The sequence below is a fragment of the Sesamum indicum genome, linkage group LG3 (genome assembly GCF_000512975.1).
Source record: "Sesamum indicum cultivar Zhongzhi No. 13 linkage group LG3, S_indicum_v1.0, whole genome shotgun sequence".
NCBI classification, from domain to species: Eukaryota; Viridiplantae; Streptophyta; class Magnoliopsida; order Lamiales; family Pedaliaceae; genus Sesamum; species Sesamum indicum.
Genome location: NC_026147.1, coordinates 958,574 through 1,017,046, shown reverse-complemented (window position 1 = coordinate 1,017,046; position 58,473 = coordinate 958,574). Strand labels below are relative to the sequence as shown.

Genomic DNA, 58,473 nt, shown 5'->3' with positions numbered 1-58,473 from the left:
AGGCATCAATCCGATTGAATATCCTTAAATCTTAAGGTAATTCATACTTAGTGGTAATTCTTGAGTTCTCTGTGATATTATGCCAGGTGTAGTGTGACATCACAATCCCACAGAAGAAAACGGTGAGGATACCGCTTAAATAGAATAACTGCATGAGACATCTCAGTTAAGAATGAAAGTTCCTCCTAAACTCAATATCTATCACCAAAAGAGTTCAAAGAACTCTGTATAGGTTGTCAGGAACTTACTTCCGCCAACATGTATGAAAGGTAAGCCAAGAGCATCATGATAGCAACCTCACGATCAGTAGAGTGCCTGCAGTTGACCAGGGTATCAGTAAAAGAACCAAAGATATCATGCACTGGCTGCCATTCTTAACATATAAATTTTCTTTTAATATCAAATCAACCCAGTAAAAGATTAACAGAAAAGAGTCTGCAGAATTTCATTGTTTCACAGCGTGGTTCTTGGCAACACAGCAAAACCAGTTTCCGAGTATGATCTCTTAGAAATCTTGAGCAAAATCACTTCTCTTGTGAAATACTAATTCAATCTTAAACATGATCTCTATAGGAAACATAACACATAATAGATATTGTAAAACAAACCTTCCAAAATATAGCTTCTTTATGACATAGGCACTAAGCAGCCCAGCCTGCATGGAAGACAGATGTTCACTATTATGTAACTAAGAGTACTGTAGAAGTTCAAGCATTTCTCGGAGAGAAAGAAAGAGGAGCCATGACTCACTACAACTCCCAACGCAGTGCTTGTGATAAACAAATAAAAGAAGTTTCCAATTAGCTGCAAAGCAATCCCTGTATTGATATGAGAGAGGTCAAAATCCTGGACCGCATTGAAAAGCACCACCGATGTTGCATCATTTACAACGCCTTCTCCAAATACTAGACTGTAGAGTAATGGTGTCTCATCTTGACTTAACACCTGCAGATTTCTAAATATTTGCATCAGGTCATAAAGAGGTTTCTCAGTAAGGGTTTAATGGTAAAAGGCTGCAAAATGCACCTGCAATGTGCAGACAGAATCTGTTGCAGCAAAAATAGCTCCAATTGCTGGAAGAAAAGGAAGTGATGTTAGAACTATAAACAAATAAAAGTACTGCAGTACCATAATGTGAATTTTGTGAGAGCTGTAAAAAGCAAGTGCCATTAGAGGCAGGGGTAATACAATGCTATAATGTGCATGTTTGAGAGATAGGGAGTTACCAAGAAAATCTCCAATAGCAAGATCGATATCCATTTTTCCAAAGAAGGCAATAGCACCTGCCACAACAATTAGAAGTTTTACGTACCAATAGACTCATTTACATAATTACATTCCTACAGATGAACAAATGAGGAAGAAAATGGATTTCCAATCTATTGTGTAATCCAGATTGTTGCCAACACTACTATTCTTATTCTGCAATTTTTAGTCCTCCTAATCTCCAGCCATTTCAAATGTTTCCTCGCAAACATAGGATAATATCACTCAAGACAAAGTAAATACTCATGCATGTTTTCTACCAACAATAGTTTTACTAGGTGATGATAATATGATATTGAGATGTTCCAATTCTGAGGTTGCAACATGAGTGTAGATCAATAGTGATCCAAAAACTATACATCAAGTCAATATCTTCCATCATGCTCTCAAGAGAAGCAACTTCTCTTCCAGTTTTAAACTGCGAGCGACTGACAATAACCACAGGCAAGTATGAGCTTCAGTTTAAAATCTTCGCTTTGTTGCGTTCTAAACTCCACTTTACATGGAAGACCATGCATGAACCAACTCAATGAGAGTCTCTTTTCGCAGTGAACGGATTCAGTTCAAACCAGAAAGATCGAAATAAGCAGGTGAAAAATAGAGAACAAGGGAGTGAGACCAGTGAAAGTCAAGAGGCAACAATTTCCTTACTTGACGCAATGGATATTCATAAATTAGATGGAATAAACAAGGGAGAATGCCATACCCAATGATATGATGATGAAGGATATCAATGTACCAAGTGCTCCAAACATCATTATAGTTATGAAATTGCGAAAGAATTGTTTCTTTTTCACCTGGAACCTGATTAATAGATTGGGCCATGAGAATAGAACTCAAGATCACCATATACCAAAGCTATAAAACAAGCTTGTGTACCAAATGAGAAGATATAGTAGAAAATACTTGAATTACCCAGCATTAAAAATAATTGGAGGAAGCAGATAAATGAAGAAAAGATCCTCGCTGAACAGCATAAGATGTGAGCTTTTGCCTCCACTTACAAGTAGAATGAAAACTCCAGTGCCTAGACCCTGTCATTAAAATTAGTTATAATCACTCAAATGCATAAAAAACACCCAAAGAGATTAAAATACACCAATCTAAATCACAAATGATCACCAGCAAAGGCACAGAGCATATTGTATAGAGCATTTCATACTTACAATTATAAGGGCGATGATTGATTCGTTCATCCAACGGTTTTCCTCCAATAGATGACCAATCACAATACACGTACACAAGAGCGTGACAAATAAGGTAATTGAGACCACCGAAGCATGGTCAGAAGTTGCCAGTTTCACAGGGTCTATGATAGTTCCGGATTCAAACCCCATTTTCTCTGAAGTTCAAATTCACCAGAAACTATTTGAAAGTCAGCAGGTCTCTAAGATGCCCCGAAATTCTGGATGCAAAGATCCAACAACAAATCCAAGTCAGCTCTAATGTAACATATTACCTACAATAAGAACTAAAGTACACCTTTTGTCATTAGTTACTATATCAAACATGACCTCCAACTGAAAATGCATCCATTTCCACATATGTGCAGTATACCAGATTACACACAGCATGTAGTAACTAGATCTATACATGCTCAACAATTAAAGCTTTCTGCATAATTACTTCATAGATGCGTGCACATGTAATGAAAATTACCTGCTGGATTCAACAAAACTACATCAACCTTTGTTCACATGCATTTAATATGTCAAATAAGCCAATCGAAGTTCCAAACCTTCTTGAGATCATATTCACAAGGATGTCTCCAGAATACGAGAGGCTTTACACATGCAGTTTATCAGTGAACATTATCTCTCTGTTCTTTTGAAAATTTCACATTATAGAACGTTCAAACTACAGTATATATATTTTCTAAACAAAATTGTGATGTCATCTAATTAATTATTTAAATAAATTAAACGAACCATTCACAATTGCATTTGAAAGAAATATTCAGCACCGACAGGACATTTACTTCTGAATAGACGGGATTATCCTATAGCACATGCACACAGAGAAATATAGAAAAAACCACCACCAAAGATCAATACTTCTACATATACACGTCGTTAAATCCAAAATCGACCGGACGCGGCTGCATGATTGCATTAATGATCGAAAGAACACCATACAAATAGAACTTTAACTACTTTTTAAAGGCAACGCAAAATTACCTGCGGAGTTCGAGAAAAACACATCAGATTCGAACTCCGAACACTCTCCGCACGCGATCTCAGACTACAAACTCCAAATGCAAACTAAAATCAGAACAAAAACAACTCTCTCCCGTACAGGAAAAGCACTCTTCCCCCAAAATACTCGTCGAACGACAAATCCAAGCCAAGCAGCTCAATAGCGCAGAGAACCGGAACTGCTACCAAACACGGACACGAATCCTTGCTTTTTTTCTCCAACTTGCGCAGTAAACCGAGCAGAATTCAGAAAATCCTAGTCAAAATAAATAATTTGCTTTTTCTCACAAATACAGAGAGGAAATTGCAGATTTCCAGATGAGTTATACAAATAAATCACGGATTCTGTGTCCGCTTAGAAAAGTTTCCTAAAATAATCTTCTGCATTAACGCTCCCAACCGAAAAAAAATGTTCTAGAGAGAGAGAGAGAGAGACAATGCGCAAGTGCGTGTGGTGTGTGAAAGAGAGGGAAATCGAGAGAGAAATGGAGGAGGGTCCGTCCAAGGAAGGAAATAGATATATATACGTACAGCTCCTGCGACTGAAAATGACCCAACTCCGGATTTTCCTATACAAATTTCCACAAAAAAAAAAAAAAGAAAAAAGAAACAAAAGGAAAGAATGATTATTGACCGTTGGTGGAGCCGATCGGTGCTGCTGTGGATGATCTCAACCATGAAATTTCCCTTAAAAGGGATTTCAATTTATATATATAAATATATTTATTTTCAATTTCAATATTAGGAGTTGAAAAGCCATTTTTAGATATTGGACAGTTGCAACTAATTTAGGTATATTTATTTTTTTTAATTGTGAAATATGTCTTAAGTAATTATTATATATAGTTTCCTTTTTTTTTGGGCTGGAGAAATTAGAATAATTCTTTTTGGGTATTATTATTAAATTTAAAGGAATTCGTAATTTTAGAATTATTATCTAAAATTTCGTTTTTTTAAGATATTGGAGTACTGGAATTAATTTAGTTATATTACATTTATAAATTAAATATATATGAAAAAAATGAGTAAATAATTCATTGACAATATTCACACACATATATATATATATTCTTATCTATATTATATACTTAATGATCGATGCATATTCAGTTCTATATGATTTATTTTTACTATAGTTTTTAAATTAAATAAAACAAATAAATCACTAAGCATATTTCATTAAATAAATTAACTTTGAATATAGATGAATAAAAAAATATATTGATATAATTAATTAAGTAAAGGGTACAAGTAAGGACATATTAGTCAATTTATATCTTGCAGGAAAAAAAGTAAATTTTCGTCCCATAACTTTGGTCTGAATTCATTCTATTTTTCATCTTTGACAATATTAGATTTAATTATTTATCTATGAATTTTTTGCCATTTTGATGATAAAAACTACTAGTCTATCATAATGCTCTAGGTGTAATATAGACAAATATTTCTTCAACAAACCTAGACACTTATATCATTTTAAGCGAGCATTAGCAACTGCGAGATGCAAAACGAATGAATATATATGGACTAAAATTGTTCTTGAAAACTGTGTAGGGGTAAAATTATTCGAAATTATGTCAAATGACTAAAATTCGGTAATTTTAAAAGCTATCGGACTAAAACTAAAACGTATAAATTTAAATAATCAAAATTAATAGCAGATAAATTTAAATGACTAAACAAATAATTTTTCGATATCTTGTATATCAAAAGCAGTTTATATGAGGGCCTCAGCCTTTAATGTATAGTATAGATGATTTCAGAGAGCGGTCAAATTTTAGGTCACGGGTTCGAGTCCCACCAAACGTGTGGGTATTTGTATCACTTTACGTTAGTTATTATAATTTGTTTACAATTATGTTGATGTATTGGTGTAGTCGAGAATACTGTTATTAGTATATTGATGTATTGGTGGAATGGATGTAATGCTCGAAAAAAAAAGAGTTGTTGAAGATTGAAAACAATTATATTTGTGGTGGTAATAATAGATTTTTGAACATTTTAGGGGGGAAGTGAAAGAACATAAAAGGGGAGTTAGTGGTGGTTGTTAATAATTAAAAGCAAATCTTAGGAATTGCTTTTTAGGTGCAAATGTTGGAAAAAGATGAAACCATACCCCCTTTCAATGTTTTTTCTTTTAATGTCATTTTTGGCATTAACTTTTTGAAATTGAGGTTTTTCCCAATTATGGCTATGTTTTCTTGTGTGTGTTGTGTGTGTATTTAACATATTCATAAGCTTTAATTAATTTTTTTTAATTTATTTATCTAACTTCTCACTCCATCACTATTTTTAATAGTTATTAATTTATTTTTTTCACCACATTATTATAAATTTAATATTAATTTGTATATATTTTACTAAGCAATACAGATTTTATAATAATGTTATTCTAAATTATACAAAAAAAATATGCATACACAGAGGGTGTGCCACTGGTAAGTGAAAATTTGTATAAAAATCCTTATTTGTGATAATAAGAGAAAATTTTAATTTAAAGCTGCAGGGAAAGATTATACTTTTAATCCCATAGGATAGGGTGTTCAACGCTTCTAGTCCTTCATTTTACGAAAATTTTAAAATAGTCTCAAAATTGAAAAAATCAAAACATTTAGTCCAATAAATCCTATTAAACAGAGGACTAAATGTGTCAAATTTTTTCATTTTGTAAGCATTCTGAATGTCCCGTAAAACAGCGGACGAAATATTTTGAGATTTTTCAATTTTTGAACCAATTTAAAAGTTTCATAAAATACAGAACGAAAAATGTTGAACCCCCTATCATATGAAACTCTATGTATTATAATTTTGTCAAAGCTGCAGTTATATACAATTACGCTAACTCGATAAATATTAATTATAAAATAGCAACAACTTTAAATATAATTGTTTTACTATCAATTTTCAAAAAAAAAAAAACACATGCTAATAAAATGAAAATTTTTCATAGCTCAAAATATATTTAAATAAACTTAAATATTGATATGTTGATGGAATCCTTATCCACTCACATTTCATCCAAAGGATCAGAAAATTATTTTCTGATTCCTTGGATGAAAATTATTTACCTCCTTTTATTAGTATTTGTGCACTTTTTCGTTTATGACAGATCTATTGGCCTGTTGAGGTGATTGTCTAGTCTTTCATATTGTATTGTACTGATGTAATACCATTTATTTAATAAAATTTATATTTATCGAAAAAAAGAATAAACAATTTTTCTATGAGAATAAATATCAACTTCAATTTATGTTGGAAAATATCCAAATTTATTAAGATAAAGATAAAATACACCTGGAAAATTGGCAATCTACTATAAAGAAAAATAAAATAAAATAAAATTGGACCACATTCTAAAATTATCAAAGATGGGAACATGCAAATGCTCTTATCTGATTATCACACTGCCGTATATCAATTGAACATCAAACTTTATATAGTGTTTGATTTGCGCTGTTTGATAGTCTAATTTTACGGCGGGCTGATTTGAGATTTATCGTAATTATAAATATTTTTTTATTATTTAAAAAATTATAAATATTCGATTGAAAAATTGACGATTGTCTAACAAATACTTTCTCATAACAACCCATTATAAGGGGTATCTAAATGAACATTAATTTAAGTGTTTGTGAATTTTCGAACAATGAGAGAATAATTATAATTATGACAAATTTTAGAGGATCTCGTTGCCATATTTATTTCATATTGACTAAAGACTTATATATTTGGATATTATATAAAAAAATTAAATATTATTTTTTAACAGTAACGCATTTTTAAAACGATATCGTGATATTTTTACTAAAACGGACAGTACCACATGTCGAAGTATTTGATCGATATAAGAAGGTGCTAGTCGTTTTTTTTTTCCTTATTTTTTTATCGGAAAAAAGATTTGATTCGGCTAAACTTTTTTTGGGTGAAATGTAAGTTTTCATTCATCTAAAAATATTTACAGTGTACTCCGGGCATACCCGGAGAGATACAAAAAGCCTACGCTAAAGATTAAGAAACAATCAAATCGTGTGGGAAAAATGTCGAGCCTATACAATATAACCTTGACTGAAACAATATGAAAAATTACATCAAATTTTAAAAATCGAGAATATAATAATCCGATAATGTTAGAATTGCAAGTACAGATATATAAGCAGAGGTGCTTCTCTGTTGTTCACATGATGATGATAAACAGAAGGATGTTGGAAAGAGGACCACGCAATTTCAGGTCATATTTCCTGTCCTTTTCTCACTTATCTCATCTCCTTTCCTTGTACAATTTAAATAAGTGACGTCACCAACTCGTAATCTTCTTTTTTTTTTTTTTTTTTAGATCAAATTAAAAAATATATTTAATATAGAATTATTATATCTAATTTTTTCTAAAATTTGATATAATTAAAAATATTTGTTGTTTGCGAAATGATCGACGTCTCCTGATATTAATATCGGTCCAACAATCGACTCATTACGTTAGTGTTCGTTAGAATTTCATCCAAATTTTAATTGTAATTTTAGAATTTATTTCGAGGGAAAGTATATTTTTGTATTTTCGGAATGATTTATGTATAATTAACATTTAATTAATATTATATATATATGTATCATGCATGTCCATATTTTCAAATTTCTTCATATATTTGATTAACAAACATTAAATTATTAAATAAAATAAATATGGATCTAAAATTGATTTTTTTTTAAAAGTGTATATATAATTATTTATTTATCTGTTTTGTATGTAAATGTGGTGGCCATGTTAGTTGGTGACTCACATCACCTGATGTCTCCCATACCAACTCCAAAATTGTCCCTCGTGATTTCCTCAGATCCATCTGCTTCAGTAAGGAGGCTTTAGCTAAGATTGTAAACTCTTCAAAATTTTATGGTCTAAGATGTATGATTTTTGTGTGAGGTATTGTTTGTTTTAATATTTATGATTCTTATGATTTTATAAATCTTTTAAATTTTTCGTTTACAATAAATGTGAGGTCTGAGCCGACATGAAATGCCCCCAGACAAGAGGTTGGAAACGAGTACATGATCTTGTTCCTATAGAAGGGGCCAGATGATACGGCGTGCATATGGTGCGATCGGTGTCTCTTTGTGTGAGAAATTGTTCGTTTTAATATTTATAAAGTCACGTAATTTTACGAATCACTCAAGCTCCTCGTCTATGTGCGGTTTGAGCCTACATCAAATGCTTCCTGATAAGAAGGCTTGGGACGGGCACATAATCTTATTCCCATAGAAGGGGCCAAATGATGTAACGTGCGTACAGTGCGATTGTTGTCTCGTTGCACGAGTTATTGTTAATTCAAAATAGATTTTAGAGTTAATTACTGTTAGATAGCCTCAAAAAATGTAAAATTACACTGTTCTTCAAAATTCAGCATTTAATCATAACCCCCTTTTTGTTAAGATTTGGACAAGAAATAATGATATTAAGAAAAAAAAAATGCATAAATTTCTAATTTTACCCCCCATTTAATGCTTTCATATAATAAGTATGTACTTATAAAGAAAAAAGTATAATGATATTAGTCTCATTCCATATATATATATATATTATCTTTATCCCTTATAAGAACAAAAAAATATACATAAAAATATTAAAAGAGGAAAAAAATTAAAATTTTATGTATTTTTTTGGAAGAAAGTGTAATTTAGTATTTTCAAAGGGAGTCTAAGTATAATTATTCCTAAATTTTATTATTTTTCATTTAACATATACACAGTATTTACATAAAGATCGTGTTATTTGGTATATTTAAAAAATATACAATATATACATGACATGCATGTATTAAAAAGAACAAAAAGATACAATAAAATTTAAAATAAAAAAAGCAATTCGATATTTGAGTCATAGTACTTGCATTTTGCAAATTAACATATTCACGATATGATATTCTTTACTCTATTGGAGCGTGGAGTCTGGCCTAATATTACATATAGCGAAAATTCTTGTACATTTTTTCCTAGGCGAGTGGATTTATAATTTTTTTAATACCTTCATATGTCTCAATATTTTAATACGTAATAGGTGATTTTTTATTATAATTTAATTAAAAAATCCGCGATATGCCCACGTAATATTTTTGTACTTGGAGTAATATCTTGTAAATTCTAAACTCTCAAAACATATACCAAAATACTTTAATATTTTAAAACACTTTAAATTCATTAAAAATATCAAATATTATTATTACTAAAAACCCATTAATTTCCCCCAATGGATACAAAATAATAAAAATGGGGCCAAAATGTCCAAAGTGCCCCCCTAATTGAAAGCAATCAAATGGGGCCAAAAGGTACAAATGCACCCCCACAATGACAGCAAAAACATTGTAATTAATTAATGGCTTCCCACTTAATAGTGGGAAAAAAAATATTAAATTTTTGTACATAGTACCATCATATCAACCATAGGATTTTAGTGGCTGGTGGGCACTTATGTCTTTTTTTATTTATTTATTTTTATTTTTAAAAAATAAAATAAAAACACTCTTTTAAAGCAAGCAAAGGGCATGATTAGATGGACAAGTAATTTTATTTTAATCAATTGTGTTTTTGTTGTTGGTTTTAAAATTAATGAGTTGTGAGGGTCCTAATTGCCCATATGATTAGATTCACTTTCCATGTTAGGGCACCTTCAAGGAATATGATTTTAGTTGTGAAGTCGGTAAAATTATATTTTTAGTCTTATAGGATAAGGGTTCAACACATCTAGTTTTATGTTTTACGAAAATTTTAAAATAGTCCCGAAATCAAGAAAAATCGACACATTAAAACATCTGCTATATGGGATTTTTAAAATTATCATAAAATTGAGAAAATTAGGCACATTTAATCCTTTGCTTTACGGGATTTTTATGATACTAAATATGTCGAGTTTTTTCAATTTTGGGACTATTTTGAAAATTTCGTAAAGTATAGGACTAAAAGTGTCGAACTCTCATTTCTTATAGGACTAAAAGTATAATTCGCATCTGAATTATGTGTAGATGGGAGCATTTAGGCCCTTCGTCTGATCTCAGGTTGTGAGCTGAATCAGCAGTTCTGTATGCACAATCACTGATAAAGCAACGACACTAGTTATATATAGACTTCAGTTATAATATTTCAACTTAATAAGATCGTTATAAAAAAACAATTTCGAGAGGATAAAGTGATATACCTGTCTTTTGATGGCTATGTATATTTATTTATAGAAATGGCCAAAATGTACAACCCAAAATAGACTATCAATCCGGAGATGAGCAAACAGTTAAATCCAATAAAAAAGACACAAATCTTTGAAGTATTAAGCTATTTTGAGGGTATTTGAATAAATTTTTTGTAGCTTATATAATCAATATAATATATATATATATTTTTTATTTTTTAGAGGAAAAAGGGAAGGAATTAATTAAGTAATAGAGTGGCTGGGGCAGCACTCGTGGTTTTGTGGGGCTTTTGAGTAATTTTTAATTATTTTGTCAGCACATCCACATTTATTTTTTAATGTTATTTTTCAAAAGGGTAATCATTAACTTTTAACTTCACTGTTGATGAGGTGTTTAGTATCTGTATTTTAAAATACTTACAACCCATTAATAAAAAATTTCCGTTTATACTTATTCGATTTCATTAGAGTGTAGACGAAAAATATTGATATTGTCAGCAAAAAAAATTAATTTTTCACTGATTTAACATTTTCATCTAATATTTTTTATTCATTTCTTTAATTAATATTAACAAATTTGGTGAATTTGACTAATAAAGAGATCTATTTGTTCGATGGAAATAAACGTTATGGGTATTAAATATAATTTTTGAAATTATAAAAAATTTATGTGTAATTATATCAAATCTCAAGAAAGAGCAGTGTATTATTTCAATATAATATTATATAAGTTTTAATTTAGATAATATTTCATCTTAGTGAAACATGAATAAGTAGTAGGTCAACAGAACTTCTACAGTATACCCTTTTATTGGGCTGAAGTTTAAGTGGGCTTGAATCAAATATGTACTTATCACTATGATCAATTATCAGTGTTTTTTTTTATTTTTAGAACTGAACAATTTCATTACCATGAAATATCAGCCATTACAAGGGGAGTAATTGCAGGAGGGACAACAGATTCACCCTCTAACATGTTTTAGACATATTCTTTCTTTCTTTCTTTTTTAATATATCTTACAAATTCAGGGGTTATAAAATTTTAAAATTTCCTAAAATTAATTTTTTAAAATAAAGTTAGTATCACCCAATTCATTTTAGTTTTTACATCATTTCTATTTTAGTATTATGCTTAGTTTTTTTTTTGTCCTTTCAATATCTACATCTAACATTATTACAAAGAGGAACATGTACTTTTATAAATTACACATATAATACATACGATTCATATGTACATGTGTTTCATATATTTCATATATAAATTATTGAATATCTGCGTCGGCGTCTTAAAATTCTTAAGAATTACATGTTACTAATCAGTATCATATCGTGTTTGTGTCGCTGTATTTGTGTCTAATGCACCATAGCTGCAGTACAAATGAAAGAAGATACTTTCCACCATTGCATGATTACAGCTCTACTGCTCCAAAGGTCACATTATTTCTCTAGCTTAGTTTACAGTAATAGCGTGAACGAGTACACGATACGGTCTGCAGAATAACCTTGATGAGTAACTCTTGTCCATTTTGCCTTAGTAGTACGTCGACGGTCTGCAGAAGACGATCCACGATTCGCTTATGTCCGTTTGGGCTTAGTGGTATATTTACATCATGAATCAATGACTCACTCTTAAGCAGTTTGCATATGGAGATTTGAATCTGGAAGGGATTCAACAGTGTCTCCGTGATTCACTGGTAGACTGTCTAAACGTTGAGTCGGTTGGTTTAGGCTGCGGATGAACTGAGCGAATGAAGGGAAATGGTCAGGAGAAAAGAAGTAAGCTCCCATTCGTTGGTATGTGAACAAGTCCACCGTTGCATTCTTGTCCAGCAAGTTATTCTTGATCTGCTCGAAACCCCTGGAAACACCAGAAACCGACGTGTTTTGGCCCGACACCTCCACTCCGTACTTTAGGCAAGAAGATGTTATTTGTGCGAATAATGATTCCGGGCTCGAGTGAGATTCAAGTGGCTCGTGCTCGTCTGAGAGGTCCATCCCAGGAAGTATCATTTTGCAGGAATTGTTGGAGAAGATTTCAGCAATGTCCTTGTAACCGTCTCGGTTGGCCGTGTTGTAGAACCCTGCCATTAACTCAGATGGGTGGGAACGGGTTAGGTACCATGAGTGCACCAGAGGGACTTTACCAGAGACTGAAATAGGGGCGTCTTTGAAGGTTGAGGCAGCAAGCGACAAGATGCGATGTCCGTGAGATATCAGCTGACTTGAATACCAAGAGAGGAAAAAGTCACCATACGAGGTCTCCCAAGATCCACCATTTTCCATGAAGAAGCCGCTGGAGATTGGATTCTGGTCATAGCCTGGAGCATCATGGGGGCCGGCAAGTCCCCACAGAGGATTTTCATGCTTTTCTGCGTGCTTCTTAAGATTGGCAAGCATATATTTGCCATAACATTGGAATTCTCCAGCTCCATGACAACCGTTGCTTTTGGCCGGACGGTGGTTAGACGGATATCGAAGCTCACCGTCTGGTCCAAGACCAACTGATATGCCCTGTAACAAACAAAAAGACAAAGATAAAATCAGCAAACTTGAACGGTTATTTGTAGTCTGCCCACAGATCCAAATAACCTTACCGTGATTGTCGAGCCCATGAAAGGTGAAAATGCAGATTTGAAGCTCTCACAGAAATCTTTGTACACTTCAACCGGAGTCTTTCCGTCCAACACAGGAACATCATCCACAGCTAATGATAGACAATCTTTGTAGTGCTGTCCCGACCGATCTGTAAAGAAAATATCCGGTTTCTCTTTGCCAATCCGAGAAACCCATTCTGGAAGTGGAATCTTGCATTCTTTAGATGCATGGAAACAGAGGGATACATGAAGCTTAAGCCCCAATTTTCGGACCATTTCTGCAACAGCAAGGTAGCCTGTCCACTGGTACTTTCCCCGTACTTCCCTTTCAGCTATTCCCCACCATACCGGGAGCTCCACGCCTTCTACCCCTAATAATTTCAAGGCCTTCAGCCCTGCAGCAATTGCTCGTTCTTGGTTCATTGTATGCATCTTGGAGACAGTATCAAGTGGGAGACCGACGTATAACTCAACACCATCAACCTGAAATCGGAGGCAAAAAGAGTATATATATCTCTTCATCAATACTTAAACACAGAAAACCGTCTCAGAAATAGGCATTTTATACATCTACCAAGTGAAGAGGAGAGCCAAAAATACCATGATGGATGTCATCCAGGTGTAGAGCAAAGCCACATCAAATCTTGACTATGTTTATTATCAACTTTTAAGCGCTCGAATAAGACATACAATCAAATAGAACCATTCATAACGGGTTTAATGCAATTTACCTCCTTATAAATTACCCCAATGAAAAAAAGTAAAATACCAATTACCTCCTTGTCTAAGAAGTTAAATAGCTTCATTTTAAAAGACTAGGAAGGTATTTTTGCTTTTTCTTTTGTTTCTTTCTAAGGGTAATTTGCTGACGTCCAATATGACAGGCGTTGCTCGCATTTTTCCCATAACTTTACTTCCATGACGAGTATATATCAAAGCAATCCCCTCAAGAACACAAAATGTAAGAGAAAATTCAACCATAACCAGCACAACAATGAAAAATTACCAAACATTTCATATATCATACAGAAAAAAACAGCACATATTTCCATTTTTCTCCAATTTGCATGCAACTAGGAAAAAAAAGAAAGAACTTACAGGCTTTTTTATTGTAATCTTTGAAGCTTTCTTAGAAATTTCAGCAGCTTCAATGGCGGAGGCTCTGAGAGTAAAACCAAAAGCAGACTTCAAAGGCCACGCCAAGCGTTGATTTTTACCAAAATTGCATCCCTTCGAGCTATTGTTCTTCAAATTACAGACCTTAGCATTCAGATTCTGCCCAAAACTAAAGAACCCCACATCACCATTTCTTCCTAGATTCACCTGGGAGCTTCCGGTAAATGAAATGTCCATTTTCACGGAAGCCCAGATGATCAAAAACAATATACGCGCAAACGATATCAAATCTCTTACGGTATTTAGGTTTCAAGAAAAGGGATGGAGTTTGGGCAGAGGTTTTCTTGCTTGATTTTGATTTCGAGTAACGTTGAAATGGGGAAAAGGGTTTGCGAAATCTGTATGAGAAATTGAGAGAAACGGAGGAAATTGTGGGGACTTTGCGTGTGAATTTATAGAGAAATGAAATGGAAATGGTTGAATGGTGTTGGAGGGGGGACGAAGAATTGGACGCGACACGTGGCGTTATTTGAGTGGTCCAAACGCTTTACTTTAATTTACACCTACTAATCATTCGAGAACAAAAAATATATTTTTATTTGTTAATAATTTTAAATTTTAACATTTTTGTGATATTTAAAAAATTAAATTTTAGTGGCTCGAGAATAAGAAAAATGGATTATAACTGTTTTTTTTTTTGGATAACGTGGAGCGTTAAAATCGTTCTTGAATTTGTTCTTAAAAAGGTAGAAAAATAAGACTAATTCTATTTTTGTCTTATATTAAATAAAGACTAATATGTATAAAAATAAGTTGGTCTAAATAGACCAAAGTGATTCAAAAAGAAGAAATAAACGACAGGCCCGTAACATTTTAAGAGGCTCAAAGGGACCTATTAGACTGCCCTGGCGGATGTCCCCAGAACAAATTGGCAAATGAAGGAGGCCCAAGACAAATTTCTACTCGGATCCTGATCAAAACCCAACAAACTATTCAGTCCAAAAGGCCTGCATGGCAGACCACATTTTATTATGGCATCCAATTGGCTTAGATGTTAGTAGCCACCTTGGACCCACATCAGCCCTAGTAAGGAATGACTCCCTAGCGGCTAGGATTCTCTGGTGGTTAGAAGTTCTCGCTGATGAAGGGTTCTCCCAACTTAGAGAGAGATAATCATTCAACAATAAAATTAACAAAAGATAAGAACAAGTTATAACTTATCCAAACAACCTTTATCCACTTTTTCCGCAAATGGAGAAAACGTGCATAGTCCTATCTAAGAGGGCATCCCTATATAAATACAGATTTACTCTTTCATACTGAAGACACTATATGAGACCTTCCTAAAATCTTTCTCACTTAAGACACTTCTTGGGTGCAGATAGAAAAAGAAAATGTATGATCATGAGAAGCTTTTGATATATTTTTATTTATCTTATATTAATAAATAAATCGCTCTATTAATTAAAAATTATCTAATTTATTAAAATAGATACAAAAAGTGAATAAAAACTTATATTTATCATTAATTTACTCATTACTTATTTGTTGCAGGTCAAATAATTTTTTTTTATCAATTATCTTGTACATCTTTACACATTAATGCATGTGAGATATATCTTTACAATTATAAGAGTAGTTTGATATAAAAATTTCTTTCACCTATAATAAATCGTAATAAATCAATTAAGAATAAATAGGAGTTTCATTCAATTCTTTTTCTAATAGCATAATTTTTCAAACAATAAAAATTTTATATGCTTTTCATTGTAATTGTTCATTAAAATAAAACCAAATAAAGCCATAATTTTGGATATAAATGATATTTTCTTGGGATAACAAAACGTGGAAACACAGCTGACATGTAAAAAAGAAATAATAAAAATTTGCCAATTTTTAGGCATTTTGGTATTAATTATGATGAGACCTAAAGAGTGACCTGACACGTGGCAGAAGCCCACATGCAAGATGACTGGTTGCTGACTCACTTTGAAGACCTCAAATTCTGTGCATAGAATTATTTGAGGAAATGGAATTAATATTTTTAGAATTTAAGCAAATGGAATATTATAAACCTCAAATCTATCAGAATCTGAGCTGTCAATGATTGTGGATAAGGTTTTATACTATTTATGTGACGTGTCATTGCTTATAATTGAATTTTTTTAATTATATTTTTAAGTTATTTTGGCATTGAATTATTTGATAGTGTTTATTGTAAAATTATGAAAATATTTTTTGCACTTACTATCGATGCAAATAATTTGATTTTTAGGCCGTACAATATTGAAAATGTGAAAGATCAACATTTTCGTATCAAACTCTTCCTTAGGAGAATTTGGATTGAATTAAATTTGATGTAATTAAATATCATCAATACATATGAAGTTTTTTCTATGAAAAATCTTTGACGTATAATTAGTCATCAATAGATTTCAGTGGAAGAACATGTCTAAAGTCGATATTTTTCAGATAATTTATATTTTCAAAACGCATCAGACATCTTAAGATTATTGTTCGATAATTTTTAATTATTTTTATTGATATATATATATATATGCATATGTATATCTGACTCCGGTATCGCCCAATTAAATTTGACTTCCCCATTCTTGCCTCAATTCTTTATTTCCAAATTTGAATTTTGATCAAAATAAATATTTTTATAGAACAAGAAAAACATAAAAGTAATATAGATCATGAAAAATGCATATTCCAAGAAATGCATGCATTTCTTTTTTCTTTTCTTTTGTCAAAAAATAATTATATAGTTTTGTCACTATTAGACGACATCTCATGACATTTGGCAACACCGCAATACCACATCATTTAGATTGTGATTCTGACCGCTATCCACTCTGGGTATCAAATGATTCTTATACATCAGATCTCTCAATCAATCACAGGGACAAACAAACACTTAGTCGAACTAATCAGTGTCAAAATGGTTAGAAGTTGAATGGATATGTGTGGTGCAGAATGGTTCCCAACTAAGCAAATTGTCTTTACATACTATGAGAGGAGGAAACATGTATGTATGAGTGGCCTTCCCCTTTGGCTTTATATGTGCCCTTACCTCTCCCATTAACATGTGAGTGTAGATATAAAAGTTGCCCAATTTCATAATCACTTTGTCACATTATGTTTTTTTTTCTTCTCAAATTTGGTATAATTATAAGAGTAAATTATAATAAATTTTCGTGTTGTTTGAAAGATTATAAATACCTTTGTAAAATGAACGTCGTCTAACTAATATCCACCTACAATGAATTGTCATGGTGGGGTATTCGTTAGACAATTGTTAATACCATAGGATATTTATAATTTTTCAAATAATAAAAGTGTAACTGTAATTACGGCAAACCTCAAATAAGCCCGTTGTAATATTCTTTAATTATAATATCTTCTTGTTGTTTGAAAAATTATAAATACTATCCCATTATTTTAACGTCTGTCTAACAACGAGCCTATTATGTTAGCTTCCGTTAGGCTTCTATCCAATTTTTATGATGAACTGATCAAAATATCCTTTTAAATTATTTATGGATTGATATACTCATAGGTTATTTATTTTACTCATCCTCATTTTTTTTTTAAAAACAATCAATAAATGTAAAGTAGTAATTTCAAGCTCACCATCTAGAGACTATAATTATTATTCGTTAGCTAATTTCTATTTTACTCCTCTATACTTTTTTAAAATTACTAAATCCTCCCCTCCCCCTGTATTTTAGAAATAGTTGAACCCCCTGTGTTTTGATAAATTTAGCAAAAAATCTCCCTTTTGTTAGAAACTAATGGAAGACAGGATGCACGCGCCTAAAGTGGGATTGTGCTTCATTTCTTGCGTACTTTAATTGACTAAAATGCCCCTATATTGTATCTAAAATTACAGTGGTTAGATTGACTTTTTAAAAATTTCTTTTTGCATTTCATTTCTTCTAAAAATACAAATTCTTTTATCCTTAAATATATTTATATTAAATATCAAAATACAAAGTCTAAAAAATAAAAATTTACTAAATTTTATTTTTGAAATTTAGATAACCAGATTAATATAAACAAAATTATAATAATTATAAGCTATAGATAAATTTAAATATAATAATTATTATAATTATATAAAATTATTTTTAATTAATTAAAATATATATTTAATTATTATAATTATCTAAAAAAAATATTCTTAATTAATTAAAATATATTTCATTAATATAATTAAAAATTCAAAAGAATTGGGGGCCACGGCAATGGCCGCCCGCACAGAACAGAAGGGCGACGGCGTTGTTGTCGCCCACTTTTTTTATTTGGGCGACGTCGCCATCGCCCCCGTTTGCAGAGACGTGGGGGTTGGTACAAGTGGCGGGGGAGCGGGCAGGGGGGGGGGGGGGGAGTTAATTTTTTTATTTTTTTCCAAATAATTTTTTATAATATATATTTTTAATTAATAAAATTTGAATCATTGTTTTATTTTTATAAATTTAAGATCCAACAGGTAAAATTAATTGAGTAGATCTAACGGTTCTAATAGAATCAATACAGATCCAATTGTTACTAAAATAAAAAATAATATATATAAAGTAAGGGTAATATGGTTAATTTGAAAAAAAGTTAACGTCATTAGTTAGATTTAATGGAAAGGGGCGATTGAGCTACATTTAAAAAAATAGAAAGGAGTTTTTTTTTTCTATTTTTAAAACATAGGGGGATTTTAGCAGATGTTTTAAAAACACAAGGGGATTTTATGCATCTTAGCCATTATCCATTTAAGTGTGAAGGGTTATATTCGTAATTTTTTAAATAACAATAGAATATTCAGGATTATGCTAAATCGCAGGATAAATAACTGTATTGTATTCTTATATTTGTAAGTATTATTCATAAATTCAAATGTTTGTGTGTGTATATTTCTTTTAAATTATGACATAGAATTTGTTGGTGAGACTTGACCTAGTTAGATCCATGCATGTTATGTTACCACACTTGGCTAAATTTGAAAATGATGTATGTATACTATTTATTAAGTGTGAGAGAGCTAGTGTGGTAATTTTCAGTTTGCTACAATACCTTCAAACTATGGATGGCAATGGGACCAGCCCCAATTTGGAGTTCATATTTACAAGTTTTATAGCAAAACTTAAATAGGTTCTCATGTCCAGCCACACTCGCTCGCCCCGTTGCCATCCTTACATAAAATATACTTATTTTTGCATTAAATTAGCATTTCTTTAAATTGTTCTATCAGTAATTTTTGTATTCAAGCACATATAAAATAATAAAATATATTTTAAAAAAATTCATGAGTTTTGATAAGTTCTTTATTGTGTTTTTTTTTTTAATTCTCTTCTATAAAATTTAAATAAAATAATTTTAAATTATACATACAAATGGAATTTGTTCCCACAGCTAATTATATAAATTATAGAAATTAAGAATAAGTATAGTTACACCTCCTAACTCAAAGGCCTATTTACAAATTATTTCTATCTTTTAAATAATTACATATACACCCGTCAAAAATATCAACATCTTTTTCATGAACTACCCCTGCTTTTTAAAAGTTTACACACAATTCAAAAAATATCTATATCATTACACAAACTACAACTGCTTTTCAAATTATCAGAGATGGTTTTGTATAATTATACAAAAATCAAGGATCATTTATGTAAAAGTAGTTATCCCTAAAAAATTAAGGCTCGAACTCAAAATGGTGGTAGACCACAATTAAAAATGAATCCCCCTTTCATTCTGGCAGAGTTGGGCCAATGGGCTAATCTTAACATGGTATGGGCTTTACTCAATTAAAGTACATTGTGGTCCGAATTGGGGAGGAGGGTTCCATATTAGCATAAATATATACAAGTTATGGAGAGCTTAAGCCAATCAAATGAAATTTTAGTTGGAGCTTATCTTGAGGAAAAATAGATTAAAATTAAAGAAAAAGAGACGAAAAATAGGAGAAAACGACACGTTCCAAGATTTTTAATGCACCATCGATCAAATCATATTTGATCAAAGAACGATGAACAATGAGCATCTAGCATACGCACCTGATGCACTGTAGTATAACCCAAAGAGACATTAATATTGTTCCGAGGGGAAGGGTGGACTTCGCTCGATAAATAATTACAACCATCCATGTACAATGGACCCCACTTGAATCCCGGTGACTGTGATTGTCACCAGACTCACAAGTCCTGGGACATTCTAACAAGAGTCCACTATAGGCTATGATCTGAAAATTTTGAAGGAAAGGGCATAACCTATCACAACTTTGTCCATAACACACAGATCTTTGGAGTATCAAGGTCCAAAGGGTGATCAGGAAACCATACAGCGGTTGATGAAAGAAAAGCAAGGTTCAAATTAACATACTTTTTGATTTACGTGCCGGTTAATGAGTCAAGGGCTGTTCATAAATGCAGATGCAGCCCAGAAATCAGCTTAGTTATACCAGTTTATGGGCATCAATCTCTGCAATCATAAATAAACATGAATAGCAGAAACATAAACGAGTTGCTACGTACGAGAAATGAATTCACAAATGCAACAATAAACTTACATATGAACGGATAGGAAAAGGCAATGATTGAGTTTAACTCTTAATTTTAATGCTTCATTAATGATATCGTAGTTTGTCACGAGAAGGAAGAAAAAATGTGACTTTTAACATACATAAGAATGTTTCAATGATTCCAAAAAAATATTAGAAACAAGGGATCCCGAACGGAAGATATTTTACCTCGTAAACAGTTTGATAGTTTCCTGGATCAGACATAAGACACAGACTTGCAGTGTTTGCACCTCCATGCGTTCATCTGGCAGCACGTATAGGATGATGGTATATTACATGTTATCATTATCGTTGTTCCTGGTGGGATTCTTATCTTTGCGATAATCCTTCTTTGATGGCTTTGATTTTCTTCTTGGAGCGCCAACAGCAGAGGGATCAACCAATGGGCCAGACCAAGTTTGAATCGGCTCTTTGGCATATGAGAAATTCATGGAGGTGAATGGTACATCAGGAGGATCAAAGGTTGGATCAATGTGATGTGAAGATCCCAAAGGATAACCGATTCCTCCATCCTGGTGAGGAGGAGGGAACTTTTCACTTTTGCTCTTTGCATTTGCATGGGTAATGAGGCGCCGTCTCTGTTTCACAAGAGGCAAAAGTAAGCATCTATATATCAATATAACACTGCCTTGTTTAATGTAAGTCTTTTCTCATCCATTTTCAATGGGAAAAAATAATGTCATCTGATTGTTGTAAATGGTGGTTAATAGAACCACTTTCATCCCCAAACTAATATGCACTAGAAAATCTTTCGAGTAGGTATAAGGGACAAATACCCCAAAACATCAAGATGTCACAAATGCTTACTCTCCTAATAGTAAGCTATCTCATTGGGCATTTCATTTTCGTATAACAGCATATCGTTTACTTCAATATTCCTCGTATCCTGCAAAGTATAAGTATCTTCTCCTAAGATCAACAATCATATCCCTTCCAAAGTAATTTTTGAAGTTCTGTTTCCATGAAAATATGATGGTATGAAATGCTTTGAAAATCATCATGGATAGTGGGAATGTAACATAAACATTGATCTAACAAACAAATAGAAGAAGTGTCTCCCTTGCTGAACGATGACAAGGAAAGTGAAGAATAACAATCTTTCTCAACAAGCAAGAAGAGTTTCAGAAACAAGATATTCCAGAAAGACATAGCAGTGTTCCGAAAAGTGCACTTAATGTGTTCTTCTGAAAGCAATCATAGGAGGATATGAGGGTGACAATAAGAGCAATAGACAAATATAGCTCTGAGTGAAGCATATCCAGAGACATACATCAATATTGGCTTGCAGCTCAGCATTGGCTTCTGGAGCAGGGAGTGCCCGCATTCCCCGATCACGTGTTCGTGTTTTCTTCACAACATCAGCTTGAGCTTTACCAGCAGCTCGTAACCTGCAATCACATAACTTATCAGGTTCTAACAGAAATGTTAAAAATTGCCATGATATATCATCCAACTATAACTAGGAAGCAAAATAAACAGCCAAATAGTGTGAAAGCATGCCCAATGCGTTCAACTGAATCTAAAAAAGTAACTGCTATAGAGATATACAAGGCTATATAGGTGCAGAATTATTTCCCAAACCTTCGAGCTTCTTCATCACGACGCTTAGCATCCATCTCCTTGCTTGGTGGATACTTTGGAAGGCTAGAAGGATCACATGCATAAGGCTTGGTAGTGAAGAACTGTAATAGAAAAAGATAGATAACCCATAATCCTTGAGACGTTATATAAAAAAATTTAAACAAAATCCGGAAGGTGCAGTGTCAGAGTGTAAGACAATGGACAAAGGTGGGCAGAACACATTTACATATACACATGCAAAAAAAGGACAATATTCCAGGAAGATGCAAATACACAGTGCTCAAAGAGTTGCGGACACAAATATATAAGGAATCTGGCTCTTGATGTTATTGAGGCAGGAAGATTGAGGGAGCAGGAAATAGAGCTTACTTCGCTCTTTAGCGCAGCTGTTGCAGTTTGACGCTCACTTGGGTCAATTGCAAGTAGCGTATCAATTAAAGACAATGCTGATGGTGGAAAATCTTTAAATGTCTCTTTTATGCATCTTTTATATGATTGTTGGGGTTTGAATATGGTTGCATGAGGAAGCCTCGACTTTTTCCAGTATTCTTCTGATGGAGAACCGCATAGCTTGAAAATCCTGTGCAGCTGTTCCACCTACACGCCGTTTATACTATTCAGTTGCCACTTATAGAGATGTAAGTTAACCTCAAAAACTTTCCACCGAAACAAGGAAGCCTCAAAATTTAACCCAAAAGACTACACATGAAGAATCCAGCAATGCAAGATGACAAGTATACATGTTAGCCTTTACACCATAATTTAGTACTATGAAAACAAAGAAACCAAAGAACAGGCAGTTTGAGTGATCCAAGACAATGTAGAGGTTCACGTGCTCCCAAATGTGCTATATTCACCGTTATGTTGCAATACTATATAAACAGCTTAACATCATCAAATCATCTTTGTCACACTTCATATATGCTAACTACTTAGTAAATACAACAATATATCAGCAGTTTCATCAAGAGAGCTAATCACCACTGATCCATGTGAAAAAAGGGGTCAAAGAGCAACATGCTGCTCCAAACATACAAATATTGTTTCAGACACATCCAGCCTTCACAAACTTCAGAAATGGAAGGCAGGACCATCATTTTCAGAAACAAATCAATCTACACAGGTGATCAGATAACAAAAGTACCAAACCAGTTGTAAAGGGTCTAAATCTAACAAGTATAAGATATACCTCTGTCCTCCCAGTCATGATGGGTTTCCCTGCAAATAGCTCAGCTAAAATGCACCCAGCGCTCCACAAGTCCACACCTACACCATACTCAGTGGCACCAAGAAGCAGTTCCGGTGGCCTATACCAAAGAGTAACCACACGACTAGTCATGGGCTGCCTGTTATTAGGATCAAAGGTGGAAGCCAAACCAAAATCAGCAATCTTAAGGACCCCTCCGTCATCAATAAGGAGATTTGACCCCTTAATATCACGATGCAACACGTGGCGATTGTGGCAGTGCTCGAGACCAGACAATAGCTGATGCATGTAGCATTTAACCTATCATATCAATCAAGCTATGCTAACATAAGAAAAACGTCAAAGACTTACCGGCAAAAGCTTTAGGAACTAGACCCCAGCAATCAATAACAAAGAGAAAAAGAAACTAAATTAACAAGAGCAGAATCCCCACCTGAGGCTCAGTAAACTTGATTCCGGGGCTTGAAGCAAGGCCAGCCAAATCATGCTCCATATAATCAAAAACCAGGTACAGACTACAAGACATTCTTGATGTCACCAATCCTTGCAATTTCACAACATTTGGATGATCCAAGCGGCGCAAAATCAAAATCTCCCTAGCCATAAACCTCACACTCTCTGGTTCCAGATTATCAAATCTAACCTTCTTTAGAGCAACAATCTTTCCTGTTATGGCATCTCTAGCTTTATACACATTACTATAAGTACCTTGCCCAATCTACAACACAACCACAAAGAACAAAAGAGTTCAGAACAGATTAGGGCATAATGAACTAACATAAAAAAGTAAAAACGGGACCTAAACCAATAACCTCTTGCCTTATCAATTTTTTCAAATGAATCGGCACGACGAGGCGTCCACCCATTGATTGCCTCGCCTGCCACAGCAGAGAGCCAAGACGGCCATCCAGCAGCTACTTGCTCACCATGGATGTGCTTAGTGGGATTACTTAACCTTGGATTTGGTCTAGATCTTCTTCTCTCACCTCTTGGTCGTCGTGCATTCTCATCCTTCCTCTCCTCTTCCTTCTGTTCCCCACCATTCTGGATTTCACCAACACCTCCCCCACCATTGTCCTTGTTCTCCGATTTACTTACTGAGTCAACTACTGCTTTCTCTCTCCTCCCTGATGACACAGACAAATCTCTCTCCCCACCCTTACCTCCCCCCTTTCCAACTACAACATCACCACTAGGAGGCCCAGTGGATTGAATCTCTTTCCCAAAAACACACCCCATTTCTCAATATCCCAAAACCTCATTTCTCACCACATAGCACACTCTTGCACCTCATTCAAAGCCCACCAAATATCACCAATCCGAAGCTGTTTTCGCAGGAAAATTTGGAGCACCACAGCACACCAAAAGATGAGCAACCCAGGCAGATCAATCAAACAGACCTTACTAAGTGTACCACCTGAAGAAATTGAATAGCAGAGGACAAGGAAATTCAAATTTAAGCAATAACAACAAATGGGCTGTAGTTAATCAACCAAATAAATGCGAAGACGTGCGTTTCACAACGACTTAATCAACAAACCAACAATCTTGTACAACTGTGAACAAAAAAACCCTAGGTTTACTGCCAAAAGAAGCACAAGCAGCAATAATTGAAAGCCCACAAATCAAGGAAGCCAAGAATAACAAGGTAACAAGCCAACATACCTACAAAAAGCAAAGACAATCGCACAACAGTACAAAATACTAGTAATAGATTTTGGTTGCCGCCTTCCTTTTTTTCAGCTTCTTTTTCTTGTTGGATTGAAGAAAAAGATCAAAACAGTGAAGTAAAGAACGCAAAGTTGAATTCCCACTTCCCACTTTGGTCAAAAGAAAAAAAGAATTGTTTTGTGTTGGAGTGGAAAAATGTGAGTGGGGAAAATGATCAAACAGCAGATCTGTGCTTGTGAGTGTACGATTTTCACATACTTTCCCCAAATAAAATAAAAATTCTTTGAGAGAGAGAAAAACCTCTAGTTCTAGAGAGAGAAAAAGATTGTGCTCACATAGAGAAGAAATTGAAAAATGTTTTACTTGCACTGTTGCAACTCACAAGAATTTCATTTTCTTTTTTCCAATAATTGTTTTATTTGTTAATTTTTTATAATTTGTTACATTTAAACTCAAAAATATTAAATGACCATATCGTGTTACTTTCCACACTCACAAACGACGGTTAATGACACCGCTTCACCATTTTTTTCTAAGTCAAAAATACTTTTCAACCGATATATAACTAAACTTATTCAACTTCTAAAATATATATAAATTGATAAATCATTTTTCATTCCTTTTTTTTAATGTAATATATTAATTTCTATATTTACTCTTATTTTTAATAATCATTAAAAAGCGCAAAAAAATATTTATTATATCTACGCAAGAACGGCTAGTACATATAGAAAAAGTTATTTGTTCACAAACAACGGTTAGCAACATCGCAACACCTATTTTTAAATATAATATTATACTCCTATTTAGATAATTTAAAAAATTAATTCTAATTATTTTTTATTACAAAAGTGATCCCTCGTCATTTCAACCCCACTACACCAATTTATTTGTTGTATTGATAATAGCTTAAGTTGATTTTCTTTTTCTTTTTTTTTTCAAATGTGATTCGTTGAATTTACATATTTTATTTTTATTATGATATATTTTAAAATATAAAAATTATTTGTTATATGTACACATGGACAGTGTGTCACAATACCTAATTTTATCGAAAAAAACACAAAAGGTGGTTACAGATTTCTTTTATAAAATAAAATAATTCGTTACACATTTTTGTTAAAAAATATATCTTTTTTTTTCCCAAATTTGTGGTTATTTTTTATTAGCAAATTATGATTACAACATATGCTTATACTTTATTTCATTTTAATAATTAAAATCTAAAAAATTATGTGGAATGCATTAAAGCAGAATAATTGTCTTTTATAAGATTTGGTGAAGGAAAAAATAATAATTTAATTTATTTTTCAATTATTGATTATTTAAAATTAATTTATATTGTGTTCGACTAAAAAAAGAAAATGACAGTAACAATTAACATATAAATTATTGATTGTATAGCTTTTTGGAAAAGAAATGCATACTTTAACATCCACGTAAAGTACATCTTACCCTATCTTAATGTCTTTTTCTGTTTTTTTCTCTTTTCTAATATACTTATTTATGTGACGCGATCAATGTCTTATTTTAAGAGTTGTTATTCGTTTCGACTCATATGAATTTTATAATTTTGTTCTATAGACGTGCACCTAGTTGAAGTTTTTGGGACTTATAACCCGTCCAAGCTCCTTGTTTGTAATCGATGTAGGATGTTTGTTTATATTATGAGCCACACAAACAAAAAGTTTGAAATGAGTATATGGGTTTGTGATGCTGATGCCAAATGACGTGGCGTGCAACACGATCAGTGCCTTATCGCTCGAGGTATTATCCAGTTTGATTTCGTATTAATCTCCCAATTTTATCCTTTAAAAAGAATTGAGAGGAAGAAGTATTGAAAAGTTGCTTTTCCAGGTTCAATAATCAGTAGCAGAGCTGAGGTTACGAGTTCAATTTTCATGAAAATTGAAATATTAGCCTTTAAAAAAGCAATAATTATTATCATCGCCGGATCAAGAAACGTAGCCTCAAGATATTGTGTAATTTAACGATATTACTGGTACAGTTTTCAATAATTATAATTTTTTTGTAGAGTAAAAAATGAATCCCACACCAAAAATTCAAATATATATATTTGGTGAGAAAAAAATACATGGAACCCTCTTGTAATATCGCAAATAAGCAAATTACCCCCTTATGAAAAAATAAATAGCGATTACCCCTCTGTATTTTTTAAAATATAATAACTTATCCCTTTATGATTTTTAAAATGAAGCAATTTACCTCCCTGTATAAGGAGATAAATTGCTTCATTTTAAAAAGTACAGGGGGGTAAATTGCTAAATTTTTTCATAGGGGAGTAATGTGCTCATTTTCAATATCACAATGAAATAAATTGCTATTCACCCTGTTTGGTTAATTTATCACTATCATTTAATTTCTTTTCACCCACTCCAAGCAAACACATAATTAATGAAATAATGTACTTCCAAAATGCCTTGCAAAAATGACACTTGAAAATGAAGCATTTTGTGGTACATAAATCAACAAAAACTTGGAGGGGGGGTGAAGAATTTCAAGAATATTTAAAGGCAAGCATGCAAGACTCTCATCAATATGCTTCTAAAAAATCTAACCATATGGAGTATACATTTGATAATGATAGTGCATGTACTAGCTACTTAGTAGTCAAGAAGATTGCTTCTTGTTATATATATATATATATATATTGATCAACTGTCTTTATTGTTTTGGTACACACTTTTAATGTGAATTTAAATTTTAGTCGACACGTTTGGTAAAATTGAACGTATGATTTTGACATGTAGTTGTTCCCTGATGGATCAGGGTTCTGGTTTTTTGCTGGCTCAAAGCATAGTACCTTGAATTATATAAAAAATAAGTCACTGTATAAGTTTAGGCGTAATCCTTTCTGATCAGTCTCTATTTTTTCATATTTGTACAACAAAATAAAAGGATAAATTACAACGGTCTTCCCTGAGGTTTGACATAATTACGAATACTAGTCGTTGTTTGAAAAATTATAAATATCCCCTGATATTTGATGAAATTATGTAATTTTTGGATGGATGAAATTGTCAATTATGCCCTTACTATAATTTTTTAAGAAGAATAAAAAATCATAAAAAAAAATTAGATGATGTGGATGAAAAAATTTGAAAAATTATAAAAAGAAGGGGTTAAATACACTTTGCACTCCTGTACTATGCATAAAATGCATTTACACCCCTAAACTATAAAACATAACAAAGATGGTCCCTCATTATATACACTAATTTTTGACGAAAATGCGCTTATTATTTACACCACTAAAATATCTCTACTGCATCATTCTCCTAAATATCATCTAAATTATTATAATTTTTTTTATTTATAATAAATACTATCCAAAAATTTATAATTTATATATTGAACATAGAATCTGTATAAACTCCATAAATTTTATAATTTTTATATTTTTTATATAATTGGTAAAAAAATTATATATTTTTGCCTGTATTTTTATATATATTGAATTTTTGTTTATAAATAAATTATCAATACAAAATTTAAAATATTACATCAAACATGTATATACTGTAACATGTGGAAATCTATAATATAATTAATAAATAATTTTTTATATTTTTTAAGTAATGATATGATATATTTTTATTATGTGGATATGTAATTGAATAGAAATTTATAAGTGATATAACATACTTTTTCTATAATGTTATATGCATTATTGGCACGTATTTACATGTACTATTTAACATAATTTATTTATTTTATAAAATATATTTGCATATATTGAGCTTATAAATATTTTTTGTGTTTCGTAATTTATAAAAAATTATAAATTATAAATATTATTTTTAAAATAAAATATGAGAAATTTTAAATCACTAAAATAGTTTGGGGAGATATTTTAATAAAACATATTTTAGGAAGTAGAATAAAAAAGTATAGGGGTAAGTGAAGGGCATTTTTATCATATCAATGCCAAATTATTTTGTTAGGGGTATTTTTGTTACCTTTCATACTTTAGGGGTGTAAATGAGATAAAATGCACAGTTCAGGGTGCAAAGTGTATTTAACAAAGTGCACAGTTCAGTCAATAAAATTTTTTTAAAATAAATAAAATTATAATTCTTAGTCCATAAGGACATTTTGGTCAGTTCACCATAAAAAAATCATTCCTAATGGAGACTAATGGAATATGCTAATTGTTAGATGATCGTTAAAATTAGAGAATTATTAGTAATTTTTTCAAACAACAAGAGGGTATTCCTAATTATGTGAAACCTCAGGAAAAGTCATCGTAATTTACATAAAATAAAAATTGACTTTATTTAGGTTTTTATTTTACAATGATGTAGTTATTATCTTGTTTTTATAAGGAAATAAACATTGGACTATTTTTTTGTTATTATTATTATTATTTCTTTTTCTTTTATTCCCATATTTGTGTAATGACTATTTAAAATAAATCTTAATCAATTAAACGAATTATTATTCATAATTGCTCGTATATTATGAAATTATTACTAAAAATTCAGGGACTAAATTACTAAACTCCTAAATTATATTTAAAAAAAAAGTATTCATACTATACACGTTTTTTTCCCCTTGATATTATTTTATAATACGAAACAAAAACTCAAATTTATCAACTTAATAATATATACTATAGAAAACTATTAGTTAACGAGTCTGATAAGGTCGTCCATGTAAATCTGTACTCATATAAATTATCAGTCGGCGAATCATATATAATACCATTATAAACGCATTAATCCAATTATTCACACCTCAGATGGGAAGTATAAAAAAATTCCCATTAGTTAGCTAACATTGACATATTGACACAATTTGTCTTAAAATGTGGTGTCTATGTGAAGACATAGAATTCAAACTCAAGTAATTCAAGGATAAAATTAAGAAAGTTGGATATCGTTATTCCGGGTTTTGCCAATCCCATTTTTCAACCACAAATTGAGGAGATGACAAAGATGTGGAATCATAACAGGAGTATTGAGTTGTTGAGGTAGGTAAAAGCTTGCTCCTGACTGGACATATAATCATAGCCAATCATGGGATTGGGCATCTGTGTGTTTGGGCAGCAGGTGTATCATGAACAACTAATCAACAATAATTACTAAGAACAAAACATTAATTAAGTTTAAGGTGTGGGAAATAATTAGGAATTGTGATTATTGCATTTGGAGTGTGTCTAATTTCAAGTTCGTATAATAACTTTTTTCTTTCTTCTTTTTCTACAATTCTTAACATTCGAAACTGTTTCAAATGATTTATATCTTTAATAGTATGGAGCCCATTGCGGACTCCACATTATTTATGATGCGGATCACTCAAAATTGATCATTTTTTTAGGTGTAGGAAATAATTAAGACTTGTGATTATTGTATTTGGAGCGCCACTAATTTCAAGTTTTTTTTATTTTTTGGTAATTTTTAACGTGGTTTAGGTGATCTGTACCTTTGCTGGTGTAGATCCCACATCATTTGTAGTGCGGATCACTCAAGATTGATCATTTTTTTTTTTGGTGTAGGAAATAATTAAGAACTGTGATTATTGTATTTGGATCGCGAGTAATTTCCAGTTTTATTTATTTTTTCTTTTTTGTAATTCTTAATGTGGTTTAAGTAATTTATACCTTTGATGGTGTGGAGCCCACAAAAGACCCCACATGGTTTACCGTATTGATGACTCAGGATTGACCAATTTCATGAGCTTAAGTTTTATCAAAGTTTCAAAAATTGAGGTTAGAAAAGTATGTATCTTACTGTTCACACATCATATGTATAGATACTTGTTTTATTATATGTGAATTCTTTGTAATTAGTTTTTTCTTTTTTTTAGGTAATGAGCAATGAGATTATATTAATAGAGAAAACCAGCACTGCGAGTCTCCAAATGCATCAACAAAACACTAACCTGCCTCAGACAATAGCACGGACAACACCAACACTAACACTAACATACAAACAACAATAACACAGACAACACTAAAGCACAACCCCCAACTAACATAGTACATAGGCCCAAGAGAAAACACCACAAATGACATTGCTACTATCTAAACAATCTATCAGGATCCCAAATAACTCAACACAATGACCTAGAAAACCAATAGATGACACAGCTAAACTTGGAGCATACCCAATTTCAACTTAGCTCTAGCTTCTTGATACTGTTCCAAAAACATCATACCCATGATTATCTTTTTTTTTGCTGCATTTATTCGCGTGGCTGCTTGAGGGTGATTCGATGCAAACTTCGGTTCGATTGGCTAAACCGAGCTTGGGCTACTGACGTCTTATGGGTTGCTCGCAGATGGAGAGGCAAACACTATGTTTCTACGGCCTACCGCGCTCATTTGGCCTCGTGTGTATACCATATCTGGCGTGAGCGCAACATTAGGCGATTTGATGGAGTACATAGAGATACAAGCATTGTGGGTGCGCTGATGGTTCGAGATGTGCAACAGATGATTCTTAGTGTAGAATTACCTACTGCTATTAGCACTTGTGCGCTTTACCGCTTATACCGGATTCCTTAGCCTGTCGAGAAAATCACTTAGATTAAGCAAGTTGTATTGTACTATTGCACTTTTTTTACTAAATAAAAATTACCTTTACTGAAAAAAAAAAAAAAAAGTGAAACAAAAAAGGCAAGATACTACAAAACTTAAAGGTTGGGCGATTGAATGTTAAATAAATAAAAAAAGATTGGGGACAAAATGCAAAATTCCTCGTATGTTGGGGGTGTCTACTATTAACTTTTTACAAGAATACCTTACATTACAATAAGCACATTTCTCAATACTTTATAACTTTTAGCTTATTTTAGCTTAGTTCAAGAGAAACATAGGCAAAAACTGTATTTTTAAGTACCCTTATTTAACTTAATTTAAGCTATAATTTAAAAAACATTTAATTTTACATTCTTGTAAACACCCCCTATTCATGTTATTATTTTGCGGCATCAAACTATAAAAACCCACAACACTTCTTAATTTAATTTAATTTTTATTTAACTCCTTTTATTATTTAATCAAGGACCAAAATGCAAAATTTCAAAACTTGAAGGGGAAAACAGAAAATAACCATATAGTTTGTGGGGCTAAAACTGAATTTCACCCTCTAAATTGGGAAGGAAGCACTTTCACAACGGCCACTGCAGTCTCTCACCAAAAAGCTTCAGTCTCTGCAGTTTCACTGCCTGCAATTCATCGCAGTTCCCAGCAAAATAACCGCTTAAAGCAAAATCAAGGAGAAATTTCATCTATTTCTTGTTTCTCTCTCATTAATCACTACCCCAATCTGAATTGGGGAAATGGGCACAACCAAATTCGGCATTGCGAGCTGCGCTGAATTCGTGGGAAGTTCTCAGAAGGTGAATTCTGCTTGTTTAAGCTACCCCAGTTTAGGTTATTCATCTCTTTCGTTTGCGGGGAGATTCGGTTCCGCTGCATTCAGGCGAAGTCGTTCTACAGTGGCGTTAAGGGCGTCTTTTACTCCGGTTTCTGTCAGAGTTAGTGCTTCCTCCGCCACCGGTATTGGTCTCTCTCTCGCTAACGCACGCAGAAGCAGGTTTCTGTGTGTTTTCTTGGTACTTATAAGAACTTATTTGGAATTTTGGGTCTCTTTAAATCTTGTGAAAATTATATGTGGAAGAGTGTGTACATGGGTATTCTGTTGTGATCATGGCATTATATTGTTACTTTGGTAGTTGTGATTTTTGATTAAATCTTTGGGTTATTGCACTTATATCTGTCAAAATGCGAAATTACCCAAAGTTTTGAAATTTCGCTCACACCCTCTCAAGAAATTCTTTCTTTACACCCGATACTTTTGTTAAGGTTTGTACAAAAAAGATTAATGCTAAGAAAACAAATTACAGAAATTACAAATCTATGTATATTTATAAAGGGATATAATATACTTATGTGGAGCGAGGTATTATGTAATTTTTTTTCTTTCTAATTTTAGCATTTTTTGTCCAAAATGTAACAGAAGGAGGTGAGCTGTAAATAGTGAATTTTCAAAGGGGTGGGTATAATTTTGAAACTTCTTTGGGTGAAAGTATAAGCTCGCATTTTCAGATGGAGTGAAAGTGTAATTAACCCTAAATTTTAATCAGAATTTTATGTGTAAGTGAATATTGATGCAGAATTCTACAGTTTTTGTTTATGTATGACCTCGTTTTATATTGTATTTAGTTTCTGTTTGTTTCTATAATATGTGTTTCTGTTTCTATATAACTATTTGACTATACGGTGTCAGTTAAATTCATTCAGTTAATGAAGTTCATCGTGGTGAAGGTATGCCTAACGGCGAATTGGAAGCTTCATCTACGAGGGTGATTGGAGCTAGTGACTTGTTGATTGTGGGGCCAGGCGTTCTAGGACGCATAGTGGCTGAAATCTGGCTAAAGGTACTTTTGTCCCAGAAATTTTTTGAATCAACTCATCTGCTATCTATCTACTTAAAGATTTAACATGATATAATAGATGAAGATGAATGTTGTAGTGAAGATGTCTAGTTAGAGAACATTTATTATTTGTGAGTTCTTGGTGGCAACAAATTTTTGAATAATATTTGAGAATAGGCTATTCCTTTGAGCTTTTCACTGTTATAAGTGCTAAATGCCTTTTTGCAATTGTATTTTGTGTATGTGAAAGTGGATGTGTATCTTTAACCAGATACAATGTGAATGTTTTACTGGTACAGGAGCATCCAGGTTCTCAAGTTTACGGGCAGACCTTGACAAGCGATCACCACAATGAGTTAATAGAATTGGGGATTAGTCCATGTCTTAAGGGAACCCAGGTGGCTCATAAGTTCCCTTATGTGATTTTCTGTGCCCCTCCATCCCGAAATTCAGATTATCCTGGTGAAGTCAGGTATACCTAAGAATACATTCCTACATAACCTCTTTAAAGCATATCTGAAGTTCATATCTTGTTCTGCTATTAGCATGCCATATGTTTTGGCGGCTTCCTGGCAATTATGCAGAGGAACAATTTTGTTTTCTTGGAAAAATTGACATCTATACACTTAGACTTTTAAAGAACCTTTGCTATTCTAGTCGTTTAAGGTCCAGTGCCTCGGAAAAATCTTGAAAAATGGCTGGAACGATTGGAGAATAGATGCCTTCTTGAGTGCCTACCTAAGTCAAATTGAGTCTTCCTGGCATGGGGCCACTGGTTCAGCTAAGTAATATACTTGCAGGAGTCACTTGCGGCTACAGCCCTGTAGATTTCATTAATAAAGCTCTTGTTATATTAAATTGTGGCCTTGCTTGTTTGAAGCGCCCTCCAAATGCTTATGTTTGTTCTTTATGGAAACTATGAAATACAGTTTCGTCCAAGGATTGAGTTTCAGCACAGAGTAGGAAAGTGTAAAATGCATGAGAAGGTATTCCATCATTTTACAGGTGTAATGTTTTCCATCTTCAGTTTGAACACAAGGAAGCAAATGAAAGGGAATGGAGAGGAAGGGAAGCGATGGAAACTGTTATTTTAAGGCCCGTATAACTGGTTCACTGATGGGTGCTGATGACTATATCTTTTTATTTATTCTTTTTGGGGCCTGGTTGGCAAGCGAATTAAAATTTACTTTTGCCTTGAGTTGAGGAGTTAATTGCTTTAGAATTTGATTAGTATCATGCTATGGCATGAAAAGTGCATGTGGAAAATGTTTATGCTTGCAATAGGTTGAGATTTCCATACGTCTTGCTTACAAAAAACTTTCTGTTTACCATTTCTAGGGAAAAAAAAGAGTTTCCATTACCTTAATACTTTAATTTATGGATTAGATAGTAAAAGTGAGTGCTCGTTCTTTTCACTGTGTAAATTGCATAATCTAGGGAAGCTACTTTAAAATGGAACGGTGAAGGCTCTTTCCTGTTTACTTCAAGCTCCGCTACCTATGACTGCAGTGACAATGGATACTGTGACGAGGTACATATCTCATCTGCAGTTTGACAAGTTTCTGTTGGTAACACCGTTAATTTTTTTCTACTTACAACTTAAAGGGAGGTTTTACTTGCTGGAAAACTACAGAAAAGCGCTTTTCAGCTTCTGGCTCCAAAAAAGAACTTTTGAAGAGTTTGGGATACCAGCTTTTGGCCTAAAAGCGCTTTTTCAGCTGTTTCAAAAGTAGAAGCTGGCATCCCAAACACTTTTAAAGTGCTTTATGAGAGTCAAAAGCTGAAAAACGCTTTTCTAAAGCGCTCACAAAACACTCCCTCAGTATGGGTACATGAAATGCTTATCTTCTCTTCAATCTGAAACTTCCATTGTTACTCTACTGTTTATTGATGAGTTGTTCTTTGCTTTGCAGGACACTCCAGTAGTACCAGTTGGGAGGAGCCCTAGGACAGATAAATTGCTTAATGTGGAGAAAGTAGTGTTGGAGGCTGATGGTTGCATTCTTAGATTGGCTGGGCTTTACATATCCTTTTTATATAAAACTGATCTCTGACAGACACTTTGAAGTTGGAAATGAGTCATACGAACAAATTTGCTTAACTTGCAGTACAAAGCAGGTAGAGGTGCCCATACATACTGGTTGAAGCAAGGCAGTGTTGATATTCGGCCTGATCACATCCTTAATCTAATACATTATGAGGTGATGCTTGCTACTAGATTCACTAACCTCTTCTGCCCCCCTCTCTATCTAAATATAAATTACCTTATTATTGCCATGCTTTATAATCTGGGAAGATTTATATACAAATTGAATTAATGCAACGGTTTGTTAATTATGCAGGATGCAGCTTCACTTGCAATTTCCATCTTAAAAAGGAAACTCCATGGGCGGATCTTTCTTGGCTGTGATAATAACCCTTTATCCAGGAAGGAAGTGATGGAATTGGTTAACAAAAGTGGAAAATATAATCAGAAATTCGAGGGTTTTACGGGTTAGGTTTTCCTTGTCTAGGAGTATAATTAATTTGAAGTTTGAGTACTTTGGTTAAGGTCTCATAGGAACTCCCTGTTTCAACTTATTTTTACAGGAACAACTGGTCCTCTGGGTAAGAAATTAAACAACTCCAAAACTCGTGCAGAGCTGGGATGGGAGCCAAAATATCCCAGCTTTGCGCAGTTCCTTGAGTCTCTTTGAGAAACTTTGTGTGATCAACCTCATTGCCCGAGATGTTTTTGAAGCAAGTGGCATATAGTCATCAATCATACCTGAAGTATTCCCTCAGGCGGCCTCATTATCTTTGCCTCATTATGATGATAGGTAAATCATCGATGATCCCACGTTCATTGTGAGAATTGTTTGCACTAATTCATACACTCTCCATGATTTAGCATTCTGGATTTGTTAACCCTTAGTGATATAATTGAAATTCTTGACCTCAAAACTACACAAACACAAGCAGTCGGGGGGCAAGAGACGCTGTGTGGAATTTCAATAATGCAACTGAATAACATATTTGGAGTAAACTTGTAGCTTCTTTTATTCAAGAAGGTGCTTCTGTTCTCATTTATTCATGCTTGTTAGAGGATTTAACTATCAGAATCTGCAAATTAGCAAAATACGCAAAGTTTTGGGAAAAACATTTGAGTCATTGAGAACTTGAATTTGATTGTTCTTCATGCAATTTTCATCCCCTCTGCAGTAAGTGACAATCACCATTGTTATCAGATGCACTGACTCCTGCCCAAACTGCATTTTGTATTGTGTATGGTATAAATTGATGACCGATAAATGTACATTTAGATACCGAATGGAGTTACTGATAATAATTGTATTGTGTCAATGTTCAATGATAGGTGAGAGTACGGTGAAAGATCTTTGATCACATTTTGGTGCCACACCGAGGTAGAGGTAGACCAACGTGTAATTTCATTTGCTTCCCGCTTTAAATCATAATTTAGTTTAAATATATTTTTAAATTTTCAAAAAGCGTCACATGTCAATCAGGCATTGGCTACAGTATGTGTGAGAACAACAATACGATTGGCAAAAGGTGGAGAATATGTATGCAAGTCTTGAAGAAAAAGAAATACTTAAAGATAAATGCTACAATTTATTTAATTAGTCTTCTTATGTTAGAAAAATCATAAAACCACTGTATATGGAATCCAACAAACAATATAATCTAGAAAAATTTGTACTCCATTTAACTCTGTTGTTGATCAATACTTTGCACATAAAGTGCCTTAATTGCAACATGCAAACATAATCATATTTTCATGGAGGAAAATTGTGTTTTTTCTTTTGTCCTGAGGGTGGAAAAGTGCCTTTTCGAGTGATTTTTCAGGGTACAATTTGCATGAGCAAATATATATTTGAGTGATTTTAAATGAGGAAAACAAAATCTATAACTTTAATTTAATTAAGTAGTAGTATATATAAACATAATATGAATGACTAATAAAAATAAATGTGTTGAGCACTTTATTTCTATGGGTCGGCTCAAAATGTTTGTGATGGAGAGAGGCATCCACCTCTTTTGGTTTCGTCTTCAGCGACTTCTCACCTGTCCTTGTCTGTGGTCCGTTGCTGAGTTTGAAAATTGGGGGAGAAAGAAGAAGTTGGTGCTCAATTTTGAGAAATAGGGAATAGAATTGTTGGTTTGTACGTTTTTTTTTAATAAAAATTGTATTATAATAAAAGTATAGAAAATATATATGCATTAAATTATTAAAATACTTGCACATATGTATGTATGATCATTCAACCATCATTAACTACTATTATTATTATTATGATCTTTAGATTAATTTATAGGAATCACTAAATTTTGACATAAATTTATAAGTAACAAAATAGATGGATATTATGTATCTTGATAGAAATATAAAACTCACAAATAGATAAAAAATCATAAGTTAATTGTTACAAATAAATATTAAAATATAACATAAAATTTATTTGTGTTATATTAAATAATTATTTAAAAAAATAATAAAATATACTAAATTATTGATTAAGCTTGTTTGTGTATAAAAATTAAATGTATAAATAAAAGTATCATAGTTTATTACTATTTAAAATAGAATATATGATATTAATTAATAATTATAATATATGATCAATTTTTAATATAAATTTGATATAAAGTATTGAATATGAAATTAAATATATAAAAATTTTAAAAATAAAAATATTTATAAAAAATTTAAAAAAATAGAAAAAGGCTCCCGAGCTAATGAACAAAGAAAATTGATCTCGAGCTCAAAATCGAGCCAATCTCCTAAAATTTGATATAATTATAATATCTCTTTATTATTTAAAAAATTATAAATACCTCCTTAAGTTTAATATTTGTCTAACGAAAAGCCGATTTCGCTATCCAGAAGATTTCTATCGAATTTTACGGTCAAGGAACCAAAATGATTCTTTTAAATTATGACTTATAATTTTGATATATTTTTTAGAATGTTTTAGAATATTTTTTATGACTAATATTTTCTATGAATTATTTATTTTATCCACCCTTAATTTTTATCTTTTACAATTTTTTAATTGCTCTTATTTTTTAAAAAAATTTAACAAGTATAAAGTAGTAATGTCCACCTCATTGTATAGATGCTACATAATTATTTTTCATTTAACGGGAGTGTTCATAATTTTTTAAATAATGAGAAGGTATTATTATGTTGAATGGGTAGGTGGCTATAATTTATTCTTTAATACTAGGGATAATTACACTTTCCTTCATGAGGTTTGATGTAATTATATTTAAACCTCCTGTGATTTGAAAAATTACAACTAGCACATTGAGGTTTGCTTTTCTCTATCAAATAAGTCATTCTGTTAGTTAAAATAAGAAATAATTTTTTTTTATATTTATCCCGAATTGATATATTACATGTCAAATAAATTTTTTTATGATCAAATTATTCTTATACGTATTCGTACATTAATGCATTTGAGGAGGTATATTTTCACCTTTATAAGGGTATTTAGTAAGAACAAAATTATTTAACCTACAACTAGCCAGTAATAAATCAGTTGAGGGTAAGTATCAATTTTCATGTAACATTTTTTTAATATTAACAAATTGAATGAATTTTCACCAACGTGTGACTTATTTGTTAGACGAAAGCAAACCTCAAAAGTATCAGATGTAATAAAATAAAAATATATATATATATATATATAATTATACCAAATTTTAGGAGACAAGAGAGTAATTATTCCTTAATATTGATAGATAAGAGAAAAAGAAAGAAAAAGAAAAAAGAGGAACTCCCAAGAAAACGCAAAAAGCGTAACAAAGCAATCGATAATCTATACTGTACATGGGCTTTGCTTTTCATATTTCATGTAGCTCATTTTTTGACCACCAGAAATCGTGGGCTTTCACAAAATCATGATTGCTGTTTCTGCTTTCGTGGGCATTAAAGCTAGGGTTCTTCTGCCATTATACTTCCAAGATTCTTGCTTGACACTGTTAATTGTACTCTTAAGTGTTTATTGCACCTCATTTAGTTTTATTTGCTCAATGTAAAGTTAATTTCTTCTGCATTCTGTTGTTAAAGTTCGGATTTTGAGTAAAAGATTGTTATTTGATTTATTCGCTCTTGAGTGATAGTAGTTTTATGTATGCTTGTCTCGCATAACCGTTGGTTTTATTTTTCGTTATTGGTGGGTTTGTGACTGACTGGCAAGATTATGCTATGTAGTGAGAAATGAGGGGTAGGATTGTTGAGAGATGGGGTGTGTTTTTGGGAGAGAAATTTCACCATCTGGGCCGCATAATGGCAATGCCGTAGTTGGAAATGGCAGAGGCCAGGGAGGAGAGAGAGAGTTTGCTGTGGAGTCAGGGAGGAGCCCGAAAATAGTTGGTGGTTCAGTGAGTACGGGAGAGGAGGTTGATGGTGAAGTTCAGAATGGTGGGAATAGTGAGGAGGAACAGAAGGATGGGAACATGAGGCGATCAAGAAACGAGAAGAGGAGGTCGAGGCTGAATCCTAGGTTAAGTAATCCCCCTAAGCATATTCATGGTGAGCAAGTTGCTGCTGGGTGGCCGCCTTGGCTTGTGGCAGTTGCAGGAGAGGCTATCCGAGGGTGGATTCCTCGTCGGGCTGATACATTTGAAAAGCTTGACAAGGCAAGTGGGTTTGATTCGTCATTGTCGTTTTTGTTTGTTTGGATGATTTGATGTTGTGTTTCAGTTGCTTATTATTTGGTTTTCGTTTTTTTGCTGCCTGTTAGGTTGGGCAAGGAACTTATAGTAATGTGTATAAAGCTAGAGACACTATAACAGGAAAGATTGTTGCACTAAAGAAGGTTAGATTTGACAATTTGGAGCCGGAGAGCGTGAGGTTTATGGCTAGGGAGATTTTGATTTTGCGACGTTTGGATCATCCAAATGTGGTGAAATTGCAAGGATTAGTGACATCAAGGATGTCATCTAGTTTGTATTTGGTGTTTGATTACATGGAACATGATTTGGCTGGCCTTGCATCGAGCCCTGGAATAAAGTTCACAGAGCCTCAGGTGACATGTTTTTTTTTTTTGGGTTTGTTTTAAATATGTTATTAGGCCTAGTCCCTGAATTTTTCTCTTGAACATTTGTGAGTTTGTCCTTACTTTAACACTTTGATTAATTTTGTAGGTAAAATGCTATGTACATCAGCTACTGTCTGGTCTTGAACATTGTCACAATCGCTATGTGTTGCATCGTGATATTAAGGGGTCCAATCTCCTAATTGATGATGAAGGAGTTCTTAAGATTGCTGATTTTGGATTGGCGTCCTTCTTTGACCCAAACAATAAGCAACCGATGACTAGTCGTGTGGTTACTCTTTGGTATAGGCCTCCGGAGCTGCTTCTTGGTGCCACTGAATATGGTGTAGGTGTGGACTTGTGGAGTGCTGGGTGCATTTTGGCTGAGCTATTTGCTGGGAAGCCCATCATGACGGGGCGGACAGAGGTAAATTTTATTCTACTCGAACTCTTTATGACCACCTACTTTTACTTTATAGTAACAGTAATAGTATAACGTGCTATTATTGTACGTGATAAGTGATGTACTCTTCAATATGGCCCTTCCCAACCATCTTAGTGTGCCTAATGTAAAAATGGTGATATATTATCCCGTAGTTGGCTATATCTTCAGATGTCTGGGTCTGTATGAAGCAGAAGTTATTGTTAATCGTAATTGGATGTTTTTTGATTAAGTAGTTTTACATGGCTTATGAATGAATAGGAATGCTCTATTTACCTTTCACAACACATTGAAAATGTATAAAGAATTGTCATGATTGGTGTTGACCATGAGTTCAACTCTTATTCTGTTAGTCCCTTTTGTTGGGTGAATTTGCAGCCTGCTTGATACTGAATGTTCAGAGCTGCTGCCAATAACATATTTGCATAACAACCTGATTTGTAGCATAAATGTACTTGATAAAACACTATTTGTTGTGCTCAGGTGGAACAGCTGCACCGGATCTTTAAGCTATGTGGTTCTCCATCCGAAGAATATTGGAAAAAGTCGAAGCTTCCTCATGCAACTATATTCAAGCCCCAGCAAGCATACAAAAGATGTATAGCAGAGACATTCAAGGATTTCCCGCCATCATCACTGCCTTTAATCGAGACTCTGCTTGCAATTGACCCTGCTGATAGGCAAACTGCTACAGCTGCATTGAGAAGCGAAGTATGTGTGTGTATATATGTGCTTCTAACATAGGAAACCCTCTCTCCGACATTCCTGTTTCTGTTATGTAATAAGTCCGTGTTTACAATTTGCTATGCAGTAGGTTCTAAGTAGTCATTTTTATTTATGATTATAACTGATTATCAAATTGAAATATATGGCTTTGTTCTCTCTCAGTTCTTCACGACCAAACCGTATGCGTGTGACCCTTCCAGCCTTCCGAAGTATCCACCAAGTAAGGAGATGGATGCTAAGCGTCGGGATGAAGAAGCAAGAAGGTATGGAAGTGAGCTTATTTTTACCTTTACTCCTGATTTCTCACCAGGTTGAGGTAATGGTATGATGAGCCTGTATGTTGTAAGCAAGTTATGCATTTTTCTTCATTTTTTGTCGGTGGGAGAAAAATGAAACAATTAATGCTGTGAATGGATGGATCCTGATAATCGAAACTGTTAGAATAAGTGCAAACTATATGGTTAGGATTTAGGGTAGGGGAGAAATTGGTGGGAAATAAATTCTACACGAATCCTTCTGGACATGATGAACAAACATGAGTTTTGGAAAATTTTTCTGGAACACATTTTTCTGAAATCAGATGGCAGTCCAGTTGCAGCGCACATGTCCCTGGAATATCTGATATGAGTCGCACAATTTCAGGTTACGAGCTACAAGTAAAACACGCGGTGATGTTGTCAAGAAAACACGGACACGCCATCGTGCAATCCGAGGAATCCCAGCCCTTGAAGCCAATGCGCCGCTACGGGCCAATCTTGATGTATGTTATTTAAAATTCAGCAGTCAAAAGCATCTTTATTTGTTGGTTTTTCGTATTGTGAACTTGAAATTTAATGACTATCTACTAAATATAGATCTATTCTACTTTATCCGTGATTAGTTTAGCTACATATTTACAGAATCTCTGCCTACAACCTTTATAAAAATGTTTCTGCCCTTTTGGATGTACAAGTCTTTTTGTCCAACGATGTGCTTCTGTTATGGATGTACAGACTTATAACAACTAATTTGTACTCCCCCTGAAACAGAGGCAACGACTAATCACCCATGCAAATGCAAAGAGCAAAAGCGAGAAATTTCCTCCTCCTCACGAAGATGGGGGACTCATTCATCCTTCCGGATCTCCACATTTCGTCGATCCAGCATTTGATCCTCCTGACATCCCATTCAGCTCCATGAACTTCTCATACTCCAAAGAACCCATCCAAACCTGGTCAGGCCCGTTGGCGGACCCTGCTGGTGTCGGCGCTTCAAGAAGAAACTTGAAGCCATCAAAGAAGGATAATTGGAAAGATAATCGCTATGTCTTGAACAAGCATCAAGATAACATGTAAGATAACATTATCCCGCTCTTCACAAGATTGAAATTTGCTCATACTCAAGCTGGGAAAATATTGAGTTACTTTAGTTGTAACATTCTTTCGCCGGTATTACTGCTTCCTTGTCTTTCATATTTCTTGGGATGGTTTTGTAAATGCTAAAAGTTTTCTTCCTTCCATTGGAAAACAGTAAACTAGATCTAGGTATTACATTGAGAAAAGTTGTCTTGGTGTTGTATTGGTTTGTCCATACGTAAGTCATGTTGCATTCAGATAGGAACATATTTTTTTTGTATCCAAACAGGCCTTATACATGTTTATTTCTAATTCATGATTTTGCCACCATAAGACTGTTCATGGCTGCACCGTTTCTTGTTGCACTGTGATGCATTTGGTTCCACTGAGAAGGCTATGGTATGCTGTTTGCTCTCCACCTTGGTGCATTTGGTGTGCCTATAAATCTTCACTCTCTTTACTTTATATATTGATAATATTGAGGTTAGATCGAAATATACAAACACTATTTATCTTTTGCAAAATTACAGCTACATCTCCTCAGGTTATTGTTGTAATTATAACCACATTTTCTATTCAAAGGCAAAACTTATACAAATACCCCTAAAAACGAAACTATACTAACACCCTACATGAGGTGTAGTTATAATTTTGTAAAAGACATGAGGTGTTTGTGTAATTTGACCTAACCTCACGGAATGTTAATGTAATTTATCGTATATATAAAGAGGGCAACAATATCGACAATCCTAACTTGCAATCCCTGCTACATTATGTTCGAGATTTTGTATTTAACCATCGAGTATATCAAGCATCTGATATATCCAGTAAAAACGTATAAGGGTAGTTTAAAAATTTGTTTGTCCCTACATAATTATGAGCGACAAGTATACTAATCATCCATGCAACTAAACACACATTAATAAAATTGTATTCTTGATAAAATTAGCTAAATAAATCCATTATTGACCAATAAATAATTGTTAGGTGAACACCAACCATCCCCCACTCTTTAAACAAAAAATTAAAAGAGTATGCAAACTAATGTATGTTTGTTAAAATAATATATACAACTTCAATATTAATATACACCTAACTCCATCCACACTTAGTCCTCCACCATATATTTTTATCAGGTTAATTATATTTAGACCCCTCTTAAAATGTGAAATTGCATTTTTCTTGAAAGAAGTTTTAAAATTATACTTATACCCTTTTCAAAAATTTATTATTTACACTTGATCCCTTTACATTAGAATTTGAATAAAAAATAATGATGTTAGCAAAAAAATATATAAACTTTTAATTTTTTTGTACTTATAAGCAGTAATGTAATGATGTTGACTTTACAATCTCTTTTTATATATATTATATTGATCCCTGTTATAAGTACAAAACATATATGTGAAGGTTAAACGAGCGCAAAATTATAGATTTTATGTAATTTTTTTGCTAATATTAATATTTTTAGTCTGAATCGTAACAGAAGGGGTTAAGTATAAATGAAGGATTTTCAGGGAGGAAAGAACGTATAATTTCACACGGTTAGAATGGATCTAAGTCTACTCAGCCCTTTTATCAATTCAAATATTCTCTTAATGGAGCTTTGTGTTGTACTTCATCTATACACCTTACATAAAATAATATAGAATTTATTATGACTTCATATTTTAAAAAGTATTTTTATACACAACATATGTATATATTAAGTGAAACAAGTACGCACAAGACTGCAATAAAACATACAAACTGCTGTTTTATGCAGACAAGGAGGTCGAAAGAAAACAACAATTACATGAAATCATCTCCCAACTGCCTCAAACCACAACCCCATCTCTTTATCTGTCCAAATTCATCAGCAGTTTCAAGATAAAACTCATCACAGGGGATCTTAATTAGTTGAATCTGCTCATAGTGATGGCTTGTTGTTGCTCATCGGACGACGGTGGCGGCCTCGACTTGATGACTATCTGTTTTGTGATCGTTCTTGCTCTAGCACTGCTGATGATTTTCAACACTCCCCCGCCAACGCAGGGCTACTATCCACCTAGACGACGAGTTGTTCTCGTTTACAGGCGCCCCTGAAGTGAATTATAAGCAGGTTTAAGCATCGCACTCATCCATCGTTTGCCTTCGTATGAGTAAACTGTATGTAGTGTAAGAATATATATTTGTTTTTTCTCATTTGGTTTGGGAGATTGGAATTTTCTTCAAGAGAAACAAAACAAGTGATCAAATGGAATAGAATGCTGGGGTTGACTGTTTTGTGATCTGGTTGATGACTCAGGTTTTCGTGGATCATGGATCAGATTTTTCAATAGTTTCTCTCTCTGTTAATTACTTATTCTCTTTTAATTTGTGATGGACGTACTTACTTTAAATTTGACTACATATTTTATTTCGTTTAATATATACATGTTACGTATACAAAGATTACATCATATCTCAATCTGTACATAATGAGTCAATTTTCATATGAAAGTGGAATTAGGGATGTGAAATTTTTCGTTAACCGATAGAGAACAGAAAATTTGATTTAGTTTTCGTGTCTTTTATATATATATATATATATATATATATATATATATATATATATATATATATATATATATATATATATATATATATATATATATATATAAATTTTGGTGATTCGGCTCGATTTTGATTTTTTATGTCGGTTAATATAATCGAACCGAATATCGAAGATTACAAAAAAAATATATACATACATATATAAATATATTATTTTATGAATATATAAATATAATAAAAATAACATATAATTATTAAATGTCTTAATATATGTATTAATAACAAAAAATAATAATTTTGTAGTTAATAAATATTTAATTTATTATAATTATTAATAATTTATATTATATTCAGGGGTAACACTGTAATTCTACAATACTTTGCAGACACTTTGCAAATTGTAATTCTACACCAAGGGTCGTAAGAGAAAATTTTTCAAATCACGTGAATCATTTATTTTATAATTACTTTTAAGGTAAACTACAACGATATTCTATGTTATTTGACATAATTATAAATATCTTCTTATTATTTGAAAAATTACAAATATTCACTTGATTTTAATGTTGGTCTACGACGAGTCCAATCTGTTAGCCTCTATTACATTTCTATTCAAGATGCACAGTAGGCCGGGCTGGACTAATCCAACCCAAGACTGTATTGAACTAATTAAAAAATGGACTGGTTCGGCCTGGGCCTAGGCCAGTCCAAGAAATTAATGCCTAGGACTAGCCTAGGCCAGTGGCCTGGGATCGGGCCTCGGCCGAGCTTGTTGAGCTATTTTTTATTAAGTTTGATCTATATATTCTTAATTACTATTTTTTTTATACATAATTTTTGTGGGATTTAATTTATTATTTATTTATTTTAAAAGATAATTAAACAAGCACATTCGGGCCAAATACTAGTCTGGGCTTGGTCCGACCTCAACTGGGCCGATCTATGGACTTGGCTTGGATTTGAAAAATGAACTCAATTGCGCCCCACTTAGAGACCTAGAATCGTCCCAAGATCGGCCATAAATGATAGTGGGCCAATCTTGGGCCGTACTTTTTCGAGCTGGTTCGTGCTGATTCTAAGCCAACCCGACTCACTGTGCACCTTAAATTTCTATCTAATTTTATTGTGTACTAATCAAAATATCTATTTAAATTATAAATGATAATTTTATGTATCTTTAAATTTTTTCTAAAATATTTTTATGGACTAATTTGCCCTATGAATTATTTAATTTACTCACCCTTAATTTCTTTTAAATATTTTTTATGGAAAAAAAGATCAACAGGGTCATAGTAATTTACATTCAAAGAGACTACATAATTATTTTTCATTTGATGACAGTATTGATAATTTTTCTAATAATAAGAGAGTGTTCCTTATTATACCGAATCTTAATTGATATAATTGTAGTTATCCAATATTTTAAGCATAAAATTCAAATTTTCCAAACAGATACTACAATGTGATCAAACTTAGAACAACACATTTTCATTACAACTTTCCGTCAAGCACATGATACATCAATAATATGTACACAATCAAATCAAAAGTTCTATCAACTGCACAAGACCATGCCTACAAACACACACACAAGAATACCAATCCCAGTTGATCCACAATACCACAAATACTAGTGATCATCCAACAAGGGCAATTCTAAAAATTCTTCGATCATGCCCGTAACTCATGACTGATCAAGCTACTTTGTTATTTTTTTAGACAGGGAGTAAATCGAGAGTAAAACCAACAACGTCAACACGATGGAAGCAAACAACGAGACGAAAATGGAGGATCCGACGTGCTTGCAGAATTCGTCGTAGACGTTGCACGCCTTTTTCCAGCCGAGATGGGAGTTGCCCCTCAAACCTATGTATGCAACGGCACCTGCAGCACCAGTTGCCGAAGCCACAACTCCTAGCAGTAGCTGAAAAACATAAAAATGGATAATTGCATAAATACCCTTGAAGTTTAGATTTATTATAGACAGCCCCAATCTGGGAAATTATGGTGACATGACATCCCTATAGTCATATTTTACATATTTCCACAGCCATTCAGCCTGGAGGACATAGGGAAATTGTAATGGAATATATGAATACATGGGTTATGATGTAATTATTTAAAATTAAGGTTTTTTTCTTATAATATAATTAAAGTTAGAGTTTGCACTACCCACAATTTCCAGCGGTAGTTGAAAAATAAATTGGAAAAATTATATAAATAGCCTTGAAGTTTGGACTTATTATGGAAAAACCCCAAATTGAGAAGTTACATTGATACCATCCCTATAATCATATTCCAATTAAGGATTTTCAAAATCATTCAGCCCTCAGGAAAGGGAGATATCTGTAATAATACATGGATACATGGGTTATAATGTAAATTTTTTAAATCAAGGGACTGTTTGTAATTTAATCAAAGTGTATAGGTGTAAGTGTAATTATCCAAAATATTGATTGTCCTGTTAAAAATGATTAGAGTGGACCCTGAAACGTAAAATATGATTGCACGAATTGCTTAATTAAACCTCGGTGATGTTAGTGGTATAAGGGTAAATTACAATTATGTTCACGACAGGTTTGGCATAATTATAAATATTTATCGTTATTAAAAAAAATAATACTAAATACATTCACAAATAAAAAATAATTATATAGTCCTTGAAGAGTGGGATAGCATTACTAGTTTACTCTTATTGATTTTTTTAAAAAATAAAAAAATATTTGAAAAAAATATAAAAAGTTTTTGAGGGTGGGTAAAATAAAGGGATAATTACATTTACACCCAACGTCCTATGGTTTGTTTAATTACACAAACCATCCTTACCTTTTGTATAACTAAAAAAATCACCCCTAACAGCCAAAAAGCAGGGGTGAATTTGTGTAATGATGGTGACTTTTTTCAAGGTGTACGTGTAATTTTTTAAAGAGTAGGGGTGATTTGTGGAAATGACGTCGACCTTTTTGGTGGACGTATATGTAAATTGTCTAGAATGCATCAATAATTTATGTAAATAGACCACAAATTAGGAGTGTAAAATAAAATTATCCCTAAAATAAATAATCCATTTAAATACTAAAAATATATAAAAAAAAATTATAATTTATAATCCAAAAAGTTATATTGATAAATTCATCATAAAAATTGGATGGAAATCTAATGGAGGCTAACGGAATAGGATCGCTGTTAAACGAACATTAAAATCTGGGGGTATTTATAAATTTTTTAAATAATGAAAAATTTTATATAATTATACCAAATTTCAAGAGGGGTGGTCGTAATTGATTATTAGTATAATTATCCTAAATAAAAGTTTCTCATTTAATGCTTTTCCTAATTAAGTGCTTAAAGAATTGATATAAAATTTTCTTGCAATATATGTATATATATATAAGTAAGAGGTTGATTACCACATCAAATATGACAAAATGGGACAGCACTTGGGGACAGCATCCAGGCTTGAGGAGGGCATAGAATGATAAGAGGGTAGTGATTATGCTATACAACCCTGCAACTGAGAGTGCTGCCACAAAGTATCTGCATCACCATCACAATTAAAATATATTAATTATTTTAATTACTTATTAATTCAGGAGATTATTCAGAAAACAAATTAAACAAAAATTTTCTAAGCTAAAAAAACTTCAATCTGTCTAATTAACAAACATTTTTTTAATCAATAAATGCACAAGTCCTTATTCAATATTTATGCATGATTACCCATATTTTTAAGGATAAATTACATTAACATGCCCCGTTAAGCACCACGAGAAAATTTACTATCGGCTACAATTTTACTCGTTACGAACTAACGTCGTGGTAAATAATTATATATTAATTATGGTAAAATAGAAATCAATGTCAAAACTTAGATTATCGACTGTAATTTTTTTTTACCATTAATATGAGTTATAGCATTCGTAAACGCCACAACTGACAACCATTGCGCGATTACGATCAATGACTATGCACTAGTTTATTATTTTTAGTGAAGGTTCTGTTCAAGTACACAAACATCCCATGTCCTTTGATGTAATGCACCCAAACGGTACTTGTGTAAACTTTTAATACTGAATATGGGGTAATATTTATAGTTTTATAAAGTGTACGAAATGTTTGTGTATTTAAACTTAATAGAGGATGCAAAATTAAATTTGAAAAGTATTTATAATTAATCATAGTCTGGTTGGTAAATGAATAAAAAATCATAGTTAGGTATTAATTAAAGTAGCTTTTTTGATGTATTGAATTATTAATTTACATAAATCAAGTGCTAATCTTTTCTCCTTTTAATAAATTACAATCACCTCCAAAGAGGTATGGTATAATTATGAGTACCCCTCCATTGTTTGAAAAATTACCAATATTCTCCTAATTTTAACGACAATCTAACAATTAGCCCATTCCATTAGTCCCTGTTAGGTTTCTATTATTTTTTGTGATGAACTGATCAAAATTTCCTTGTGGAATAAAAATTATTATTTTATTTTTTTAATTTTTTTTATTGACTAAGTGAATAATTTATTTATAATTTTTCAAATTTTTTATCCACTCTTGCCGCTTTTTTTTAAAAAAAGAAAAAGATACAATAATGAATAGTTGACAATTTAATACCTCCATCCAAGGATTACATAATTTCATCAAACATCAGGAGGATATTTATAAATTTTCAAACATTGAAGGGTAATTCAAAATTATAAATACTATAAAATTGTCGACTTACTTAAAAGTTTGTGCCGCAATAAATCGTGATTTGATCCAAAAGAGCAAAATATGAATGTCTAACAATATGGATACATTCATCAGAAGCATAAATTATGGAGCCCAATCAAGAGAACTAAAATATAATTGAGTTTATGCAATAGGAACTCAAGAGAATATGGACATGAGAATTTGAGAAAAATACAATTTTAGTCTTGTGACTTAGGATCGACAATTTTCATGATGTACAAATTAATTTATAGGATTAAAATTATAATTTACTTTGATTATGTGCAAGTCATATATAATTTTTCTGTCAAATTAACCAAAAAACGATTAAATTATCAAAATTTTAAAGTTACAGAACTAAATTATAAACATCGATTCATGCAGAATCAAAAATATCAAATCACTAAATTATAGAACTAAACTTTTTCTATGAGAATCTTATTTCTTTTTCTTGTATGCAAATTATATATATATATATAAAGAAAATTGTATTTTTTTTTCCACAATTTAAAAATTCAATACATTTTTAGATCAATTACTTACGAAATTCTTGAAAATAGTCATATAATTTGTAAAAAGTCTCTCCTTCAATAGTCCTATTAACAACTTAATTAAATTAAAAAATTAACAAAAAAATCACATGCCACTTACGTAGCCGTTCTAATTTCCTCCCAACAAAGAAAGCAATTTTCGAATAAAAATAGAACTATATATTATTTTGTGTTCAAGAATTTCAAACATTCTAATTAATAGTTTTATTTCATTTCTTACGGGTAAAATCCATATTATCCCCTCCCCTATAAAAGTGTACCTCATGTGCGAAAAATGAGTATGAATAAGCATTTTTACTACTACAAGAACCAAACTACCCCTATCTTTTCAGAAAATTTCAAAACTCTAATTATAATATATCTTTATATTTAAATATAAATTTATTATTTATTAAATTATAAATATTTTTAAAATATAATATAGAAAATATAATTCGATTTACATAAAAAAAAAGAAAAAAAAGGGTGAACTACGTATTCCACCAAAAAAAGGAGGAGAAGTCGTCGGAGGAGGGGAGATCGAAGGTGGATGATGGTGCAAAATGACCGCCAGAACCTGGGCTTTCAGATGGTGGTTGATCGGGAGAGAAAGTGCAGCGGATGATGGTGCAAAATGACCGCCAGAACCTGGGCTTTCAGATGGTGGTTGATCGGGAGCGAAAGTGCAGTAGACGGCGGAGAGAAAAGCACTAGAAGACGGGGGTGTGGGTTAAGACTTCCCAAAAAATAAAAGAAGATAACTCATCAAAGGCTAGGAGATTTATGGTGGATGGGGTGTCAAAATGCTCGCCTTCGGGCGGGCTTTCTGGTGGTGGTAGGTTGGACAACGGAGAAAAAAACGATAGAAGATGGGGGCGTGGGTTAGGGTTTTTTGAGCAAAAAAATAGATATAAGTCGCCAATAAATTAAAAATTTTCAGTGAGTGAGGTATCAAAATGCTCGCCGTTGGACATAATTTAATAATTATTTATATATTAAATAATATATTTTAATTTTTTATAAGCATGATTAAATCTGAGGCACAAATTGAGATCATATTAAATATAGGCCATCGATTTAAAAAGGATATTTTTGTTATTGTAACATCAAACTCAAATTAAAATACACTATACACTAAGGGTCAGTATGCACCTTTTAAATTACACAGAGAATTATGTGATATATTTTTTTGTCACAAAAACTTATTTGAACATTTCGAGAATCACAGGGATAATATGGATTTTATCCCATTTCTTACTTTGTGATTTGCAAGAAAACATTACCATTAATTTCCAAGAAAATCATACTCACGGCAAAATATATATATATATATATATAGATTATTAATTCCCTATATAAAAATAACCACAATTTAAAAATTCATTATTAATAATCAATATTATCTACCCAATCAATAAAATTATTGCATAAACTTAATTTCTTACCGTGATTAATTAATACTGATCATAATTTTAGTTATAGTCTTAATATTTGTTATGATTTTTAGTTACGACTGCCTTTAAAATTCTTGTGTTATCGTGATCATCAGTATTTGCTACGATTTTTTACTTTTAATTATAATATAAATTAATTATGATAAAAAATCATATTATTTATATATATAATCTTTGATCGATTACCCTCATTTAAAATACTGTATATTAATAATAAATAATAATTAAAATTATTTGGCCATGCATGCAAACACGTACAACGAAAAAAAAAAAATCTATGCAATATATATATATATACACACACCCTTGTCATTTTTTTTTCTTTTTTCTTTTTTTATAAATGTATAGAGTGTGGGTGGTGTATATGACAATTAATTTATTGAATTTCTCAAATTTTATATTAATTTAATTATTTATTTAATATATTTTATTTTTATTTATAATATATTTTAAAATATAAAATATTATTTATCGTATGTACATAGGTAGTGCAGTATATATATATAGAGAGAGAGAGAAACTTACATGAAAGCTGGGGAATGATTGAATTTGGCAGGCAGAGAAGCCTGGAAGGGAGGAAACTGCAGAGGGACTTGTTTGGTTTGGTTGCTAGTCACCGTGACCACAACAGCCACCACCGCTGAAGCAAACAGCAAGAATCTCAGCACCACCTCCGCCACCGCGAAGTAATCAACCGGTGGTGCATCGGCGGAGGCTTTCACCTCCGGTGGTGGTGCCTCCGCTTCCTTTTCCACCTCCGTCGACGTTGGTGCTGCTTCCGCCACCTTCTCGGCCTCCGCTGCTGCCGCAGGAGTCTCTGTGGAGGCCATGATTTAGTGTGTGTGTGTGTGTTGAATAGTGAGTTGAGAGTGAAGATTGGGGGCATATGGATGTCGTGTATATATATATATAGCTCTAGAAACGAATGTGTTGTTTTGGTTGGAAATTCCTTCACGCCATCTGATTTGTAGTACTACCAAAACTGATTTCTTAATTCTTTACTCTTTTGCTTAGCCGATTCACTTAAATTTATCATAATTATAAATATTTTTATTATTTAAAATATTATAAATATTTTTTTAAAATTAACGAATATTTAACAAATACTCTTTATGATGAATTGTCTCGAAAGGTATTTATTAAACGACCATTAACTACATGGGGTATTTGTAATTTTTTGAATGATAAAAGAATATTTGTAATTAAGATTAATTTCAAAAGTGTCAGTAGTAATTTACCTTATTTTTTAATTATAAAAGTTCAAAAAAATTGTAATTTCGTCCATTAACTATAGCCAAATCTTGTTTTAGTCCTTTTTAACGTTTTAGGATCTCAAAAAGGTCATCTAACTTTTAAAATTGCTTAATTTTGGGATACCAATCGTCGGATTTTGAAACGCCAAAGTCAGATTCAGGCGTCGTTTTTCAGCAACTTTGGACAAAATTCGATCGCTAGTGTCTCAAAATTTAACAATTTTAAAAGTTAGAGGACCTTTTTCGGACCACTAAAAAGTTAGAGAATTAAAACGGGATATGACTATAATTAGCGGACAAAAATTGCATTTAATACTTTTTATCATGTAATTTTAAGGGTGACAATTATATATAGTTATGTTGGAATTCAATTTGACAATTAATTCCTACCCTTTAAAAAAATTAGTTCATTAAGAAGCAAAATTGGTTGAAAATTGCCGGAATATGACATGTGCACCTTATTGAATGGGGCTGGATTCCCAATTTTTAGGGTTCATATGAGGTAGGTATTTTGTTCTTAATGTGCTATTTTTTTTTTTTTAATTTAAAGATTGGAGGGTTAATTGTACCCAAATTGGATTCCAACGGGATGAAAATTACCACTACTTATAATTAGAGGATAAAAATTGTAATTTTTCCTAAAAGGTTTGGATGACGTCATTTTTTATTGGCGCCAGGAATCAAGGAAAGTATTAAGAATTTAAAATTGTTCATAAGATAAATTGACAGTCAAAATTTTTGCTGTAAAATAATTCAGTATCTCATTTAAAAAAATATTTTATATATGTAGTATATATATATACTAGTTGTTGTGGCACTTCGTTTTTACGTGATACGAAATCACGTTTTAAAATATATAATAAATAAGAGTAAAACATATAAACCAATACGTTACATTAATTAAAAAAAAATTATCAACTAATGTAAATTTTTGAAAAGTTGAATAAGTTAGTTATTTTATCATGAAGGGTATTTTTTACTTCACAGAAAATTAGTAGGCGGTGTCATTAACCCAAAAATTGTGCAATAATTATAAAATATGTTTCTTCCCCCTATTTTTTTTGAAGTAAGAGCGATGAACTATTATTAACTAAAATAAATTAATTACAATCATTTCTGTTGGATATCAATCATTACAATAATCATGCTCTAATCAACACCTACTATTACAGTATAAACAACATATCTATTATTCAATAGACGCAATATTGCAAACATAAAATGGGATTCAAACCCATACCCTCTAAACTTATAGGACCTCAATTTCTTTTTTCTCCGTAAACGTATAGGGTCTCAATTTTGCCAATTGGTCTCAATTTCGCCGATTGGACCAGCGCTCCCCCTATTTTTCTCATTTGGTATGGTATAAGATGTTAGTTGAAGTGGGGCTTGCAAACCAACCAATTTGCTGCTTTTATTAATCCCAATATTTTGAGATTGTTGTTTTTCTCCCATGACAAGTTACACTCATACCATTAATATTTACTCAGATTTAAACCAATTATATAACAAAAATAATATATTTATTATATAATTAGTGTATAATTTTAAAAAATAATTAATATATTTATTATGTAATTGATTTAGTTCAATTAAATCTAATTTAAGTAAAAAAATTTCCACCTCTTCTGGGTTCAATTCTAGATCCCCAGTTGTAAGCTTTTTTTTTAAAAAAAAAAAAAAAAGTGACAGTCATGAATTTGTTCCTTGTTGGTAGAAATATTTTCTAAAAAAATATATTTTCACTAAATTTTATATATGAGTGTAGAAAATAAATTAAGTGTAATGTGCAGATTGGTGAATTATATAAAAAGGTTTGATTACATTTAGATTCCCTTTAAAAATAGAAAATTATACTTTTTCTCAAAAAAGTTTTAAAATTACAGTATAACCCCCGAAATTCACCATTTATATTTGATCCCCGTTTTTTAGGATTTGGACAAAAATATTGACGTTAAAAAAAAAATACATAAATTTCAAATTTTAACCCCGTTTACGTTCCCATATAATAGTTGTGTACTTATATGTTGCATTTATCAATTTATAAGTACACAAATATACATAGAAATGTTACATGAGATGCAAATTTAAGAATTCATGTAATTTTTTTTGCTTATGTCAATATTTCCAGCACGTCCAAAGGAAGGGGGTCATGTGTAATGGAGAATTTTCAGAGTAGGTGTAATTATAATTTCAAAAAAATTTTGAAAAAAAATATAATTTCATATTTTCAAAGGGGGTTTACATATAATTCACCCTGAAAAAACGATAAATTGATCTGACATTTAGAGGGTATTTGGTTAAATGTATTAAAAATATTTATAAATTTATACGTCTTACACGATGTTTTAAAAATTTATATCATGCCGTTAGGTCTTATTTTAAATATAATTTGTTAAAGTATTAAGATAAAATAAGATTATAAAGCTTAATTGGTAGCAACAATTTTATAAATTAATACGATCAAAATTAAATGAATTTTTTTAAAATCTTAAAAATAAGTTTAGAACTTAATTATAAGCTCTTTTTTGTAAAAATTGTGCCCAACATTTCTTAACATTTTATGAGATTTTTAAGGTAAATTCCCTATCATGAAACAAAAAAAAAAAAAAAAAGAAAAAAAATGATTGTACATATTCATACGAAAAGTAGAGAAATCAAAATACCGATCACCTAATTGAACACGTCATTATGAAAGAGTTCCTATCCATTTACTATTAGTTTTATTTGGTAGTTGAAAAGTCCTCATTAGTTGATCAAAAATCCATCTGTCCTCTGCTATTTCCAAAGAGGGGTTGGTCGAGTTTCGTGAGCCGGCTTGATTTGGAACTCAATCAAACTTTTCACGAGTTTGAACTTGAATTCAAAATATTTTGCTCCGACTCGCAGAGATGGGTGATTAATGCAATGTGTTCTAGCAAACATCTTCATGTAATCGTTCTTACCAAGTATGAATGCAAAACAACATTGCTCTACATACTTTTGAAAGGTTGAGAAGTTTGGATCACCACTGACACCTGTTGTTTTCTTGAGAAACCATTTGAGTGAGAGTTGTGACAACTCGCATTGTCTTTTTTTTTTATGTTTTTATTTTTTTCTTGAAAACCACAGAAGATAATTTGAATAATAGTAAAAATTTACAATTGCAGAAAGACTCGGAAAGCTAATCGAAATACATTTAATCGGAGATGGATAATTTGAGGGAATCAGACCTGAGAAGGCTATAGTATACTCACAAGCTCTCTTTGGTCTCAAATGATATTTGTGAAGTAGATGAATATATCTCTTGATTCCAGAAGTATTTCTTCCAAAATGGAGTAGCAATAGAGATAACACTCTCCTATGTTCTTTACAAAAATCTTAGTCCATGGAGGAAATGTTGATTCAATCTTAAAAAGTACTAAAAGGATAGTTAGATTCAATCAAAGACAAACTAAAGTATCTGTCTAAAAGAACATGAGGAGACTGAGACATAAGGTTAAAAGAACCCCTGACTGTTGTGGAAATAATTATTTTTCGACAATTATAGGAGAATCAAGCGAACTAAGAAAGAGAAAGAAGAAGAGTAGTGATACCTACTCCAAGAGTTTCCAGAAAATTCTTTTGCCGATGGAGATCATGGTGGTCAAAATCAAAGGCCAGATCGTGCAAATCTAGACAGATAATGGGTCCAACAAGAGCTTCATCTCAAGGATTTAGACGTATAGATACAAAAACCATGGGAAGAAGCCTTACAAAGAGAACTTTCAGATGAGCCCATGCAAGAGCTAATGAAAGTTTCGATGATTGTAAGACATGGGAAGCAAAAGGGCATATATCACCGAATTGCCGACAGAAATGTGATGAATTACGATTGAAGCCACAGACGATATCGTGGATGCAATTTACCGCGATGATTTGGTACCCATCTACCAATTTGAGGATCTTCTCTCAGATGAAAGTATCTATGAGGAAGCTATAGAAAGTGATTCAGATAGATTTTCAAACGAATCAAAGTAATTACAATGAAGGAGATAGGATTCAAATCTCTGATAGCCTGTTAAGATTCTTTTCAAAGATGACGGTGTCAAACAAAATGATGGAAAGAATCATGCATCAAGATTTTATTCTCAGCCCATACAATGAATTTGGAATTGGAAGAATCAGGAAAGTCCTCAACCAAATAGGGTTGATCTAGAGAAAGCATCACATAATCTACAAAGCAAGTTCATGTAAGTTTGTTATTCCTATCGAACTTACGAGTAGTGTGATTGAAATGCAACTTATTCTTAAAGAGGAAATTTTTAAAAGAATTTAGTAAGTTTAGAGAAGACGTATATAGCTATTACTATGAAATAAATACATATAGGAACTATTGAAGTAGTAATAAAAATAATTTTTAAGGAAAAAATTGATTAAAAAATACGTTGATTAATAATGGATAGAAAATCAATAACTTAACAGATAGATGTCATGGAACAAGATAGGAAATTAGTCCGTAGGAAAATTAATGTTTGATATTCACCCTAGAATTGCATACAACCTAGCTGGCTAAGATTTCACTCGTGTGTTAACCCTTCATTAGGATTTTAAGAGAAAAGATCTTATGAAAGAAGGAAATAGACCATATCCTATAACATATAGAATAACTCATGTCCTTTCTAATACACATAAAACTAATTTATTTCT

General features: G+C 32.2%; 6 protein-coding genes across 8 annotated transcripts in view; 2 read left to right on the top strand and 4 right to left on the bottom strand.

Moving 5' to 3' along the window:
- Positions 1-3,961, bottom strand: part of LOC105156922 (sodium/hydrogen exchanger 2) — a 5,856-nt gene extending 1,895 nt beyond the window's left edge. Inside the window, exons 1-10 of the mRNA XM_011073186.2 lie at positions 3,444-3,961; positions 2,433-2,671; positions 2,182-2,300; positions 1,973-2,070; positions 1,227-1,283; positions 1,027-1,073; positions 751-945; positions 609-655; positions 249-315; positions 48-148 (exon numbers count right to left, since the gene is read on the bottom strand). Coding sequence (XP_011071488.1) covers positions 48-148; positions 249-315; positions 609-655; positions 751-945; positions 1,027-1,073; positions 1,227-1,283; positions 1,973-2,070; positions 2,182-2,300; positions 2,433-2,603 — 902 coding nt within the window. The 5' untranslated portion in view covers positions 2,604-2,671; positions 3,444-3,961. The remainder of the gene's footprint in view (positions 1-47; positions 149-248; positions 316-608; positions 656-750; positions 946-1,026; positions 1,074-1,226; positions 1,284-1,972; positions 2,071-2,181; positions 2,301-2,432; positions 2,672-3,443) is intronic.
- On the bottom strand, positions 11,914-14,774 carry LOC105156921 (inactive beta-amylase 9-like). The gene is made up of 3 exons (XM_011073183.2): positions 14,322-14,774; positions 13,224-13,706; positions 11,914-13,140 (listed from the first exon to the last, which is right to left on the bottom strand). The coding sequence occupies exons 1-3, from the start codon at positions 14,574-14,576 to the stop codon at positions 12,259-12,261; spliced, it is 1,620 nt and encodes a 539-aa protein (XP_011071485.1). The 5' UTR covers positions 14,577-14,774; the 3' UTR covers positions 11,914-12,258.
- Positions 20,932-25,635, bottom strand: LOC105156920 (probable serine/threonine-protein kinase At1g54610). Of its 2 annotated transcripts, none has more exons than XM_011073181.2 (8): positions 25,370-25,635; positions 24,524-25,121; positions 24,138-24,422; positions 23,687-23,983; positions 22,867-23,094; positions 22,498-22,598; positions 22,187-22,304; positions 20,932-21,494 (listed from the first exon to the last, which is right to left on the bottom strand). In XM_011073181.2, exons 2-8 carry the CDS (start codon positions 24,941-24,943, stop codon positions 21,189-21,191), a joined length of 1,755 nt encoding a protein of 584 aa, XP_011071483.1. In that variant the 5' UTR covers positions 24,944-25,121; positions 25,370-25,635; the 3' UTR covers positions 20,932-21,188. The 2 variants fall into 2 exon arrangements, with proteins under 2 accessions (XP_011071483.1, XP_011071482.1); XM_011073180.2 differs by having other exon boundaries at positions 23,687-24,004; positions 25,370-25,633.
- On the top strand, positions 32,508-37,931 carry LOC105156918. 2 transcript variants are annotated; one of them, XR_847393.2, is made up of 9 exons: positions 32,508-32,900; positions 33,669-33,781; positions 34,078-34,250; positions 35,216-35,309; positions 35,692-35,802; positions 35,890-35,979; positions 36,121-36,271; positions 36,368-36,597; positions 37,134-37,931. XR_847393.2 is itself a non-coding variant. In XM_011073179.2 (8 exons), the coding sequence occupies exons 1-8, from the start codon at positions 32,681-32,683 to the stop codon at positions 36,472-36,474; spliced, it is 1,059 nt and encodes a 352-aa protein (XP_011071481.1). In that variant the 5' UTR covers positions 32,508-32,680; the 3' UTR covers positions 36,475-36,828. The 2 variants fall into 2 exon arrangements, 1 of the variants encoding a protein (XP_011071481.1); XM_011073179.2 differs by lacking the exon at positions 37,134-37,931 and having other exon boundaries at positions 36,368-36,828.
- LOC105156917 (probable serine/threonine-protein kinase At1g54610) lies at positions 39,561-43,653 on the top strand. The gene is made up of 7 exons (XM_011073178.2): positions 39,561-40,423; positions 40,528-40,812; positions 40,931-41,248; positions 41,747-41,974; positions 42,152-42,252; positions 42,632-42,749; positions 43,018-43,653. Exons 1-7 carry the CDS (start codon positions 40,025-40,027, stop codon positions 43,321-43,323), a joined length of 1,755 nt encoding a protein of 584 aa, XP_011071480.1. The 5' UTR covers positions 39,561-40,024; the 3' UTR covers positions 43,324-43,653.
- Positions 47,327-53,427, bottom strand: LOC105156916 (CASP-like protein 1). Its single transcript, XM_011073177.2, has 3 exons — positions 53,078-53,427; positions 49,269-49,395; positions 47,327-47,782 (listed from the first exon to the last, which is right to left on the bottom strand). The coding sequence occupies exons 1-3, from the start codon at positions 53,380-53,382 to the stop codon at positions 47,558-47,560; spliced, it is 657 nt and encodes a 218-aa protein (XP_011071479.1). The 5' UTR covers positions 53,383-53,427; the 3' UTR covers positions 47,327-47,557.

What these genes read in the sequence shown, in the direction of transcription:
- LOC105156921 (XM_011073183.2), bottom strand. Translation starts at nt 14,576, where the DNA reads ATGGACATTTCATTTACCGGAAGCTCCCAGGTGAATCTAGGAAGAAAT. An exon ending in AGATTACAATAAAAAAGCCT is followed by an intron (nt 13,707 to 14,321) that starts GTAAGTTCTTTC and finishes CTCCGATTTCAG; the next exon opens with GTTGATGGTGTTGAGTTATA. An exon ending in TCATGGGCTCGACAATCACG is followed by an intron (nt 13,141 to 13,223) that starts GTAAGGTTATTT and finishes TGTTTGTTACAG; the next exon opens with GGCATATCAGTTGGTCTTGG.
- LOC105156920 (XM_011073180.2), bottom strand. Translation starts at nt 24,943, where the DNA reads ATGGGGTGTGTTTTTGGGAAAGAGATTCAATCCACTGGGCCTCCTAGT. An exon ending in CATTTGAAAAAATTGATAAG is followed by an intron (nt 24,423 to 24,523) that starts GCAAGAGGTTAT and finishes GTTGTGTTGTAG; the next exon opens with ATTGGGCAAGGTACTTATAG. An exon ending in TCATGACTGGGAGGACAGAG is followed by an intron (nt 23,095 to 23,686) that starts GTATATCTTATA and finishes AACGGCGTGTAG; the next exon opens with GTGGAACAGCTGCACAGGAT.
- LOC105156918 (XM_011073179.2), top strand. Translation starts at nt 32,681, where the DNA reads ATGGGCACAACCAAATTCGGCATTGCGAGCTGCGCTGAATTCGTGGGA. An exon ending in TGGCTGAAATCTGGCTAAAG is followed by an intron (nt 33,782 to 34,077) that starts GTACTTTTGTCC and finishes TTACTGGTACAG; the next exon opens with GAGCATCCAGGTTCTCAAGT. An exon ending in TTAATCTAATACATTATGAG is followed by an intron (nt 35,980 to 36,120) that starts GTGATGCTTGCT and finishes TTAATTATGCAG; the next exon opens with GATGCAGCTTCACTTGCAAT.
- LOC105156917 (XM_011073178.2), top strand. Translation starts at nt 40,025, where the DNA reads ATGGGGTGTGTTTTTGGGAGAGAAATTTCACCATCTGGGCCGCATAAT. An exon ending in CATTTGAAAAGCTTGACAAG is followed by an intron (nt 40,424 to 40,527) that starts GCAAGTGGGTTT and finishes GCTGCCTGTTAG; the next exon opens with GTTGGGCAAGGAACTTATAG. An exon ending in TAAAGTTCACAGAGCCTCAG is followed by an intron (nt 40,813 to 40,930) that starts GTGACATGTTTT and finishes TTAATTTTGTAG; the next exon opens with GTAAAATGCTATGTACATCA.
- LOC105156916 (XM_011073177.2), bottom strand. Translation starts at nt 53,382, where the DNA reads ATGGCCTCCACAGAGACTCCTGCGGCAGCAGCGGAGGCCGAGAAGGTG. An exon ending in AATCATTCCCCAGCTTTCAT is followed by an intron (nt 49,396 to 53,077) that starts GTAAGTTTCTCT and finishes ATGGTGATGCAG; the next exon opens with ATACTTTGTGGCAGCACTCT. An exon ending in ATTTTGTCATATTTGATGTG is followed by an intron (nt 47,783 to 49,268) that starts GTAATCAACCTC and finishes TATGTTTTTCAG; the next exon opens with CTACTGCTAGGAGTTGTGGC.